Source organism: Neofelis nebulosa, chromosome 7 (assembly GCF_028018385.1).
Source record: "Neofelis nebulosa isolate mNeoNeb1 chromosome 7, mNeoNeb1.pri, whole genome shotgun sequence".
Lineage (NCBI taxonomy): Eukaryota > Metazoa > Chordata > Mammalia > Carnivora > Felidae > Neofelis > Neofelis nebulosa.
The window spans coordinates 89,740,483-89,812,571 of NC_080788.1; the positions used below are offsets into that span (position 1 = coordinate 89,740,483).

The 72,089-nt window shown below is 36.0% G+C and overlaps 1 long non-coding RNA gene across 1 annotated transcript; it reads right to left on the reverse strand.

Moving 5' to 3' along the window:
• Positions 1 to 1,760: 1,760 nt before the first annotated feature.
• On the reverse strand, positions 1,761 to 59,821 carry LOC131517139 (uncharacterized). Its single transcript, XR_009264416.1, has 2 exons — positions 59,347 to 59,821; positions 1,761 to 2,364 (listed from the first exon to the last, which is right to left on the reverse strand). It is a non-coding gene; the product is annotated as an uncharacterized LOC131517139 (long non-coding RNA).
• Between the last annotated feature and the right edge of the window lie 12,268 nt (positions 59,822 to 72,089).

The following is a 72,089-nucleotide window of genomic DNA, read 5'->3' on the forward strand; positions in this document are numbered from 1 at the left end:
CAGAGCCCGACACGGGGCTTGAACTCACAAACTGCGAGATCATGACCTGAGCCAAAGTTGGTTGCCCAATAGACTGAGCCACCCAGGTGCCTTCTTTTTTTTTAAAATGAACTTGACATGTTTAACTGATATGAAGGTGGTAACTAAAGAGAACTCTCAATTCAATATTAGGAAACATCATTGCCCTTTTAAAATGCAAATAACCATTTTGTTTCCTTAGTCTCCCTCATTCCTTCTTTGATCTGCTTCTTTTTTTTTTTTTTTTTTTTTTTTTTAAATTTTTTTTTTCAACGTTTTTTATTTATTTTTGGGACAGAGAGAGACAGAGCATGAACGGGGGAGGGGCAGAGAGAGAGGGAGACACAGAACCGGAAGCAGGCTCCAGGCTCCGAGCCATCAGCCCAGAGCCTGACGCGGGGCTCGAACTCACGGATCGTGAGATCGTGACCTGGCTGAAGTCGGACGCTTAACCGACTGCGCCACCCAGGCGCCCCTGATCTGCTTCTTAAAGGTGGATGATTCCCATTTTTAATTCGTAGTCTCTCCATCTTCCTTCTTTCTTTTTTTTCCTAGTAATTACATTGTCGTTTAAACATTATGTTAAATATTCAAGGCACCATTAGTTATAAACAATTAAGAAGACATGATCTTTGCCCCAGGGTTCATGTGTTAGGACAGAAAGGTAAGACAATTTGTAATAATATAATGTGATAAAGGCTACGTGATTTGGAAACACAAAAGAGGTGACATTTGAAGTTCCATAAAATCTAAATGAGTCTTGAAGAAGGGAGCATTTCAGGAATGGGGAATGTGCAAAGACTTAGCATGGGGTGTGAAAATGCATAGTGTCTTGGGAGACCCCTAAGTCATTTTGTGTGTTTGGAATATAGAATGTATGTTGGAATGTGCAACAGCTGAAGCTAGGTAAGTGGTTAACTAATCATTTTCCATGTTCTCCTGCAGGTAGTGCAGAGTAATAAGAGGTTTTTAAGCACTCAGTGGGCTATCTCATTTCTTTTCATGGCTTAACCAGCATCCCTAAGTTAGTTATTCTCAAATCTTTACCTGCAGTTCTGACTTTGTTCCTTAGTGTCATAATCATATTCAAAACTGTTGCCTTATTATTATCCTGCTGTTACTCAAACGAGTCCACTCAAAAGAACTTACTTTGCTCCTTTAAATTCTTCCTTCCTTTCTGCTCTGTTTCATGTTGCCGTTTCTCTCAAGTCAGTCAGGCTGAACATCTTAGTGCCATTTTCACCTTTCCTCTTTATTTCCATTTCCTCATAGTCTTTTGTTAACCAAACCCTATGATTTTGCTCCCAAGCACCTCACACCCATTTCCCCACTTCTGTTCCTACTGACACTTCTACAGGGCTCAGACTCTCCTTCCTTCTCATCCTGACTTTAACAATGGCTTTAAATGACTTTAACATTAACTTTAAATGATTTGGTTATTTTCTTTTTCATTTCTAATCCATTTTGAATATAATGGCACCAGAATTTTCTCCCAGAAATGTGTATCTCATAATTCCTATGCTCAAAAACATTTAATGGTTCTTCACTTACGGAATAAAGTACAGATTCCTTAGGGTCACATTCAGGGCCCATGATCATCATCTGTGTTTTTTCTTTCTAAAAATATCTTCTTCCCGTTTCCTTCTCCTTTTTCTAACCTTCCTCATAAGTATTTCTTGTCATAAATCATCATTCTTGGTGCCACCATAATATCAAAAAAACAAAACAAAACTCTTCTTACATATCTTACCTTATATTAAACTTTATTCCTTTAATTGAGTATGTGTTTTTAGAAGAAAGAGTATATTTAGTTGTCTATTGCTGTCTAACTAATTGCCCCCACATTTAGCCCCTTAAAATAACACACATTTATTATCTCACAGTGTCATCGGGTGAGGAATCAGGTACAGTTTAACTGGGTCCTCCTGCTCAAGTCTCTCAACAAGGTTGAAATCAAGGTGTCAGTTGGAGCTAGAATCATCTCAAGGTTCAGTTGTGGGGGGGTGGGGGGTCTGCTTCTAGCACACTCACTTGTTGCAGAATTCACTTTCTTCCAGGTTGTTGGACCAAGGGCCTCAATTTCTACCTTGTTGGCCAAAGACCGGCCTCCATTGTTTGCCATATGGGCTTCTCCATAGGGTAGCTTTTAACATGACAGCTTGTTTTATCAAAGAAAGAGGGAGAAAAGGAGGGAGGGACAGACAAAAAAGGAAGTCCTAGTCTTTCATAATCTGATCTTGGAAGTGACATCCCATCCTTTTTGCCATATTCTGTTCATTAGAAGCAAACAGAAGTGAAATGAGGTGAAACCTTCTCACTTCATTTGGTCAAGATGGTCACAACCCACTAGAAAGAGAGAGAGAGAGAGAGGATAGTGTGAGGGAGATTACCCCATGATACCATTTTCTTGAATTTCACTTGAGGTCAACAGTAAAAGTACACACTGGAAATCAGTTCCAGGTAATTTCTAATTTTTTTCAATATTTTAGGTTTCTTAATTTTTATGTAGTTGTTTCTTTAAGCATTTTAAAATTTAAGGAATTGCTAAGTTTGAAGTGATTTTTCTCTATAAGGTATAAATTTGAGGTATTAATAGTTTTGAAATTTAATACTGTTTACTTAAAAGTTTTAGAAATACTATGGTTTTTTTTACATTAGTTTAAAATAGTTAACTTTTTATGTCATCTTTAATAATAAGCAAAAGAATATTTTGATAGGTATTATAGCCCCAACTCTTGGGGACTATTATTATATTATAGTTACTTCATTTTATAATTCAGAAATATTATACTTTGACTCCAATGAATTATTTTTATATGCCTTTTCAATGTTATAAACAGATTAAGAGAGTATAATGTGAAGAAGAGAATAAATTCCTTTAGAAATATTCCTGGTTTCGCTTAAGGTTTTATTCATTACTTGGTTCAAAATAACTTTGGCTTGATCTTTTTCTATGTGTGTATGATCTATTTTTGAGATGTTTGAGACCAAAAGAATAAAGCTTAAGTTCCCAGGAGCAGCCAAATAATTGCATTTTGAATTTGTAAAATCCTTTCTTTTTAAGCTGACAATAGTGATGAAACATTTGCATTTGAACCTAGCAGCATGTAGATTTGAAAGTTTGTAATGAATAAAATTGTGAATTAAATGAGGGAGAGAAATGTTACTCTTTTTAAAAAAAACCTTTAATGGAACCATTAAATATGGATTATAAAGCAATTTATTTTTCAAGCAACACATTACATTATCAACTTTTTCAGATCTTTATAAATTTGTTCATATATTTTCTTCCCTAAACTTCTCTCTTCAGGAGCAATTTTAAATGCATGTTTTCAGTTCTGTTAAGGAATATATTGTCAAGTCCTAAAACCAAGCCTGGTTATATATATTTGCATTTTGTACCTCTTCCTCAATTTGAGCTTAATGATAAAGCCCATTTAGAATTTAAGAATTTGGAAGATAGCACAAAAATAAATTTTAAGTTGATTACAGGTAATGCGTATTTTACCACATTGCCAACTGTTTCTCCCTAACGAGAGATTAAGGACAATGTCAAATATGTACTAAATTTGATACTTCTTAGTGGAAAGTGAAAATTTGTTTTCTAAATATTAATGATTACATAGTTACCAAATTATCAGACTGGCTTTGAGATACATTTGATCACACTACATTTTGAAGAAACATAAGAAAAAAAAGAATATCCATAAAAATCTGTGTTGATTTTCCTCAACTGACCTGACAGTTCAGTTGTTCAAGTTTATAACATTAGCTAAGAGTATAGAACATATATGAAATATAAAGTTTCAAAAACAAATATAGTATTTTTTTGACAATGGATAGTTTGTCTTCATCCATTCTAAGAAGACATAAATTAATTGTTTTGAAATGTCACTCAACCAGATACATTCAAATTTATTTCAAGATTAGGAAAGCATATCAAAGCAGCATAAAGCTTGACCAAATAATTCCACCATTCCCCAATTTTAAAATATCAAAATGATTTTCATAGCCTGGTGAGTTATAAAAATGGGAAGAATAACTGTAAACTGAATAGGTATGAATTGGAAATAAGAAAAGGAAGCACCATGGCGAGACTATGAAACTATTTATTGTATTTCCCTGTGGGAGTTACATTGGGAATATAAGTATGATTCTAACCTTTATTCTCCACTGAGAATTTTGTTATGGCATGTGTTCATACATGTATACATAATCAAAATGTGTAAATTGCTAAAGAGGGTACAATTGACATCACACAGTTCAGAGACATGGAGATAATTCATCCAAAAGAATCTGGTGGTAACTTGGTTTTATGAACTATGTATCAAAAGAATGTGGTAATTCAGTACCAATGACTAGCTATGTGATCTTGGACACATTACTTAGAATCCCTAAGCCTGTTTGACATCTGGTAAAGACATACAATCATAGCTTATCTCTCATGGAGGCTGTGGGGAGTTAGTAAAAATAATATATTGCATTATGACTAGCCTAATCCATGACAAAAGTAAGCAGTCACTAAATGTGGGTTATTATGAGTCCTTTCATCCACAGGTTTTATTCAGCACTTACATATGCCATGCAGTACTCTAAGGTCTGGGGATACAACAGTCAACAAAACAGATGAATGGTAAAGTACAGTGTATATAAATAACCAAGATCAATAAGTAAAATAAATGCTAGATTAGATACTGATAAGTACTTGGAGAAGAATAGGGCAGAGAAGAGAACTAGAAAGTACATTGAGATAGAGGTTATAATTTTGAATAGTTTGGCTAGAGAAGGCATCACTGAAATTATGGCATTTTAGTAAAAACCTGAGGGAGGTGAGGGAATAAGCCATGGGATGTCTGGGAGAAGAGCATTCCAGGGGGAGGGATTGGGCATGTACAAAGGCCCTGAGGTGGGAACAATAAGGAATCTATGTGGAGTGAGCAAGGGTAGAAGAGTAAGAGATGAGATAAAGAGATAATGGGGGCCAGATGTGAGCCCAGAAGAAGGCTGCTAGGACTTTGACTTTTTCTTTGAGAAACTTGGGAAGCCATTGGAGGGTTTTGAGTAGAGAGATGTGACCTGTGATTAACAGCATCACTCTGGCTGCTGTCTTGAGACCAGGCTGAAGGGAGATGGTTGGAAGGTTATTGTCAGTCTAGGTGAGGATTGTGCATTAGAGATGGTGATAAACAATGGAGGTTGTGAGCAGTGGTAGGATAATTGATATTTATTGAATGTTAAGACAATAGGTTTTATTAGAAGATTAAGTTTAGAGTATATGAAAGAAGGGTCAAAGATGACCCAAGGTTTGTGGCTGAACAACTAAAGAGTGGCATTATTACTGAGAAGGAAAAGATAGAGTGTGTATGAGTAGGGAAAGATCTGAAGTTCAATTTGATGAATGTTATGTTTGTGAATTTTATTAGACATTTAAATGAAGTTGTGGAAATGTAGTTGGATTAATTCCACTGGAATTCAAGAGAAAGATCTGGGCTGGTGGTAAAAATTGTAAGAGTCTTATGCATGCAGATGGTTTCTAAAGCCATGAGACAGAGTGAGATGCCCAAGGGAGTGAAGTGGATAAAGTAGAAAAGATGAGGAACGAGCAAAGAAAATTGAGGGTGAGGATATTGAGGTAGGAAACAAGACAAAACAAAAGACAGGATGATATGCTAGAAGCTGAGAGAGGAGGAGTGAGTGAAATGCTAATGGGTCGTGTAAGCTGAGGACCAAAGAGTAACCATTATATTCTACAACATAGAGGTCATTGGTGACCTTATCATTAGTCTGATTGATTCTGCCCTCATCCAGCTGTTGTAACCTTTTTCTGAACCATTTTTTTGATCTGTTTTTTCTGCTTCTGGACTCCTGTTCATCACCTACTCTCATATAGATTTTGATTATATTGTAAAAGACTTTGTTTTCATTGTGTCATGGAATTCTGTCTTCACATCCTGGTGCCTTTCTGTACATGGGTTTATATAGCTCTTGTGAGTGGAGACCTTGTTCCACTCTGCCTTTGAGATTCCCTATGATTGTTCTACATACAGTATTAGCATTAGCATTGGTATTAGTAATATAGTATTAGTATTAGCATTGTTTTATTGCCACCTGCTGCTTGTAACTCAGCAGTTTGTTTATTTGTTTATCTTTAAGCAAAAACCTTTTGTCTTCTGGTGCTAATGCTATTCATCTAATTACACGCCCTGTTACCGCCTCAGTACCATTATCTCCTGGCATTCCAAACTGCTACCCACAGTTATTGGATATTTCGCTGTTGTGAGTCTCAGGCAATTTGAATAATTATAAATGGTCCATTAGAAGAGCTCATAGTTTGTCAAGTGTTTATTACACCATACATATATCCCTCATATTGTCTCTAAAAGACAACACTCGGGACACCTGGGTGGCTCAGTCGGTTAAGCATCCAAATTTGGGTTAGGTCATGATCTCACAGTTTGTGGGTTTGAGCCCCACATCGGGCTTTCTGCTGTCAGCACAGAGCCCACTTTGGATCCTCTGTCCCCCCCCCCTCTCCCTCTGCCCCTCCCCCACTTGCCCTCTCTCTCAGAATAAACTTAAAAAATAAAAATCAATAAAAGACAACACTCATTCACATTTATACAGTCTTCTGTGACTTACATACACATCTCATTAACTTTAAAAATACACATTTCATTGATAGCAGATGTAGAGACAAGATACTTGATACATTATAAAAGAAAATTCCATTTAGTTCTATAAAAATACTCTAAGTACCAAATATGTGCTAAAGTTTAAACTAGGTGGTAAAGCTTCAGAATGAGTAAGACAGGGTTTTTGCCCTCAGGGAGCCTGTGGGGTGTGTGTGTATGTGTGTGTATGTGTTGTGTTGTGGGCTACACAGCACTGAGATAGGCTAGAGACAAATACATGGTCAGAATCTGACGCTTGTCTGCTACGTGCATGAAGAATTCAGGTGATCTAATTAATTTTAACCTTTGTTGGCTACTTCAATACCTCACACCTTAGCTATCTCTAGTCTGGTTCCCCTCTGTTCCTGGCACTAGTTGAAAATTAGGTGAGCGGCATAGATGTGGGGGTGCTCTCGCTGACACAGGGTTTGATAAACACAGGGACTGGGAGGAAGGAGAAAAGGAAGGCTTGGAGTGGGAAAGTACTGACTACTGAGTCAGAGAGGGGAAAAAGTGTCTTAAAGTTTCCTTCCTCCTACACCTATGAAGAGTTTTGAGTCAGAAAGAGAAGTGCCTGAGGAAGAGGTCAGTAGAAAGCAGCAGATAAAGAAGACTTAATGGAAGCAGCTGGTAGGGAATATAGGTATGTATAGGAACATGGCTGGTCAGAGGCAGACTGAGCCTTTTACTGTAACTCCTTTTATTTTTTTTAATTTTTTATTTTTTTTATTTTTTTTTCAATATATGAAGTTTATTGTCAAATTGGTTTCCATACAACACCCAGTGCTCATCCCAAAAGGTGCCCTCCTCAATACCCAGCACCCACCGTCCCCTTCCTCCCACCCCCCCCATCAACCCTCAGTTTGTTCTCAGTTTTTAAGAGTCTCTTATGCTTTGGCTGTCTCCCACTCTAACCTCTTTTTTTTTCCTTCCCCTCCCCCATGGGTTTCTGTTAAGTTTCTCAGGATCCACATAAGAGTGAAAACATATGGTATCTGTCTTTCTCTGTATGGCTTATTTCACTTAGCATCACACTCTCCAGTTCCATCCATGTTGCTACAAAGGGCCATATTTCATTCTTTCTCATTGCCACGTAGTACTCCATTGTGTATATAAACCACAATTTCTTTATCCATTCATCAACTGTAACTCCTTTTAGAGATTGCTTTGTATATGCTAAGGACTTGACATATAGTTGCTAATTTTTAATTTTTTTAAATCTTTATTTATTTTTGAGAGAGAGACAGAGTGTGAGCAGGGGAGGAGCAGAGAGAGAGGGAGGCACAGAATCTGAAGCAGGCTCCAGGCCCCGAGCTGTCAGCACAGAGCCCAACGCGCGGCTTGAACCCACGAACTGTGAGATCATGACCTGAGCCGAAGTCAGACGCTCAACCGACTGAGCCACCCAGGCGCCCTATAGTTGCTAATTTAATTATTGTTAGGATGCTGAGTATATCTCCACTTTACAGATGGAGATTTAGAGATTATGTAATTTCCTCAAGATCACGTAGTCCTGAAGTGATAAGTCATGACTCTGACACAGCATCAGTATGCTACAGAGTCATGCCATAGAGTTAGCTCTTTATCATACTAGTAATGAGGGAAGGGTACATGATTCAAGGGTCCTTGAGCAGGGCACAGCATGAATGAACAAGTAAACTTGATGGGTATCATCTGTGTGTGGAGAGGAAGATGGCTTAGGGGCCATTTGGTGAAAGGAGCTTAGCTCTGAGGACAGTCCTGCTCATCATTCTTCCCTGAAATGATCAGTCCTATTCTCTTATTTCCACATGAAACAAATAATTTCATCTGAATTTGGAAGATTTGTTGTTCAGTTTTCTTCCTCCAACAGTAGATGATGTTACTGTACATTAGTTGTCCATATGCATGTATGAAGTCTTCTGTTGTGTTTCTTGTCCCTGGAAATGAAGCACTTTTCCATGACTTGTATGTGAAACACTGATTCAAGGGTAGATGCAAAAAGCCTCTCTTGGGTTGTTCTCTGATGCCACACTAGGGACAGACTGTTTACTCAACTGTTACTGAATTGGTATTCTGCTTCCAATTCCAGTATTGTTCCATGTGAACATAGCTTTAGGATTTGCTTCCTTGTGGAGTGGGGTGAATGATAGCACTAAAACCACCCAATCTCTACTCTGCACCCCTCAGGTAACTCTTAAAGGCAGAATATGTTTTGCATAAAGGTGGAAGAATAATGGTTGGAACCTGTGTAGCGTGGAAATAGGAGAATGTTCAAATTGGTTCTCTCCTAGACCTGTGGTACTTTGGGTACTAGAATTGTGCAGTCACCATCTATGAGGCTACCAGAGAGATGGTGACACTGGGTGAGTGAACATTTTGATACAGAAATAGAAGCAACAGGCAACTCATCTCAAAATCCAGAGGTTATCTGCCCCTCTTTTGCTACCTTCGTTAGGAAGTTAGTTTTTATAATAGGAGTCGGAGATATATTTTCTAATTGTCAGCATATACTGTATGACATTAATAGTGTTATTCTGAGGGGTGCCTGGGTGCTTAGTCAGTTGGGTGTCCGACTCTTGGTTTTGGCTCAGGTCATGATCTCACAGCTTCGTGGGTTCAAGCCTTGTGTCAGGGTCTGTGCTGACAGTGAGGAGCCTGCTTGGGATTCTAACTCTCTGCCCCTCCCCTACTCACGCTGTGTCTGTCTCTGTCAAAATAAATAAATATACTTAAAAAAATAGTGTTAATCTGAAAGTCAAGGTCAAATCACATTAGTTTTAACCTACTCTATGCAGAGAGTATTCAGGAATACTGAATACTGTTGTAATGGATGTTTGTTCATTTTTCTAACCTTGATTATCTTTACAACAGTAGCGCAGCATTGATTTGACTTTCTGTTTTGAACTGATATTGTTAAATCTCTTAAAATGTCTTTTGTTATAGGCAGTAAAACATTTAATAAACATTTTTTAAAAAGACAAAATCGGAAACAAAATATGAAATAAAATCAGTATAAGATCTAGGTCTTATACCAGGGTCAGGGACAAAGTTCGGTTCAGTAGAATTCAAGTTATTTTTATAGTACTGTCCTTTACTTTGTGAAATGTGTATGTGTTCCTAAGAAACTGCATATGCAGTGCCAAACAAATGTTTTAAAATTGGAGGACAATGTTCATGGAAGAAAAATCAAATTAGCAACAAGTTTTAATATTTTTAAAGCAAATAACTTGAAAAGTAAGGTTATGACCTTGTGTAAAAGTATATACAGTATATTAGAAACATCTTAATATGTGAACATATCTAGCTACCACATAGCTGATATTTTTTAAATAAATTTTTTAAATTGAGTAAAAATACTCAATTTTGATTTCATGTATGTTTCTTTTTAATAAAGGGGATTTTTAAAAGTATGGTATTAAAGCAATGAAAAATATACATATGTCTATGATAATGCTGCAGTGTGTTTCTGGGTACTTCAATGAAAGTTAACAAAAAGTTAACAAGGGCTTGCAGCACAGCAACTAACCAATGGCCATTAAGAGACCACGTTTGGCTACTCTGCAACTGGTGTGGCCTGAATGAATTTCAGAAGTGCACTTTTATAATGATGCCATTTTTAGAAATGCAATTATTGCATAACTTGACATCCAAAAGTAAGTGAATGTAATAATTTTTTTTATATGTAAGCACATGCTCAGTTTCATCATATTCATGAAAATAAGAGAAAGAACACTGGACTAAAAATGTGGCAGCCCTTATTTGTAAGCGTTTAGACTAGAGAGAAAATATAATAGGATGTAAGGTCGCTGACACGATTCCCAACTCCTGGCATTCATATCCTTGTGGTGTCCCTCTCCTTTAATGTGATGGGACCTGTGAATTACTTCTTATCAATAGCATACACAGATGTGATGGAATATATGTGATTATATTACGTAAGATGTAACTCTGGTATTGCTGGAGTCACTCACTCCCTTGTTGAGTATGAGGAAGAAAGTTGCCACGTTGTGGGTTGCCTATGTTGAAACATCCATGTAGGAGGGAACTGAGGGTGGTCTCTGGCCAACAGCCAGCATGACTGAAGCCCTCAATCCTACAACTGCAAGAAACTGAATTCTGCAAAAATGGAATGATCCCATTCTGCAAAAATGGGATGATTCCCTGGTTGAGTCATTTATTAGACACCACAGCACCTGCCAATGCCCTGATCCCAGTTGATGGGACTCTACCCAGAGGACCTACATGATATGCCAGTCCCTCGCCCACAGAAATGGAATAAATGTATGTTGTTTTAACCTAATATGTTTGTTAAACCTAATATATGTTTATATTTATACCTACATCGTGTCTATATCTCTATGTATATCTACAGCTCACAGGTATCTGTATTAGTGAAGGTTTTCCAGAGAAGCAGGACCAAAAGGATGTGTGCATGTATGTATACCCAGCATATATGTGTGCATCCACATATCTAGAGAGATTGATTGATTGATGTACCTTAAGGAATTGGCTCTCATGTTTATGGAGGCTTACTGAATCTAAAATCTCCTGGTGTAGGCCAACAGGCTGGAGGCTAAGGGAAGAATTATAGTTTGAATTCCAAGACAGTTTCCTGGAAGAATTCTTTCTTGCTCAGGGAGGGTCCGTCTTTGTTCTCTAAGGCCCTCATCTGATTAAAAGGGGCTCACTCACATTATGGAGGGCAATCTGCTTTACTCAAAACCCATTAGTTTAAATGTTAATCTTATCTAAAAGAACACCCTCACAGAAACATCCAGAATAACGTTTGACCAAACCTCTGAGCACCATGGCCCTGCCAAGTTGACACATAAAGTCAACCATCACAGCATGCAAGATAGAATCTCTAAAAAGGGATATAATCTTAAACCTTCTCTGCATATGTGCTATCTACATAAAACTGCTAAGTGAATGAATGGAAAATAAGAGCCCACAAATTAAGATAGTTCCAAAGAACACTACACACTCCATCAAACATGAGTAAAAGTGATATTTCTATCAAATATAAATTGGAACAAGTGTTTTTGTATAAGTCTTCACTTGTGGATAAAGTAATAGAAGGATATTTAAGGACAGTGGTATAAAATAGCAATGTCTGTTGGAAAGAAAAAAAAAAGTAAATAGAAATGTCTTTAAGTGGAATAAAAATAATAAAAATCCTAAATGTGATCAATTTACAGATTAAGCTGATTACAGAATAATAAAAGGATATTAAAAATAAAACTGGAGGGTGCTTGGGGGACTCGGTTCAGCATACAACTCTTGACTTTGGCTGAGGTCATTATCTCACAGGTTTCTCTCTCCCTCTTTTTCTGCCCCTCCGCCTGCTTGCATGCATGTGTTCTCTCTCAAAATAAATAAACTTAAAAAAAAAAAGACCAGGATTGTACCTTATCAGTACTTGGACCCAAACCACTTCTTCTTATGTGCAGTCTAGGATGAAAATTAGGCCATCCTCTGACTACCTCACCTTTTTAAGAACCAATTTACTCCAGTTCAACTGAAGTGTGTGGATCTTGCATTGGAAATTGGTGCTGACTTCAGGAATTGTGTTGATACCACCATTCAGTGGTAGCTCTTTGAATACTACCCTGTGGAGGATAGTTTGTCTCATGCTTTGAGGCCTGGGTCTGTGGAGCAGCTGGTGCTTTATAGCTATTTATTTTGTGTCTAATGGCTGCTTTTGAAGAGTAAGGAAAGATGTGAGATGCCTGTTTACTTTCCTGCTTAGTACCAACTCTTGCCCAGGGTTCTATTGCTTCTGGTCACCTTAGTTAATGCCTTCTTGTAATTGAATTGACTTTTCAATACCTGTATAGAATGCCTCGTTCTTTGTCCTTCCTCAGCTTTATAGTGGCTTGTCCTCACAAATCTGTTTTCTCTTTGAGATCACTTGCTGTTTACTTTCATCTGTCTTGTGGTAGTGCTGGGGGTGGTATGGTTTTACCTCATTCTGGAAGCCAATGCCAGGGACATATCTTTTTGACCACCAAAATATAAGGAAAGTTTTGGGGTGCCTGGGTGGCTCAGTCGGTTAAGCGTCCGACTTCAGCTCAGGTCACGATCTCGTGGTCCGTGAGTTCGAGCCCCGCGTCGGGCTCTGGGTTGATGGCTCAGAGCCTGGAGCCTGCTTCCGATTCTGTGTCTCCCTCTCTCTCTGCCCCTCCCCCGTTCATGCTCTGTCTCTGTCTCAAAAAAAAAAAAAAAAAAAAAAAAAGTTAAAAAAAATACAAAATATAAGGAAAGTTTTATAATAAGTTCTTTATTCTATGGAATCTATTTTTTTAGCCTCTTGAGTGATAATCCAATGGTTGGAATTTGAAGATCAGTAAACTTGAAATAATACATACTCCAATAACTATCCTAAATAAAAAACTTAGAGCTGGTTTTCCTGAAAGCATTATTACTCTGTATTTTCCTCTTGAAACCTTTAACAATTATGCATTGCCTATTCCTGAGATATGGTGTGAAATTTATACCATGTTCCCTGCTCCTGTTATTTTCTGGAATGTTCTTTTCCCATTCTTTCACCTCTTTTAATGTGTGCACGTGCACACACACTTATATACACATCCACTTCCTCTTTCCTTCCCTCCTTCCCTTTGTCTCCTGAGGGTGCCACCTAATCTTTAAGGTCCCATTTCATTTTCCATGTTCTCTATGAAGCCTTTCCAGATTCCCTTAAGTAAATGTTACTCTCTTTTTTTTCAACCTTCATTGGTTGATTTGTTCCTCTTTTATGGTGCTTCTCTTAGTCTTATATTAGTGGTTTGTTGTCTTTATTAGATCATAAGCTATTTGGAGCAGGGATTGGACAGTTATGATCCTTATATTAGGATTTGGATCAGTGCCTTGCACATAATAGATAGTAAATGGTTACTGAATTAAAATGAATGAACTCCTTTAAGCTGTGGTGGAGGCCTTGACAAATATGACCTGATGTTCTATTGAAAAGGATATCCGGGGCACCTGGGTGACTCAGTAGGTTGAGCATCTGACTCTTGATTTTGGCTCAGGTCATGATCTCACGGTTTGTGCATTTGAGCCCCGAATTCTGTTCCACGCTGACAGTGCAGATTCTGCTTGGGATTCTCTCTCTCTCTCTCTCTGTCCCTCCCCTGCTTGTACTCTCTCTTTCACTCAAAATAAATAAATAAACTTAAAAAAAAAATTAAGAAATGGATATCCAGTACACTTGGTCATGTAGTTTTCACTCGTATGTGGCAAAATGAGGAAATAAGGTGGTGAGTTTTCCATAAAGCTAAATTTATTTAACATATAGGAATGTCTTTTGTGTTGCTATCATTCCTGCCTATTGAGAATTAAAATTTATCCTTTCTTTTGTGTTGGTGGGAGGTGCTAGTTAGAAGAACAAAGGAAACCATGTGTTAGTCTTTCTCATTTTATTTTGTTTTATTTGTTATTGATCAGTGATATATGAAGTTTTAAGAACTTGTGACCTAGGGTGTTTGTATATTCCAAGGTCAGCAAACCAAAGGGTTGAGGGATTCTGGTGAAACTAGATATGGTGAAAAAACAATGAACTAAAATATAGGACAAGTAGTGGCAGCAGTAGCATTGTCTCCACTAGTTGTGTGACATTCGTGTCAGCCCTGTGTAGTTATAAGATTACCTTTCAAGGTAGTTGTGAGACCCAAGTAGATAATCAAGTTGTGTAATATTTCTGTTTTTAGTGTAGTCTACAAGGAAAGGGTTGTGTTAGTTATTGATAGTGCTTCTTTGTATCTTTAGTGTCAACTCTACTTCCTTTAGAACACTCTATAACCCAGAGAAAGGGCATGTCTTTCCTAGAATCAGTATTACAAATTGTTCCTCATCCTTCTGGTGACATTGATTTGATTACATATCATAAACCATCCAGCAGGATTTTTATTGTCAGATTAAAATGAAATAATAGTGTCAGCATCAGCATGCCAGTGGTAGATATTTGTACAAGTGATTCCAGCTGAGAGGTTATATGGACATTGTTTCAGCTTTTGCTGTGCGCTGGTAGGGTGAAAGGTGAACTTTAAGTCTGAAGCACTCTTATGAGGATATTCTATATGAAAGATTATTTCTGTAATGAAAAATTGCCTTTCACTTTGCATGAATCACATTCAATCAACTGAAAGTGATTGTATTAATGCCTTAAGTGATTGCACATCTACTCGGTGAAGATATGTTGCCAAAATATGCATTGCAGGGATACTTATAAAATTCCAGAGTACAGTAGGGTTAGAGCTAGAAGGGTGAAAGTGGCCACTTATTCCTCTCTGTCATTGTCATTGTTATTAAAATCAAACAAACAAACTGCACAGGCCGCACACATTTTAGAGTTGATGAAATTTACCTCTTGTCTCCTCTATCTTCCCTTAATTCCTGAATGCAGTTTCCTGTAAGCATTAATTATTACTTTTTTTTTCTTACCTCCCAGAACCAGGGGTGCTCTTTGGTTTTGTAAGGACTGCTAATTAGGCCCCACCCCGTGGTGGTTCCTTCCAGGAAGTGAATGCCACAGGCTCCTGAATGCACCTTTTATCCTTTACTTCTGGTCTAGAAGAACCATACTTACTTACTTACTTATTTTTTAACGTTTATTTATTATCGAGAGACAGAGAGAGAGCATGAGCATGGGAGAGGCAGAGAGAGAGAGGGAGACGCAGAATCCAAAGCAGGCTCCAGGCTCTGAGCTGTCAGCACAGAGCGCCACATGGGGCTGGAACTCACAAACCGGGAGACCACGACCTGAGCCAAGTCGGACGCTCAACGCACTGAGCTATCCAGGTGCCCCATAAAACCGTACTCTGTAGGGCAGTTGATCTCAGCTAGATGTTAGGAAAAAGAGCAATAAAATAAATTCACACTAAGACGCCATTGCTAATAGCTAACAATGGGTTAGGCATCTCAAGTTCTATTTGTAAGACCCAAAACTGGACTGGCCAATATTGAAGTCATCTGAAGTCATCCACCAGAGACTAACTTAATCCTACTTGAGATGTAGCCTTTGTTCCTGAGTTAAGATTTGAATGGATCACTGAGTAATAAACAGAGGATGTTCTGCATCGAAAGCAAATTTTGTTGGTAGAGAAGGTCCTTAAACTGGAAGATTAATGGGAATCCAATCTAATCTCCTAGTAAAGACCAGATGAGAATCCTTGCTGGGATTAAAAACAGTAGTCTGACATGGGGTCCTGGTCTATGTCCATTTAAAACAGGTAATAGAAGATCAAAAGAAACAGAAAGGGGATAAAGGATAGGGAATTGATGATTTTATATATATCAAGTCCTTAATTATTATTTATCAAATATATATTAAACACAGAGTAGGATACTAGGGTTTCAAAAGTGAAAGACTTGGCTCAGTCTCTAGGGAGCAGGTCTACAGCCAGATATTTACCTTATAAATGTTGATACATGCTGTGATAAAAGTAAGTACAAGGTATTCTGACTGTTTAAAGTAGTACCTAGTTTAGACTGGAAAGCTTTTATTTGGTATGTTAACATTAACTGAGTTTTAGAGGCTGAATAAAGGTTAACTAGAGGAATAAAAAAAGATCTCTTCCATTAGCTTGTTCCTTATCTTAATTGGAAAGTCATTAACCCTGAATTAGTCCATTTATTTGTTTTTTTTTAAAGTATTTTCTAAGCTCACATGCATATTGCAGGATAAATTAAAGTTTGAAAAAGCAACTGGAGCAAAAAATAAAAAGCTTTCATATTCCTTTTGAATGCCCAACTGTGTGTGCATTTTGGTAATTATAGGCTCAATTACTCATGTGTGCATTTCTACCAGTCCGGCAAATGATGGTTAAAGGAGACGAGCATAGTAAACTCAGAAACTATCTTAAGTGGCTCAACATTCATTAACTACAAAAACTCTAAATTAAAACAAGTGAGGTAAATTATGAATATGAATTCAAGGTGTAGGTATGGATGTGCAATACAATACCTAGTAGGGGTTGTCATACCTTTTTGGGTCCATAGTAATGTGCAAAAACGTTATAGAAACTTCATGATGAAATTTATGTCTATCTAGAGAATCACTTTTACTGAAAGATTTAGGAAAATATAGTTAATGGTAAAACAGAGATACAAAGCAATCCATGTTGAGTTGAGATAATATTTTTATGATATATAAATCTATATACACACATACACATGTATTTCCTTTACTTCTGTGGTTTATTTATGAAGAACAATTTGGGGGAAAAAAACCCAAAAGACTAAAAGACAGAAGGGAATGGCAAAACTATCAGGTATTAGACAGCCTTAATCTTTATTGAATCTCTGTTTCCTTCATTGTTCATAAGTATATGCAAAGCACTGTTAGATTCAGGGTACAAATACTGCATCATAACTCATTTCTCACTCCTTGTAATTGCTGCACTTTAAAGGTCTTTTAGAAAAGAACATTTTGACTTCTCTCAACTCTCTTGGCTGACATTTGCTTTCACTCCCTCTTTTTTTTTTTGTCATTTTCAGTCATCACAAAGGCTGATGGAAAAAGTATGAAAAAAAATAAAGCAAGACTGTTCACCTGGTGTCACTCACACAACTAACTCTTGGCCTAAATTTTTCATTTTTGGGTAGATTATGACATGCATAACTTTGACATGATCCTGAATGTATCTGGGGATTTTTAAGGAACAAAATAACAAAGCAGGGATAGCCACTCCACAATCTTTGACCCAGGGGCAACATGTTCCATTAGCTTAAAGCTATTGACGAAAGCTTTAAGCAGGCATGGGACTGAAAGCAGAGTATTGTGATGTAGTCTTGCTTCTTTCTACATTTGTGCTGTTGAGTGTATTCCATTTGACTCTGATGACCAGTGTCAAGTACCTTTTTTATAATGTATGCAGAATTAGTGATGCCAGAGTTGGGCAGCTCTTCTTGGTTTGTACCATTTTCCAACAATATCTCTCCTATCTTGTTCTAGGTCTTAAAAAGGGAATAAAAGTAAAGAACAGGGAATATAAATATTTACTTAATTGCAAAGAAGTTTCTTTGCTTTCCTTCTCCTTCATACCAAATATCTATACTCCCAATTCAAGTGCAGAAGATTAAATCTGGCTGTGTATTCTGCCAAAGCAATGCCCTTATAACGTTTAACATTACATTGGCAATGGATGAATCCCTAAATTCTGTGCCTGAAACTCATATTACACTATATGTTAACTAAGTGGAATTTAAATAAAAACTTGAAAAAAAATTTGGCAGTGATTAAGAAGATAATTCCATTTAATGTAACATCATAAGTTGTCAAATTTATTCCTAAGTATTGTACTAAGAGTACAAGACTTGTATGATGAAAACTGTAAGACATTGTTGAAAGAAATAAAACCTAAATAAATAACAAGATATCCCATGATACTGGATTGGAAGACAATATTGTTAAGATGGTAATTCTTCCCAAATTAATCTACAGATTCAACATAATCCCTTTCAAAATCTTACCAGGCATTTTTGCAGAAATTGACAAGCTGGACTTAAAATTTATATAGAAATGCAAGAGACTCAGAATAGCCAAATAATCTTGGAAAAGAACAACAGTGTTAGATGATTCAACTTCCTAATTTCAAAACTTACTACAACAATAGAAGAAAATGTAGAGTAAATTTTCATGACTTTGAGCTAGGCTATGGTTTCTTAGGTGTGATAACAAAAACACAGGCGAGGAAAGGAAAACAAAAATTGGACTACATATATATATGTATATGTATATGTATATTGCATATTGCCATCAATAAGGTGAAAATACAGCATAAGAATGGGAAAATGTGGAAATCACATCTGTTACGGTCTAGTATCTAGAATATATAAAGAACTCTTAGAACTCAACAATGAAAAGATTACCCAATTTATAAATGTGCAAAGGAGAGGCGCCTGGATGGCTCAGTTGGTTAAGTGTCCGACTTTTGATTTTGGCTCAGGTGGGGATCTCAGTTCAAGCCCCATAACAGGCTTGGGATTTTCTCTCTCTCTCTCTCTCTCTGCCCCTCCCATGCATGCTCTCTCCCTCTCATATTCTCTCAAAAATAGATAAATAAAATTGGCAAAGGATTTTCATGGAAAGAAAGAAAATATACTTCAAAGAAAATATACAGTTCACAAACCTATGAAAGGATGCTCATGGGGCTCCTGGGTGGCTCAGTTGGTTAAGCATATGATTTCAGCTCAGGTCATGATTTCACAGTTCGTGAGTTTGAGCCCTGCATCGGGCTCTGTGCTGACAGGTCAGAGCCTAAAGCCTGCTTCAGATTCTGTGTCTCCCTCCTCTGCTTGCACTTTGTCTCTCTCTCAAAAATAAACATTAAAATTTTTTTTTTCAAAAGAAAGAAATTGCTAGTCATTAGGGAAAAGCAAATTAAAACTACAATGCAATACCATTTCAAACAACTATGATTACTAAGATGAAAAAGATAATAAAAGTGTTGAAAAGATGTGGAGAAATTGGAATCATCAACATAGCTATTGGGATTACGAAATGGCTAATATCACTTTGGGAAAACAGTTTGGAAGTTCCTAAAAATATTAAACCTAGATTTATTATATAATCCTGCAGTTCCACTCCTGGATACATACCTGAGAGAAATGAAAATGTATATCCATTTAAAATCTTAAAGAGGAATGTTTATAGCAGCATTATTCATAATCAAGAAATGAAAACAAATGTCCAACTGATGAATGCATAAATAAAATTTGATATATGTGTATAATGGAATATTATTAGGTAATAAAAAGGAATCACATATTGATATATGTGATGAATTTACGAACTAGAAATTTAGGCTAAGTGAAAGAAGAAAGTTGCAAAAGGCCACATATTGTACAACTCCATTGATATGAAATGACCAGATTAGGTAATGCATAGAAACAAAAGGTAGATTAGTGGTTACCAGGGACTGGGCGGGGAGGGGGGGGGGGGAGGGTGTTGTAAGAATTTGCCAATGGTTAGAAGGGTTATTTTGAGGGTGATGAAAATATTCTAAAAACCATTGAATTATACACATTAAAAGTGTGAATTTTATGGAATATGAATTGTATCTCAGTAAATCTGTTATAAAACATGTAACAAAAAAGATTATATAAAAATGAGATTAGGATAAAATTCTTTTTTTCTAAGAGTTTACAAATGTATTTGTATTCCTTTTTTCATTTTGATGCTGATCCTTCTAAGCGGCCTGTGAGTTTGAATAGCACATATTATGGGAAAAGAAACATATGCAAAATAGTTTACTTGTCCTATTGGAAAATTTACTTGGTTTTATACGTAAAACTGTGTTTTGCAAATCTCTTGCCTCCTTTAAAAACACATAATTTGATATATCATGAGTCTCCTTTATTCTGTTTAATCAGATTTAAAAATACATTCTAACTTTAAAATACTATAAGGCAGCTTAGTGGTCACTTAATTATTTAACTGAAAGGCCAGAATTATTGACAGTGAAGGCCAGAAGAGTTAGATTCCAACACTTAAGCACATAATCAGTTAACAGATCTGCGTTTAGATGATGGGTATTGTTGTAAGTCTAGTGAAAATATCTAAATTTGAATCTGCGAGTTGTCACTTATTAATTGCTCCATTTGTAACACTGACCTAAACACTTTGAAAGTGCTTTTGTTCAAATTAAACAAAGTATAGATAATTGATATTATTGTTAGAGAACTTCTAAATCTTTTAAAAGGGGAAATGTCACATTAAATTGCCAACATGACATATACTTATGCTAATACACCACAGATATTCATTTTTCCTCATTTATTTAAATCCTAGTATTATCACTTATATTATTTAAATTCAAGTAGGTTAACATACAGTGTAGTATTAGTTTCATGAGAAGAATTCAGTGATTCATTACTGACATAAAATACCCAGTGCTCATCCCAACAGATGCCCTCCTTAATGCCAATCACCCATTTAGCCCATCCCTCACTCAACTCCCTTCTAGCAACCCTCAGTTTGCTCTCTGTATTTAAAAGTCTCTTATGTTTCCCCTCCCTCTCTGTTTTTTATCTTATTTTTCCTTCCCCTCCCCTATGTTCATCTGTTGTGCTTATTCCATGTCTGAGTGAAATCATATGATATTTGTCTTTCTCTGTTTGATTTATTTTGCTTAAGACACTCTAGTTCCATCCACATGGTTGGAAATGGCAAGATTTCATTCTTTTTGTTTGCTGAGTAGTATTCCATTGTGTGTGTGTGTGTGTGTGTGTGTGCATGCACACACACACACATACATACCACCTCTTCTTTATCCATTTATCAGTCAATGGATATTTGAGCTCTTTCCATAATTTGGGTATTGTTGATAGTGCTGCTCTAAACATTGGTGTGCATGTGCCCCTTCAAATTAGCATTTTTGTGTCCTTTGAATAAATCCCTAGTAGTACAATTGCTGGGTTGTAGGATAGCTCTATTTTTAATATTTTAAGGAAACTCCATAAAGTTCTCCAGAGTGGCTGCACTAGTTTGCATTCCCACCAACAATGCAAAAGGTTTTCTCTTTTCTCTGCATCCTTGCCAAGATCTGTTGTTTCCTGAGTAGTTAATTTTGGCCATTCTGACAGGTGTGAGGTGGTATCTCACCATGATTTTGATTTGTATTTTCCTAATAATGAGTGATGTTGAGCATCTTTTTATGTGTCTGTTAGCCATTTGGATGTCTTCTTTGGAAAAGTGTCTGTTCATGTGTTTTGCCCATTTCTTCACTGGATTTGGTTTTTGGGTGTTGTGTTTGAGAAGTTCTTTATAGATTTTGGATACTCTTTATCCTATATGCCATTTGCAAATATTTTCTCCCATTCCGTCAGTTGCCTTCTAGTACTACCAGTTTTTAGCCAAATGATTTTTTTTTTATTTTAGGAAATGATGACATGTCATTTCAAATCCTAGTATATTAGCTCTTCATTTACATTTTCTTTGTTTTGGTTTACAGTAATGAAATCATGTTATAGATGAGCCAAGGCATAATGAGGTCATAAACATATATTTGCTGCTTAGAGAACAGCTTATTTTGAATTTAAATATCATTGAGCCTCATAGATCCAACATATACAAATTAAATTCTTAGATCCTGACTGTGGAAAGGATAGCACTTTGGCCTAAAGCCTCCTCGACAGAATAACACTTATTTCATCAGTTTGTGCATTTCAAGCTTTATTACTTTAAGAAGAAAAAGCACGAACATTTCTATGACAGTGCCTCAGCTATGAAAGGAAGAAGCAAGTTGGTTTTCTTTGAAAATAAAGTCAGCACAAACATCATTTGAAATCTTGACATGGACTTTACCAATGGAGCCACTTTATGATAAAGATGCATCTATGACCAAAAAGAAACATCCTATTCATAACTTATACCCTTAAAATGGAATGTACTCTGGAAGCATGTGAAAGAAGACAAAATACATAAAGAAAGGAAGTGTATCAAGTAGCAGAATGTTGCTGTGGTGGTGCAGGAGGTATAAAGGTGGATCACTTCAGTCTGTAGATTTTCCTTCAAGGGTTAGAAGTGTTAGTGGAGCCATGGCATTTTTAAGTGGTGTGCCTGTGTGTGTATTCTCAGATGTCCAATGGAAAAGAAATGTGTGTGTACATATATATGTCTTTGAAAATTAGACAAGTTAAGTATTAAAAATGTTAATATTAAACATTCATATTTAAAAAATGAAAGCACAATAAAATATTACACTGAAATTATATTTAGAATACACTTAAAGTTATATTTAGAAATACTCCCACATTTATGCATATCTTAGTATTTCAGAAACCCTTATGCTTTTCATAAATGGATGCTAATAGCGGATGCTTACTGAGCACACTAAAGAGGTTAGACATCAAACACTTTCAATGTAGGATATTGCAGTCAACTGTTTTGACTAACTTAAAAGTTTACAGCTGCCATTGACTTTTGGAATTGACCGCATTGGCCAATTTTCTTTATATTTAGTGTTGTTGTAAATAAATATAAATAAGTTCAAATATGCAGATTTGCTTTCTTAATCTATTGCTTATATTTTTCTGTTGTTTCAGTTCTTTATTTGTTGCTGTTATTTTATTTTGCTTTTTTGTTTCATCCCTGTTTGTGTTATCATTCTAGTATTGTTTACAATGGCAGTCCCTTTTGAAATATTTTGCTAACAAGGTTCCCTAAGGCATATTTATTCTAGCTTCCTCTTTTTTCAAACATCATCTTGCTTGTGTTCAATGAAATCAATATAGCTAGCCAATTCTTTCAATATTCTTCATTGTCATGGAACTCATGTTTCATTCTAGAGTTTTCAACTTACACCTCTCTTTTGCTTTCCTCTCAAATGCACAGAGATGATATGATTCCATCAAAGTTCGTATGTTGAATGCATGTATGCTGAGAATGATTTCCTTGGAAACACAAATTTGAAAGCCTTTATATCTGCCTGCTTACCAACTAGTGGATTGACAGCTGTTTCTCTGTAGAAATTGTCAGTTTATTTCAGAACACTATGCACATTAATAGTAAAATGCACAAAAAAATCAGAATTGCTTCACTAGATACAGTAATGAGGAAGAGAAAACTTGATGTACTTCACAGATAGAATAAAACATTTGTTTTAAAACCTTAAAAATTTTATACTGGAGTATGAACTTTTTCTTGGTCTCTTCATAAGGAATTTGCATTCATTTAGATGGATTTGATGGCATAAAATGATTTCCCATTTATTTTTGTCTCTTACCATCATTGATTAACTATAAAATAATGGGATTTTTACTGATGCTTTTTAAAATTGGGTTCTTATTGGAATAAAGTACAATCACAATTCATGCTTATACAACGATAGATTAGACTTGAGTTCTTATGAATTTGTTTATAGATTAAAAACAATGTGAAGTTATTTTAGCCTTTCTTTACTCATTTCATGGAAAAGATATACATGTAAAAGTGACTTTAGAAAACTAGATAGACCTCCTGGTGTTTGCATAGGCTTCTTAATTTTGTAGCTTTGATTCTAGCTTTTTCCCTTTGTCCATCTTTGTTATAAGCTACTGGCTAGACCTTATTCTTTAATAAATTATAGAATACAATGTCAGTTTAGAAAAAACTTAATGTCAAGTGAGATAGTGTCTGTGTAATACAAAATAATAAATAAATAATTTTAATAAACTTAAAAATGCCAAACCAGTTAATAAAGAATCTTCATAAAAAAACTCTTAACAATATATATATATATATATATATATATATATATATATATATATATATATATATATATATATATTCATGTTTCATCTATCTAAAGTGGGAGATAGACCAAAAAGCTGGCCCAGATTTAAAGACTGGTAGAAATGACAATGAGGGCTTGGCTGTAAAAATTTTAAAAGAGTGGTATTTAGTGGATTTTGGTCCATTTGCACTCTTTCATTTTGGTAACTCATTTTACTGATCTCCATTAAGAACAGTTTCTTTTTTTTTTTTTTAATTTTTTTTTTCAACTTTTTTATTTATTTTTGGGACAGAGAGAGACAGAGCATGAACGGGGGAGGGGCAGAGAGAGAGGGAGACACAGAATCGGAAACAGGCTCCAGGCTCCCAGCCATCAGCCCAGAGCCTGACGCGGGGCTCGAACTCACGAACCGCGAGATCGTGACCTGGCTGAAGTCGGACGCTTAACCGACTGCGCCACCCAGGCGCCCCTCTCTTTAACACTTCTAATATCTCTGCTGATGGGTAGTTGTACCATTACTTAGGATCTCACCAGTGCTAAGCAACTTATAGGCAGAAGGGGAAGAGAATTGGTGCATAAAGTCTGAGCTTAATGAGATATTCATAATGCTGCATTCTATGACTCTAAATACAGAGGTTTTCTCAGCTACTACAAACATATCCAGGCAGGACCTGGTTCACACCTGATGTTTCTGTGACTCTATGCTACTTCTTCTCCCATCATCCTTTGTGACAGTCATCCATAGTTTGCATTGCCAGGGCCCTCACAAAGTACCAGTAGGACCGTAATCATTACAAGACCTCAGAGCCTCCCTATAAACTTGACACTTGACTTTTCATAGAGAGTAAAGTAGCGCAGTCTTTCTCTGCTCTAGAACTGGTAACCTGAATTCATTCTCTCTTTGTATCCTTCAGTCAGGTGTTTTTTTGTGCTGGGAAAGGGCCTGAGACTCCCTTCTGAAGATCCCTACTTGTGATTCAGTAGAATAGCCAACAAGTTTGGAATAGGGCCTAGCATCTGCCACAGAAGGCTGAGGTGGGGCTTACCAAGTCATGCTGTTCCCTCCCATCCCCTGGATTGGGTATCCTTAACCATGGCATTGTTAATCACATTATCTAGTCCACATTAGTTTTTTTTTTAATTGTGATTTAATTGACGTATAACATTAATTTCAGGTTTATAATATAACAATTTGATGTATGTATACATTGCAAAATGATTACCACAATCAGTCTAGTTAACACTGTACCTAGTTACAAATCTTTTGCATCATAAGAAATTCTAAGATCTACTCTCTTAACAACTTTCAAATATACAATACAGTATTATTAGCTATTGTTACCATGCTGTACATAACATCCTCAGGACTTATTTTGTAACTGAATGTTTGTACCTTTTGATCACCTTTGCCCATTTGACTCCCCTACCCCTCACATATGGCAACCACCAATGTGATCATTGTATCTGAGTTGTGTGTGTGTGTGTGTGTGTTTCACATATGTGTGATTTCACATATAAGGAAGATCATATGGTATTTGTCTTTCTCTAACTTATTTCACTTCGCTTAATGCCCTCAAAGTCCATGTGTGTGTTGTCACAAATGGCAGGATTTCATTGTGTTTTTTTTTAATAATGCAGTAGTAATCTACTGTGTGTGTGTATCATATTTTCTTTATTCATTCATCCATTGATTGACTCTTAGATCTTTGCCATGTCTTGGCTATTGTACATAATGCTGCAGTGAACATGAGGGTGCAGTTATCTTTTTGAGTTAGTGTTTTTGTTTATTTTGGTAAATATCAGGAAGTGGAATTACTGGATCACATGGTAGTTCTTTTGCAATTATGTGAGGTACCTCCATACTGTTTTCCAAATTGACTGCAACAATTTACATTCCCACCAACAGTGTTTTCCTGTTACTTATTTTCTATATCCTCACCAACATTTGTTATTGTTTTGGCTTTTTTTGATAATAGGAATTCTTACAGGTGTGAGGTGTTCTCTCACTGTGGTTTTGATTTGCATTTCCCTGATGATTAGTGATACTGAGTACCTTTTCAAGTACCTGTTGGCCACCTGTATGTCTTTGAAGAAAGATCTATTCAGATCCTCTGCCCATTTTTAAACAGATGCTTGCTTTTGGTTATTGAGTTGTATGAGTTATTTATATACTTTGGATATTAGATCCTTATCAGATATATGATTTGTGAATATTTTCTCCCATTTAGTAGGTTGTCTTTTTATTCCGTTGATGGTTTCCTTTGCTGTGCAGAAGCTTTTTAGTTTGATGTAATCTCACTTGTTTATTTTTGCTTTTATTTCTTTTGCTTTGGTGTCACATCCAAAAAATTCATCACCAAGACTGGTGTTAAGGAGAGAGGCAGAGGGAGAGCACAAAGATAGCACCCTCCCTCCAAGGTCTATGGAAAAGATTACAGTTGGCTCTTAGGTGTGTGTTTAATTAGAAGCCTGCCCCTCAGGCAGCAGCTGTGAAGATAAACTAATAGGTTTCTTTCACAGAAAAACTGGGCATTTCAGTCTGCTACTTCTCTGCTCTAGGAGGTGGCTACTTAGGAATTCTTTCTCCATTTGTTATAGTCCTATGGGACCTATGAATGTAAACCCAACTGGCCACCAGAGCCAAACAATCAAGGGGCATCCCCTGGGTGGCAGCTGCAAAAATCAGGGCACCAGAAGTGTGCACAAGCTTCTTCCCTGGAGATATCAGTGACCTGGAGCGAGACAGAGGGAGATAGCAAAGATGGTACCTGTGGCTCTCTGTCTTTGAAGAATATTTCAGAAGGCCCCTAGATGTGTGTTAAGTTAGTTGTTTGTTCCTTCGGCCTGAGGCTTAGGATAAACAAATAGGTCTCTATCACTGAAAGACTGTATGTTTCAGTCAGCTGCCTCTGTACTGGATGCTGGGAGGTGGCCAGGTGAGCCTGTGGCCCTTTAAGAACTATTTCTCAGATTACTATAGCCTTGTGGGTCTCGTGAGTGCAAGCCCCCTTGGCTTTCAAAGCTAGATGTTTTGGGGACTCATTTCTTAGGCACAGATCTCAAAAATTGGGGTTTCAGACACGGGGTTTAAACCTTTCACTTATCTGGGAGCAGCTTGGAATTTTGAGTTGCATCTAAATAGTGAGTTGCCACACAGAGTGTGAGGTTTACAGTGAGTTGGTGTCTCTGCCTCTGCTACCCATTTTGTTGTAGGTTTTTTTCTCATTTACCTGATGTATAGGGATTGCTCAGTTAGTTTTGGAGTTTCTTTCAGAGGAAATTTTCCCTTATGTAACTGTAATCTCATTGTGTTCATGAGAGGTCAGTTCCAGATCCTCCTACGCTGCCATCTGGAAATGGAACCCACATTATTTTGAGTTACCTATTAGGCCCAAGTGGAGTGAGACATTACTTGGAACTGTGGTCCAAGAGAGAACCTAGGAGGGAGATTACCACTGCTTCTAAGAACTCCCACCCAAAACCCTCCAAGAAGGGAAGCCAGAAAGGGGAAAGAACAGTAAACCTAAACTTCTGGGCTCTCAGATCCATGGGCATTTGTATGAATCCCACCATAGTTGAAGAATTTTAGGGGAAAGATCCAGCTTATATCCATAATCATCCCTGCATGTAGGCCCTGACCCAAGCCTTTATAACAGGCTTACCTTACCTAGGCTTGGGTGTTCCACACTTGAACTCTTCTGAAAATTCTTCAAGATGATCACAATTTAGTAGCATTGAAATGATGGGTGATGGCTTAAGGGAGGGATTTGGCAGAGGTCTCAAATCTTCTGTCTTAATAGGCTACTTTTTAAATAACCTGTCTTCTCAAAAGCCTTTCCTTACATTCCACAGATCAAGTGACCTTGCTCCTCCTAGTGGGAGTCAGATCTCTGGAAGCCTGGTGGTCTTATCTCTATATTAGCCCTTTCTTGTTCTGTATTTATCATTCCTATTGACTAACAAGACTAGGGCCAGATCAACTCATCAGTTTCGTGTTTGAGAAATGGCTGCACCAATATTTAGGATTTGGTTTATGTCACGTTTAGTTTGGTTTACTCTTATACCTATACTCAGTGAAAAAGATAGGCAAAAATATACTTCAAGAGTATTAAGTCTTAGTATTTCACTTTTCTTTTTTTTTTTTTTTTTTTGAGAGAGAAGGTGCAAGTGAGTGAGGGGCAAAGAGAGGGAGAGAGAGAGAATCCCATGAGAGGCAGAGGGAGAGAGAGAGAGAGAGAAGTGAGGCTCATCCTCACCTGATGTGGGGCTTGAGCTCACCTGAAGCAGGGCTTGAACTCATGAACTGTGAGATCATGACCTAAGCCAAAGTCAGATGCTTAACCAATTGAGCCACCTAGGCTCGCTCCCTTTGTTTTTCTTGAAGTTTGCACATCACAGTTTGGTGGTTTCTGAAACTTATGCAGAGAAAAGCATCTTCCAAGCCAGTTGAATTTGATGTCTTTTATACTATTTTAAGTTAGTGTGGAGTATGTACCACTTGTTTCTACCTATTGTCATTTAAGAGAATTCAGGTATATTGTTCCAAGCTATATTTCTTACAACATTATCAGGCCTACACAAGATGTAGTGCCGTGAGCCTGGCCATGGCTTATCACACATGACCACCTTGGACCAGTCTTTGGAAAGTAGGGTCAAAGGGATTACTTTGGAATAAATTAGGATTAACTGTGGAACTGGGTTGTCCAGTTTTACTTGGAGCATCATACCTGGCAATGCTGGAGATGAATGGATTCTTGATAAAATCAGGAAAGGAAGAATTCTGGAAGGCAACCAAATGAGCAGTGAGGAGCTCTGCTTGAGGATGAAGAGTGCTGGTGCTTGTTTTTAGGCTCAAGATTCTTACCCACACCCATTCTGGATGTGATGCTCCTCCAAATTTCAGCCATATTTCTGGTGCTTTCTTCTTCAGAAAAGGTAGGAAAACAGCATTTGCTCCTCTTAGTTGTAGTATTCTAAAGGTTCCTAATGCCTTTAGGGTCACAGAGAAGGGAAGCCTCTCTTCTAATTTTATAAGTGTACTTTTATTCAGAAGGTTGGGCCAGGATGGGTTCTGTGATCAACATTTAAGTTTTGCTGACTTGGCTATATTTATAAAATATACAGTGTATTAGTAATGCCATAGTACTTATATTTGCTACACCATATGCATATGTTCTCTATGTATCATTATTTCAACCACATATAGATGTTTTCTTTAAATGAAGTGTTTAAATTATTTTACATGAATTTATGCTTTAAAGAATAAAATTAAAGTATATACATACACATGTAACTACATATGCATGCAAAGCATACCAAGACTTAACAAGAATTAAGAAGACACAGCAATCTTGGGGTACCTGGGTGGCTCAGTTGGTTGAGCACTGACTTCAGCTCAGGTCATGATCTCACTGTTCATGAGTTCGAGCCCTGCATCCGGCTCTGTGCTGACAGTTCAGAGCCTGGAGCCTGCTTCGGATTCTGTGTCTCCCTCTATCTGCTCCTCCCCAGCTCATACTGTCTCTCTCTCAAAAATAAACAAACATTAAAAAAATTTTAAAAAAGACCTCTTAAAGGCATTTACTATACCTTGAAATGTAATATATTAATTTTCGTATAGTTTTGGATTAATGGGACTCTACATTTATGAAAAACTTTTTATGTGTTGTTCAAATTTATTTTTTGTTTTCTTAGCAAATAAAATGGTGGCAATTGGAAAGTAGGAATGATTAGAAAGAAATGAGCAGAGCCTAGTAAAAGAGGGGGTAGAAAATGCAGGCTTTCTTATAGCTGAAATGATGGAAAGTGTACGTGAAAAGTATGTTCAACTGGTTTTTGCCCTTTTGTTATTTGCTATCTATCTCCTTCTCAGCTATATGTATTTCTGATTTTTTATACTATTTTTTTTCCAGGTGAAAAACTTTGATTCCTGGGGTAAAAAGATTCCTATTCTTGTAGGTAGTATTAAAATGGATTATCATAATCTTTTTCTTTTATTGTTGGTATCTTTGTAGAAGCAAATGTAAATAAAAGGATTTGACATTTGTAGAAACCAAATACCTGAAATGACTAACAAATCCTGTTTGCAAACTTGAACTAAAGCTGAGACCAATGTTTGTTTTCTTTCTTTCTTTCTTTCTTTCTTTCTTTCTTTCTTTCTTTCTTTCTTTCTTTCTTTCTTTCTCTCTTTGGCTCAACTATTCTTTTCTTGCATTCTTCTCTTATGAACTGGATTATTATAAAAAGATTCTTCATCTCTGAATTGGTACTCTTCCTGTGATTTTGTAGTAAAATCAGATTTTGTCTTACAGTCACGACTTTGTGAGCCATTTCAAAGATGCAAACATGAAGCCATGAAGACTGAGCACAGAGATAGAATGGATTTACTGTTGTAATCAGCTAAAACTCACTCAGGTTTCTTTGACATTTAACAACATATAATACTTACCTGCAAATTAATTCGACATAAATAGTATATGGTTTAAGAATATGACTAGATTAAACCTTTGTTTTAAACAATTCAATTTAAAATTCTATTTTTTTATTTCTAGGTCATTTATATCTAAAAATACTATGTTAAAATTTGTGTCTGATTCAATGTACTGCTGATCAATTTTCTCTTATCTCTGACTCTATTTTATGTGTCTCTCTGGTCTCGTGTTTTTCCACTCTTATGTCCTGGTTGGTTTTTCTCCCCTTGTAACACTGTATTCCTCCCTTAGCTGCATTCCTAAGTCTCTTCTGTCCTGTGAGGTTCCTGGGTATAGCTGCTCTCAACTCTATACTCAATATATCAAATATACATTGAAGGTGTTCTGTGATTTGGGCTTAGGACACAGGAAAAAGCTGATCAGTTTACCGTGGGGTAAATTGGCTGTGTATGGCTAGCCCAAGGATCCTAACACAACTGATACAATTTGTGGCAGAGGAAACAAAGACTGGGCAGAGTGGTACAACTTGAGCTAGATTTAGGGAAAGGACAGCCAAGCAGCAATTATTCAGAAAACCATCCAGAAAGGAAGCTGAAAAATCACTAAAATGAAACAGTGCTGTTTAAGCCAAGTTTCCACACATAATTCCTTACATAACTGGAAAAATGTAATTTGGCTACACTCCTGCCAAAGTACAGAGTACCCTTAAATGGAAAGGAAGAGAATAAAAAAGTATTCTCACAGTGTTGAGACATAGGCTAAACATTTTCTGCAACCTACTTGCAGTCTGCCAAAGTCAAAAGCTATAGCCTGCTCTAATTCTGAGCTTGAAGAACACCTGGTCTACTGTAGTTTACTTGGAATAAGTGATTTTCATAAAATTTAACTTAAATCTAATTTCTCTAATATGCTTCCCAGCAAGCAGTCTGGTTTATGCCTCTTCAAAATAAAACTGAAAAGAACTACAGAAAAACAGGAAATGTTTCATTGAGTTTTTTGTGGGTTTTTTTTTTTTTTAATCCATAACCTGGATTCTCCTTAACCAGTGGAGAAGACCTGGGGAGCAAATTTGTTTTTATATACTATTTTTGTTAATGCAAAAATCAGCCACCTTTTCTCTCTAACAAAGTGAAACAGACATTTGAGGAATGTAACTTTAAATATAGTAATGTATTAGCTTTCCTAGGTGATATTTATGAAACTGGGAGAGAGAAAAAGCCAAGTCTTAGTGACGGAGCTCTGCAGGAACTCTATCGATGTTCAACTGATGAGAAAATAAAGGAGAAAGAGGAATCAAAAATTGCATAAATTGTATTTTTAATATGATAGCTCATAAAGCAAGCATATTGTAGATTCACCAACTTATAAACAACATTAATCTATTAGGGTAAATGTTGGGATTATTGAACTAACACAAGCTATATCAGACTTATGAGAGAAGATGAAACATGTATGGGGCAGTGAACCAAAAGTTCAGAATTAAGGTTGGTTGTGTAAATAAAGATCTGAGTAAAATACATGTAAAGGCCACAGTTTTTAGTTATGGTTTCAATGGATTTCAGTGGTTTCAGAATGACACATTTTCCATATTTGTCAGTCAAGAACTATTTAATGATTACTTACTGGGTGCCAGATACTGTTTAAAGAGATTACATTGCGCTGGATTTTCTGGAATTGATAAGTGATAAAGTAAAATAGGACATACAAGGGAAGGGAGGAGCTTTAGTTAACATGGTTAAGAAAGATATCTTTGAGAAGGTTGACTTGAGTAATATGGAGTCAGTTGTGAAAAGATTCTGGAGAATAGCATTCATAACAGAAGAAATAGCAAGATCAGGGGCCCTGGATATGGGAATGATACCTGCCTATTAAAGGGATAGAAATACAGAGACTGTGGCTGGAATGTAGTGAATACAAAGAGAGAATAGATCAGAGAGGTAGGCAAGGGCCAGATTATATAGGATATTAGAAGCCATAATAAACTTTTATTCTGGTTGCTATGAGATGCCATTGGTGAGTTTTTAGAGAGGAAATAGTGATAGAAGGCCCTCCGCTCCCTGAAAACACTGAAGAGGATGAATCACTGGGGATTAATAGTGGGAGACCAGGAGATTTGTTAGGAAGTTAACATGGTATTCCAGGTGAGAGATGAGATAGTTCGCATTAGGTTGTAGCAACAAAAAAAAGATGAGAAATTACCCAGTTGGGGATACAGGAAATAGATACAGGAAGAGTTAGTGATGCATTAGTTGATGGGTGTGAGACAAAAAATAAAATGTACTCCAAAAGTCAGCCCAAGTTTTTACATTTGAGAAAACATATGAATGTTGTGCCATTTATTGAGATAGGAAAGGTTTGAGGCTTAGTACATTTTCTAGGCTAGAATTTATGTTTTACCTGGGCTTTATTAGGTTACAATGATGATGACCCTTAAGTAATTAATAAATCTGGTGCAGAAGTGAATTGACCAGTCTGGAGATATAACTTGGAAGATCATCGGCATAAATGTTATTTAAAGCCATTTAATGAAAAGTTGCCTATGAAGACAGTGCCAGAAAAGGGTCAAAACGAGTCCTCAGGGTCAGTCCAACATGTCTCCCTCACAAGGGGGAAGGAGAGGGCAACAAAGGCAACTAAAAAGGTGTGTGCAGGGAAGTGGGAGGAAAATCGGAGAACTGTGATTAACCAGCAGTACTTGAAGATTTTTAATAAAGAGAAAAATATCAAGCATGTCAAAGATCATTAAGAAGTAGAAGATGAAGTTGGGGTTCTAACCACTGGCGAATTACCTCTTTTTCTAACATGATAATCTCCCCATCGTGGACTGCTCAATTTCCATCTGTTGGTGGAGCCCTGACTCAGTAAGAGGGAAGCAATCCCTTCTCTAGATCGATCAGTAATTCATGTTATTGCGGGTCTTATTTAACCTTCTAACCTATTGCCTGTTTGTTGTGCTTGTTCCTCAGTGACTAGGGTGACTATATGTCCCCATTTGCTCAGCTAAGTCTCAGATAATGCTTTTTAGTGCTTCACTTTATGATCAAAACTGTGTGATAAATTGTATGGTCACCCTGTCATCAATCCTGAATGAGTCTGAAGCACCAGGGGCAAGGACTCAGTTATAGGGAAAATATATTCTGCTTATGGGAAGTGCAGAAGAGTTTTGCTGCTTTTGACTTCAAAGCAGCTGAGTCCTGTGAACGCTGTAGAGATTTGGTGAAATTCCAGAGGTGAGTGGAAAGTGAGAAGTCTGCCCAGGCCCAGTGAGATAGGGTTTTCCAAACTGCACTTCAGTGAATGGAATTGAGGGTTAAGGAAGGGATAATCTTATGTTCATATTTCTCATGCACAGGCTCAAGACTCAATTTGGCTCTCAATTTGGATTGGTTTCAGTGCCTCCCAATAGTTTTCATGTCATTGCACATATTGAACATGATAGTGTATTTGCTATCCTTTGGAGTAAATGTACCAGACTATGATATGCCTGGAGGACACAAGTACTCAGTACATGAGAAACCCATTCACAACATGGGAATGAGTCATAGCATGCTACGGGGAAAATGCATGAAAAGACATCTTTCAGGTGAGAGGGTCCTGAACAATTTTACAAGAGGCAGGGAAAACAGCCACTATTGACCTAAGACTGAAAATGCCTGCTCATGAGAGGGTGGACACAGTGTTTCTAAGTGGAGCCCCACTGGATTCCATACTGGAAAGGATTGTACTTCTTAAGAAAGAAATACATTTTGAGTTAGAATTAGTGTCATCTATCACCATTATATATAATATTTCCAATGCTAGTCTCTACAAAAATAAGTTGTGTTGGTAGATTCCTACCCCTAAGAAGATAAGATAAACCAGCATAATCAAAATCTTTATGGGCTAGATCTTCCATGTGAGTTTGTATTCATAGCTCTGCATTATTAAAACAAACAAAACTGTTGTAAACTGACTCCAAACTGACTTTCTACCGACTTCTGAGTTTCTAAGCATTGGCCTCTATGAACTATTACCTGTTATAATGGTTCTATGGGCTGGGAATTGGCTTCTTTTCTAAATTTGAAGGCTATGGGCCAGAGTTGCAAAAATCTTGTGTCTTACTAATGCTTTGAACTCTTCAAAGTAAGACTCAAGAGAAATTTATTATTGAATAATTCAACAACGTAATTCCTAAAAGACTATACTGATTCCAGTGAAAGAGCCAAAGCTTCAGCTGCCAAGAGAATCCTACCTGGAACAGCTGAGACGGATAGAATTAGGAGGTTGGGAGGGGGTAATTATTAAACATTAATTAATTCACAGAAGCAAGATATTTTGAATTTGGACATCATTTGGGACTTTAAATTTGGGCTTTAACTTGTAAAATTTAATTTTTAGACTGTTTCTCCCAGAAAATTTTATAATGGAAGAAATTTTATATTCAAATTTTTAGCATCTTTTATGCTGGTGATATTTTGTTGTTGGAATCTCTTGATATTATCATTTTATGTCATTGCAGAACCCTCTAGTAGGCCTTATTGAACAGTGTGGTTAGATGTAATTCAGGATGGGAAATATCATAGTGAAATTTTAGGCCTTGAGTGTAAAGTGGATATGTTACAGAGGATTTCTGATTAATCTTTGCTCTAACATACTTCCTTCAGTGAAGTAATAGCCTTCTGCAATGCCCATCTGCCTGAATGAGACTTCATACTGCCCATGTACCCTTGCCAGCTGACTGTTTTGCTGCTATTTCAAGATACATTCTGATTTGGGATTCAACATGAAATTATAGCTAATGGCCCTTTAACTCAAATACATGCAACTCCTGGCATTAGACTCTCCTTAATGTGGTTATATCAAAGTACTTAGCCTGGTATTAACCCATTGACTTAATTGCATTATGTAGCTTTTTATTTTAGTCAGACCTGGACTAAACTATTCCTTCTCTTCCTTGATATATCCCATTGCTATCCAAGACCTAGCCCTGACACTGATCACATGGTTGTTCTGCCATGATCTAAGCCTTTCAATGTAACCCAAGCCATACCTTAATGTTGTGTGTTTATATCCAATCTGGACTTCTTGAATAAGGCAGTTTGACTTGGCTTATAAAATTTTTGATTTATAGGAATACATGGAATAAAAAGCCGAAAACAAAAAATAAATCCATTGTCTCAACAAAGCAGTATTTTTTATCCCCAGTAGTAAAATAGTAAGAAATTTTTAAAAATTAGGAAATTCCGTATTTTTGAGATCATTTATCATTTTGCAGATGTAATAATAGAACACCAGAGCTGCCAAAGATTTCTCCCTTCCTATTTCTTCCATTTCTCTTTCTACACAGCTGGGATGCAGATTCAAATCATCAGTCTTGAGAACCTGGGCCTAAACCTCTGTGATTCATTACCTTTCTCTATGCTTTATTCCACTTGACCTGCCTCCTCTTTCTGTACCTTTTACGAATTTATTCCTAAGGGTGGGAGACTGGTTTCCTTGAACCAAATGAGAATAGTGAATACTGTCCAAACAGCAAATGCCAAGTGTCATGGAGCATAACTTGGAGGTAAACTATAGAGTCAGGAAAACTCTGGTTACTTCAAATATTATGTTTTGTTTTTTTTACCTTGGATCCCATGCAGGCTGAATGCAGACTTCAGTTAGCAAGATCTGGGTTTCCTTGCCAGATCTTTTACTCATTGTGATCTGTGGAAGGGTACTTAAACTCTTAGGCCTTCAGTCTCTTCATATATAAAGTGAGGAGCTTGGTCTGTTTTCCATAGAGTTTTTGTGAGAATTAAATGAAATGATGCTTAGCACAATGCCGGGCACTAGTAAGAGCTCAATAAATGGGAAACATAGAGTGACACTGCTCTGTGTTCTGAAAAATATGTTGGTTTAAAGTCCATTTTTGAGGAGTATGCTTCCTTTTCTTCATCCTGGGATGTTTTTGTAAGAAAAGTTCCATTAGATGGAGAATTTAGCTCCTCAGGGAGCAGTGAATGCTGGTGCCAGTGCTTACTAAAACTAATCACCTGCTGGGCTTTGTTAGGGAATTATCATTATAAAAATGAGAAGCAGAGAAATCTTCCCTCTGGACCAGACTCAAACTAAATTTTTGTGACTTACTTGAGGCAGCAGGTGCTCATTTCATGCACTGAAATTTTCCTTCCTTCTTCCCTCCTCCCTTCCTCTCTTCCTCCTTTCCTCCCATCCCTTCCTTCCTTCCTCCCATCCCTCCCATCCCTTCCTTCCTTCCTTCCTTCCTTCCTTCCTTCCTTCCTTCCTTCCTTCCTTCCTCCCTCCCTCCCTCCCTCCCTCCCTCCCTCCCTCCCTCCCTCCCTCCCTTCGTGAGATAAGCCATACATACAGAAATACCACAATTTAACAATCCATTTCAGTTTCTTTTGACTATGACCTTCAGGGTTCCTTTATAAAAGGAATAGGACAACTGTGAGTGTTTACGAAATAAAAGCTCTATTATAGAAATAGACTTTACACAAATATGGGAGTAACTTGCAAAGTGAAACTCTAGAGGGGAGAGTTCAGGGATAAGGAAGAGAGAGTGTGTGTCACTTAACAGATCTCTCCTTAAACAGTGTCACAAATAGCAAGTCAAAACTTGCAGAGGAAACAAGAAAGCCAAACACATCTAACCACCAAAATGGGACACGAAGGAGGAGCTTGTGGAGAGGTCTGTGAGTTAGGAAAGACCAGCATTTGATGGTAGACCAGGTGCCAATTTGATTAGCAAGGCCAGCAAGTGGATAGACAGGCTGAACATGAAATACAGAAGAGAGAGACAGCTGGGAGCCTTTGGCACCTCTACATTTCTTTGTCTATTTACTACCTGACCATAATGATCTAAGAATAATGGCAGCTGCTTTGCTTCTTCCTTCCAAATTTCACAGAAGCCCTTCCTTTAGCCACTCTTACATGGAACAATTCAGGAAAAGGGATTCTGAAAAATGTAGTTCCTGGCTTAACTAAATTGACAGAACACAAACTACCACATTAATCTGTGGGTTATTTTCAATTATGGTAAGCAGAAGAATGGTCCCTCGAAAATGTTCAACCACATGAGAATTCCCTTACATGGCAAAATGGATTTAGGACTTTGCCAGCTATGAGTAAGATTAAGGACTGTGTGATGGGAAGATTATTCTGGATTATCTAGATGCGCCCAACCCAATCTCATTCCTTTAAATGGAAGAAACTTTCTGGGATAATCAAGACTGAGTTTGACTATGTAAGAATGATCAAAGATATGCCATGTTGCTAGTTTTGAAGATGATGGAAGGAGGCCATGAGCCAAGGAAAATGGGTGGCTTCTAGAAACCAGAAAAAGCAAAAAAAAAAACCAAACATATTCTCACTAGAGCCTTCAGAAAGGAATGCAGTCCTATTGACACCTTGAGTTTAGCCCAGTGATGCCTTTAAACTATAGAATTACAAGAATAAATTTGTGTAGTTTTAAGCCACTGAGTTTGTGGCAGTTTGTTACAGCAGCAATTGAAAATCAATATGCCAGTTTCTTCTGTGGACAATATTGCTATTCTCATGCTTGCACATGCCTGTACCTTGAGTTCATTTATACAAGGTTATATACAGTATAGTTTTGAATCATATTTCTAGAAATGGAATTGCTGGGTCCTAAGATATATTATTTTCAAATTGTATTCCAAAGCGACATTAACTCTTTATAAAAACAACAGCAACTACCAAAACTTGTTGGGATTTTGATTGGGTTTTCATTACATTATCGACAACTTAGGGGACATTTACCATTTTTGTATTATTAAGTCTTCTAACTCCTTCACATAATCTTTCTCTCTCTTCTCTTATACAAGTACTCAGTAATTTTCAGTAAAATAATAAAATGTTATAATTTTTTGTACAGAAGTCATACACAAATTTTTCTCTTGGCATTTTATATTTGTGTTCTTTTAACTGATCTATTAAAAATTGTAGTAAATCTGTTGCTGGAATATAAATAGCATTGATTGATACATATTGATTTGGAATCTACTGATCTGTCAAAACTTGTACATATTTAATTTGTTTTCAAAACAATTAAAAGTTTTCTTCACAAGCCATCATATCATCTGTGAATAATGATAGGGTGATAGGGGATTTTTTTTTTCTATTTTAATCTGAATAAAATTTGTTCTTTCTGGGGCACCTGGGTGGTTCAGTCGATTAAGCGTCTGACTCTTGATTTTGGCTTAGGTCATCAGGAGGGCAATCAAGGTCGTGTGTCAGCTTGCACTGGATGTGGAGCCTGCTTAAGATTCTCTGTCTCCCTCTCCCTATGCTCTCCCCCCATATGCTTCTCTCTCTCTCTCTCTCTCTCTCTCTCTCTCTTGAAAAATGTAATTAATGAATGTTGAATTATATCTGTCACTTCTTTTCAGCACCATTTACATGATGGCATAACTTCTTTCAACCTGCTAATGTGACAGATAATATTAGTTGATTTTCTTATACTAAATTAACCTTGCGTTTTCTGTGATAAATCAAATTGGTTCTGCTCTACTATTCCTTTTTTATTTTGTTGTATTTATTTTGAGAAAGTTTTTATTAGGACTTTTATATACATATTTGAATTAGAGTAACCTGAAAATTTCTTTTTTAGCATTGTTCTTGACAGGTTTGTAATAAGAATTGTATTAGCTTCACATAGGGTAAAGAGCAGTGTTTCTTCATCTCTGGAGAAGCTCTTATAAGATAAAAATGACTTTTTCTTAAGTGTCAGAAAGTAAGTTTTGGGGGAGATTGGCCATGGAAAAATAGGAATATCCCATTCTTTCTTCAATCTAAAAATGTCTCTTTTATCTAAAAAAAATAATTCCTTACATAAGTTATTTATGATATTCTCTCATCTCTTTAATATCAACAGCATCTATAATTAGCTCCTCTTCCTTTATTCCTTACAGTGGTTATTATCTGTGCTTTCTCTTTTTGTTGATCATTTACTAGAGAGTTTTCATTTATTTTAGAACTTTAGACAAACTAATTTTGGCTTTAAACTTTTATTATATGTTTATTTCTGTTTCATAAATTTATGTTCTGATCTTCATTATTTACTTCTATTTGGGGGGATTTCGTGTACTGTTTCTAAATTTTTTACATAGATACTAAGATCACTGATTTTCAGTCTTCTTATTTTCTAGTGCTTACAAGTATGCATATAAATTTCCTAACCAGGTAGAGTTTTAGCTATATGTAAAAGGTTTTGGTGCTGCAGAATTTTGTTATTATTTAAAACTTTTTTTCAGTTTGATTTCTTCTTTGAGCCCTGACTTATTTAATGGTTTCTTAATCTTAAAAATATGTGGGTTTCTAGTTCCTGTTTGTTATTGATTTTAGTTGCATTGAAGCTAGAGAACATGCCATGTTGATTTCAGCCCTTTGAAATTTCTTGAGATTTGTTTTGTGGTAGGAGTATATGGCCAAAATTTGGATATTTACAAAATTTATATAATGTATACACAAAGTTGCGCGTGTGTGTGTGTGTGTGTGTGTGTGTGTATGTATCCCAACTGAAGTATACGCATTAAATATATGTCTCTCTCTCTCTCAATGTATATATATATTTCTCTCTAACTGGGAAATATGAATTCAAAGGTTGATTCCTAGAGTTTTACTGCAGTATTTGTGGTTAATAGTACCTTATAAGGTCAATGTCCCCTCTAATAAACTTTAAGAGCGGTCTTACAGTGATGTAATTTCCAGGAAACCAGATTTCCAGGCTGTGGGTCGTTTAGGGGTCATGAGGTTTATACTTTTGGTGAATCTCTTGAATTTATTGATGGTAGTCTTGAGTATACACATGTAATGCCCCCGATTCCGAATCTGAGAGACCACCAAGAAGCCGATACCGATGCAAACGCACGAGGGTTTATTTGCAAGCTCGAGCTTGGGCCCAAGTATACCCGACACAGTGGAGCAGGGACTTGGACCCCTAGGTTAATAGGAATAGCAGTTTTATAGGGAACAGTGGCCAATGAGATTGTAACACACACAGAAAGTTGCATAGTCATGTCAGTCCACACGCAGGTGGCCAATTGAACTAAAATTTACCCTATAGTAACTGTTTGAACTAGCCTATCACTCTGGTCAGAATTGGCACACAAGTTTGGCAGGCAAAAGGCGGGGTTTGCATTCTTTGGCGGTTAGGGGTTCTGCATTCCTATTTGAGCCGGTTTCCAGTAAGGATGTGCACAGCGGCTTGACTAGGTTGGGGGAGTGTCTTAAGCAATAAGCAGGTCATGTGGGGGTTGTACATGAGATGGTGGGTGTAGCACAAAATGGAGTTAGTCTTGCTCTGCTTGTCCAGGGGTGGGGGATTTTTGTTAAATTCCTTGGGTCCCACACACATTGAATCTTTACTATATTGGTCTGTATTAGTCTATAAAAAGGCAGAGTCAAGGAAAGGGTGAGATCCATAGATACATGGGGCATCTGGTAACAGGATCACTGTAGTAAATACCTTTAGAAAAAAGACATCTAAGAGGGTTTTATGACTATCATATTTACTTCAACTACCATCTGCATTTAAGAAATTATATTGCTTCCAGAGTGTGCAAAAATTATGAACCACCTCAAAAGCATATCTGTACAATCTGTACACACATTTATATTCTTATTTCCATTGACTAAAAGGTCCAAGTAAGGACTACAATTTCACTAACTTGTGTAGATTTGGCTTCTGGCAGAGGGTTAGATGTGAGCAGGACTGAGCACATTAGATTTATAGTCAATTTAGTAGCCTCCTTGTGGTCAATCTAGAAGAAAAATGGTGAGTGTTTTCAGTCAAGAGTAAGGTATGAGTAACCTGAAAAAGCATGAGATAAAATACATATTTTAAAATGAATTCAACATAGGCTCTAGTTAACTATGCTGCTGCTGCTACTGCACATGAACTAGAAAGGCAAGCGTTAGCCCTGGGGTCAATGAGAGGCTGTGATGAATAACAGGTTTATAATCTCCATTGTGTGGGACATTCAAAACTTGACCTGATCTTCCAGGTACAAACAGGGGGAGGGGGGAAGATTTATAGTAATTTGGGAGTTTAAAGGTAGGTCTTTTAAAGGTAGTCCTTTAGATGCTCTAGGGTCTATTCAAGGAAAGGGTTCAGATGTGTCAGGGATTATCACATCAGAAGACTGTGGAATCCAGTATCTATAGTATCCCATGGGACCAAGAACTGTTTTTAGCAATTATCCAGGTAAAATCATGAATAGCTTCCAGTCTTTGAAGGGAAAGAGACTACCCATTTTGTCTGAAGTTATAGCCTAGTTAATACATGTAGGTCTGACAAAATTGGAATTCATAGGTAGATACTTTGTGTTTCTTTTATGGTAGCATTATTCTCAAGTGAAGGGAATTAAATTCTGTAATACTCTCAGCATAACAGAAGATCATCAACATATTGTATATAAGTGGATTCCTGGGAATTGGATGTCTGTAAGTTTATGATTAAGTATTTGTAAGGAGTAAGAAGGTACTTCTGTAAACTCTAGGGCCTAACTATTCAAGCATATTGTTGATTTTTTCAAGCGAATGCAAACAGATACCATAAGTCTTGGGTGTAAGTATATATTAAAGAATGCTGGGTGTAGATCTAATGCCATAATGTAAATAGCTATGTCGGTGTGCAAGGATAAGACGATATTGGGGCTGGGGATCCCTAAGAAGCAAAGAAGCACAACCTTTCAATGGCTTTTAAAACTTCAACAAAGCAGTAGCTGTACCTATTTACCTTTTTGGTGGGTAGGACAGGGCTAATACAAGGGCTAATACAGAGACTAATGAGTTGTTTTAGGGGATACACAGATATAATGCACAACAGCTCTTGAGTATTCTCTCTCTCTTTTTCTTAAGTTTGTTTGTTTATTTTGAGAGAGTGCAGGGGCACATGTCCAGTCAGGAGAGGGGCAAAGAGAGAGAAGGATAGAGAATCCCAAGCAGACTCTGTGATGTCAGCACAGAGCCAGAGGTGAGGCTCAAACACGTAAACTGTGAGATCATGACCTGAGCTGAAAGCAACAGTCAGACACTTAACTGACTGAGCCACCCAGGTGCTCCAAGTATTCTCTCTTTTTAGTGGGTATTGGGTTAATTTCACTAAGGGCTCAGCCAGGTAGGTTGAGGTCATTAAGGGTTCAGTCTCATTTATGTGTCTGACATCTGAACTGTTTTTACCACAGAAGCTCCTGGAGACAAATTCAGGGAGTGAGAAATCAATACAGGAGGTTTCATCGAATTATAGACCGAATTTTTGTCCAGAAAGTGGCTGTCTGATCCAAATTGAATAAATAATCCCATTTTTAAAGTAGATTTTGTCTTAGCAGATTCACTGGAGTGAAATCCCTAAGCAGAAAAGCCTGATGACTATAGTGCAATGTCCCAGACAGACAGGAAGTAGATGAGTTGAGAAGCTTGAGGGGTATTTGAGATTCTTAGCCCTGAAATCTTCTTGTTATTCCAAGGAAGGAATAACACAACAGTCATAAAGTCAACTAGATATAGAATATATTAGTTATGCAAATTGCATGGAAAGATTTCCTTTTCATGGTAAGGGCAATTTTGGGCAGAGCAGAGATGATTTATTCTTACAGGGTGTTATTCTGTTAGAAAAATCCCCCCGCCCCCTTATTGATTGATTGATTGATATTCTTCTCAGTTAAGGCAGAGTTAATGTTTTTCCATTGTCCTTTTTCTTATGATATGAATGTGTTTTCTTCTACACATTCAAGAGAGGTGACCTTGTTGCTTAATCTGAAGAGGTATTAATTTGATCTACAATTTTTCTTTTTATGTAGTCCAAGTGTCTTCAGAGCTTTTTGTTTTGTTTTTGTTCTTCTAGGTGTTTTTTTTTTTTTTTTTTTTTTTTGCTAGCTTTTGTAATTCAGACAGGAAGCAAATGAACATCTTAATCTTCTGTTTCCTTATTAAATCTGCCACTTCAGCTTTAAAACCATCAACCAAGATGCATAGGTAGTTATAATGTTTTCTCTGATTGAGATTAGTATAGTTTCTAAAGATGGATAAATTTATTTATTTTTCCTGTTTACAGGACCTGATTTTTGACCAATTTTTATAGAAAAGACTTCAGAGATAGCAGCTAAGAGATTTTATACTCTTTTATGTCCTTTTTATCACCTATTTATGTTCAAATTTCGATCAATGCTTTCATATAATTCTTTAATCAGTCTGTCCTCTTTTTTTTAATAAAACCAGATTTTTTTTTCTGGGTCTTACAAGGAGATATATTAATTGGTAAAGATCAGGGAATATCAAATTACATGATTCAAAGAAAAATTTCAATTCTTCATTAAAATTTTGTTTTACAGTGTGAGTTAGAAAAGTTGATTCTATAGGTCTGAACATCATCAATATTTGAAGGTACAATTCCACTGGAGTTGGGGTGATGTTCTTCTCCACTTACCCTTGAAGATATTGTGAGGAGTTATGGTCAGTAAGTGGGTTATGTATATGAAGGGTCAGTAGAGGGAAGAGAAGAGGGTCCAGTGAAGGGACAGCAAGAGGAACAGATCAAGGAGGGAGGAGATAATCAATAAACAGGAGGCAGGCCCTGAGTTGAGTCAGGAGAAGAAGAGAGTTTAAGTTTGGATTTTAGATCCTGATGTTCTTATTAGTCTTCTTTAAGCAGTTTTAAAGAAAGAAAATTTAAATTTCTGATTTTTTACTTTAAAAATATTTTTTAAATGAATGTAGAGTTGACACATAATATCATGTTAGTTTCGGGAATTCAACATAGTGATTCTACAATTACATACCTTTTGAAGTGCTCACCACAGTAAGTGTAGTTACAATCTGTCACCAGACAACGTTATTGACTATAGCTCTTATGCTGTACTTTTCTTCCCAGTGACTTATTTATTGTATAGCTGGAGATTTGTACCTCTTAATCCCCTTCACCAGTTCTGCTCATCCCCCCACTCCCCTCCCCCTGGGAAACCACCAGTTTGTTCTTTACATTTATGAATCTGATTTTGTTGTTTAAGTTTCATTTTCAGATTCCACATAGAAGTGAAATCATCTGGTATTTGTCTTCTTCTATCTGATTTATTTCAATTAGCATAATATTCTTTAGGTCCATACATATTGTCACACATGAAATTTTTCTCTTAAAAGCCTGTTCATATAAATTTGTTGTACGCTGACAATAGCATATTTGGAGTCTTTGTCCACTACACAGTGGATTGTCCTATATATGTATCTCAGGTGCTCCATGGTGGCCACTGACACTCTGAATTGTTCTTGGGAAAATCCTGCCAGAATTTCAAGCATTTGGTGCCATTTGGCCCATGACATTTGTACATGTAGGAAAACTTAACAGTGATGGCAGGTTCATTGAATGACTACAAATTGCCCATTTTGAAATAACGATAATAAATGGTAGACAAACATTTGGGTCCTGAGAATTTCAGGACTACTCCACCTCATTCAGAACTCTGAGTAGTGAAACAAATAAAAGGTTTTCACACAGGGAAATTAAGAGGAATAAAACTTAGACAGTGTGTATGCAAGAGTGAAGCCCTAGTCAGGAGCACAATAGACTCATTGTTCAGTCATTAGGACTTAGGAGAAATGAGTAGGGGCAAACATATATGTTCAGTATGCAGTGTGTAACTGGAGGTTCATATCTTTTTCTACTGCCTCAGAACTTTTCAACCATGGCTGCTCATGAGAATAATCAGAAAAGCTTTAAAAATATGATTATTCTGTCTCTCAAAAAAAAAAAAAGTTAAAAAAGGGGGGCCGCACCTGGGCAGTTAAGTGGTTGGTTAAGTGTCCGACTTTGGCTCAGGTCATGATCTCATGGTTTATGAGTTCAAGCCCTGCGTCAGGCTCTGTGCTGACAGCTCAGAATCTGGAGCCTGCTTCGGATTCTGTGTCTCCCTCTCTCTCGGCCCCTCCCCCACTTGTGTTCTGTGTCTCAAAAATAAATTAAAAAAAAATGAATATCAAGCACTGCCCTAACCCCAGAGTGATTTACAATCAATGTTTTCTATTTTTTTAATTTTTATTTATTTTTAATACAATTTATTGTCAAATTGGCTTACATACAATACCCAGTGCACATCCCAACAAGTGCCCTCCTCAATGCCCATCACCCACTTTCCCCTCTTCCCCACCCCACCCATCCACCCTCAGTTTGTTCTCTGTATTTAAGTCTATTGTGGTTTGCCTCCCTCCCTCTCTGTTTGTAACTATTTTTTCCCCTCCCCTTCCCCCATGGACTTCTGTTAAGTTTCTCAAGATCCACATATGAGTGAAAATATGTGATATCTGTCCTTTTTTGACTGACTTATTTCGCTCAGCATAATACCTTCCAGTTCCATCCATGTTGCTGCAAATGACATGATTTCATTCTTTCTCATTGCTAAGTACTATTCCATTGTATATATAAACCACCTCTTCTTTATCCATTCATCAGTTGATGGACATTTAGGCTTTTTTCCATAATTTGACTGTTGTTGAAAGCACTGCTATAGATATTGGGGTACATGTGCCCCCATGCATCAGCACTCCTGTATCCCTTGGGTAAATTCCTAGTATTGCTATTTCTGGGTCATAGGGTAGTTCTATTTTTAATTTTTTGAGGAACCTCCACTCTGTTTTCCAGAGCGGCTGCACCAGTTTGCATTCCCACTAACGGTGCAAGAGGGTTCCCATTTCTCTACATCCTCGGCAGCATCTATACTTCCCTGGTTTGTTTGGTTTAGCCACTCTGACTGGTGTGAGGTGGTATCTCAGTGTGACTTTGATTTGTATTTCCCTGATGACAAGAGATGTTGAGCATCTTTTCATGTGACTGTCATCTGGATGTCTTCTTTGGAAAAATGTCTATTCATGTCTTTTGCCCATTACTTCACTGGATTATTTGGTTTTTGGGTGTGGAGTTTGGTAAGTTCTTTATAAATTTTGGATACTAGCCCTTTATCTGATATGTCATTTGCAAATATCTTTTCCCATTCCATCAGTTGCCTTTTAGTTTTGTTGATTGTTTTCTTTGCAGTGCAGAAGCATTTTATCTTGATAAGGTCCCAATAGTTCATTTTTGCTTTTAATTCCCTTACCTTTGGAGATATGTTGAGTAAGAAATTCCTGTGGCTGAGGTCAAAGAGGTTGTTGCCTGCTTTCTCCTCTAGGGCTTTGATGGTTTCCTGTCTCACATCCATTTAGGCCTTTCACCCATTTTGAGTTTATTTTTGTGAATGGTAAGCAAGTGGTCTAATTTCATTCTTCTGCATGTTGTTGTCCAGTTCTCCCAGCACCATTTGCTAAAGAGACTTGTTTTCCTTTGGATACTCTTTCCTGCTTTGTCAAAGATTAGTTGGCCATACATTTGGGGGTCTAATTCTGGGGTCTCTATTCTATTCCATTGGTCTGTGTGTCTGTTTTCTGCCAATACCTTACTGTCATGATTATAGCTTTGTAGTAGAGGCTAAAGTCAGGGATTGTGAAGCCTCCCACTTTGGTTTCCTTTTTCAATGTTACTTCGGCTATTTGAGGTCTTTTGTGGTTCCATACAAATTTTAGGATTGCTTGTTCTAGCTTTGAGAAGAATGCTGGTGCAATTTTGATTGGGATTGCATTGAATGTGTAGATTGCTTTGGGTAGTATTGACATTTTAACAATATTTATTCTTCCAATCCATGAGCATGGAATGTTTTCCATTTCTTTGTATCTTCTTCAGTTTCCTTCATAAGTTTTCTATAGTTTTCAGCATACAGATACTTTTACGACTTTGGTTAGGTTTATTCCTAGGTATTTTATGGTTCTGGGTGCAATTGTGAATGGGATCAGTTTCTTTATTTCTCTTTCTGTTGCTTCATTATTGGTGTATAAAAATGCAACTGATTTCTGTACATTGATTTTGTACCCTGCAACTTTGCTGAATTCATGTATCAGTTACATGTCTTTTGGTGGAGTCTTTCAGGTTTTCCATGTAGAGTATCACGTCGTCTGCAAAAAGTGAAAGTTTGACTTCTTCTTTGCCAGTTTTGATCCTTTCATTTAATTTTTTGTCTGATTGCTGAGACTAGGACTTCCAATAATATTATAAACAACAGTGGTGAGAGTGGACATCCCTATCATGTTCTGATCTCAGGGGGGAAGTTCTCAGTTTTTCCCCATTGAGGATGATATTAGCTATGGACTTTTCATATATGGCTTTTATGATGTTTTAGTATGTTCCTTCTATCCTGACTTTCTTGAGGGTTTTTATTAAGAAAGATGTTGTATTTTGTCAAATGCTTTTTCTGCATCTATTGACAGGATCATATGGATCTTTTCCTTTCTTTTATTAATGTGGTATATCACATTGACAATCAATGTTTTTTAACTCCCTCACTTAGCTCCCTAAGTGACTCTAATATGTCTCAAGAACCTCTGCAATTCACCAAGCTTCTGCAATAACTTAAACAATTCTCCTTTAAATAGGAAAATCTGGTTTGGGCTTTATATTTTAAAAGTCTTCTTTGTTCTTCCCCACTGGTTTAATAAGTCAGTTCTTTGACAAGTGTATTATCTTTGTGTGGTTCACCCAAGGAATCTGTGAAAACAGTGTGAAGATTTCCAAATGAGGAAAGCTAAGAATGAAAGTTTGGCAATGATGTCTCTTTGAATATTTGAGCCATTCAGTGCCAGAGTAACTTAGCAAGATCATGGAAGTATACTTTGTTATTTATATAAATTCAAGAGCAGAATATGGTCTAATCTGTTCAACTATTTGAATTTCAGCCCTGCAACAGAATGTCTCTAGATATTTATTTTGGTGCTGATTTTGACTACACAGGATGGATGGTCTTACTAGTTTTTGCTTAATAAGCTCTTCTGACAAATGAATTATTTTTAAAATTGTAAATTTTTAAGAAACACTTTTAAACATCTCTGGTGGCAAAGGAAACAAAAGGGAAAATGAACTATTGTGACTTCATCAAGACTAACAACTTCTGCACAGTGAAGGAAATAATCAACAAAAGGCAACTGACGAAGATGGGAGAAGATATTTGCAGATGATATATCTGATAAAGGGTTAGTATCTAAAATATATCAAGTGGGGTGCCTGGGTGGCTCAGTCGGTTAAGCATCCGACTTCGGCTCAGGTCATGATCTCACGGTCTGTGAGTTCAAGCCCCGTGTCGGGCTCTGTGCTGACAGCTCAGAGCCTGGAGCCTGTTTCGGATTCTGTGTCTCCCTCTTTCTCTGACCCTCCCCTGTTCATGCTCTCTCTCTGTCTCAAAAATAAATAAATGTTAAAAAAATTAAAAAAAAAAAGTAAAATATGTCAAGAATTTATCAAACTGGACATCCCAAAACAAATAATCCAGTGATGAAATGGGCAGAAGACATAATAAACATTTCTCCAAAGAAGACATACAAATGCCTGGCAGACATATGAAAAGATGCTCAACATCATTCTTCATCAGGAAACTACAAATCAAAACTACAATGATATACCACCTCACACCTGTCAGAGTGGCTAAAATTAACAATGGAAACAACAGATGTTGGTGAGGATTTGGAGAAAGGGGAATCCTCTTACAGTTGGTGATGGGAATGCAAACTGGTGCAGCCATTGTGGAAAACAGTACGGAGGTTCCTCCAAAAGTTAAAAATAGAACTACCCCATAATTCATCAGTTGCACTACTAGGTACTTACCCAAAGGATATAAAAATATTAATTCGAAGGGCACATGCACCCAATGTCTATAGCACCATTATCAACAATAGCCATATATGGAAAGAACCTAAATGTCCTTCAACTGATGAATGGATAAAGAAGATGTGGTTATATATACAATGGAATATTAGTCATAAAAAAGAATGAAATGTTGCCATTTGCAGCAACGTGGATGGAGCTAGAGTACATTAGGCTGAGTGAAATAAGCCAGTCAGAGAAAGACAAATAATGTATGATTTGACTCATATGTGGAATTTAAGAAACAAAAGAGATGAACATGAGGGAAAGGAAAAAAAGATGGAAGAAAACTATATGAAACTCTTAAATACAGAGAAGAAATTTTATATATTAACTAAATTAAATTTTTATAACTACCATAGATGTGAGAATGCCAGAATATGAGAAATAAATATAAAAGAGATTTTGTTCTTATTCCCTCTGTAGTGATCAGGAGATGTGTTCTCTCTATGTTTTCTTTTTAAAATTTAGGTATTGAGTCTCCCAGTATATAAGGCATTGATGACACATAGGCCCACTATTCTAAAGGCACTGAAGTAGTATAAACCAAGTTATGTATGTCCTAGTATGCATTTAGTATTTTTTTCCTTTCATATTCATTTTGCTGTGTTACAGGTACCTGTGATGAAGTATTTCATAGTGTATTTGCTCTAACAAAGGACTGTTGTTCAAGGACCACCAATCCCTAGTCTATACGGATATAAAATCTTTAGTAACAATTAAAGAATATTGTTCAAAAAGAATTCTGCTCATTATATAAATATTCTATGTAATTAAATTTAATATTTCCTACATAAAGTTTAGCATGACAAAAGTAAAGCTGTTTTAATGGATAACAGCCATTCTTTTGAAAATTAAAACACTGAGAAGCTTAATGAACCTCCCTCCCTCCCCCTTCTCTCTCTCTCTCTCTCTCTCTCTCTCTTTCTAGACTTTTGACTGAGTTCTGCCCAGTAGGATATGGTCCGAGGTTATGTGCCCTGCCATGATAGTTTTATGTGTTTACTTGAATAGACCCTAGCATCCTATGATTTAATCAAACACTAATCTAAGTTTGCTAATGTTTTGTGGGTGGGGTTAACATCTAATCAGTTGACTTTAAGTAAAAGAGATTGCCCTGATTGATGTGAATATACTAATCCAATCAGTTGAAGGCCTTAGGAACAAATTTCAGTTCCTCAGAGAAAAAGAAATTCTGCCTCAAGATGGAGTCAATGCTTCCCTGAGTTCTAGCAGCCTGACCTATGGATTTTAGACTTGTCAGGCCTGCAATTGTGCAAGCCAATTCCTTAAAAATAAATCTCTTATTTTATTAAAATTATTTATTAAAATACTTTTGTAATGATTAGAGAGACAGAGCACACTGGGGGAGGGGCAGAAAGAGGGAGGCACAGAATCCAAAGCAGGCTCCAGGCTCTGAGCTGTCAGCCCAGAGCCTGATGTGGTGGGGGGCGTGACCTGAGCCAAAGTCGCAGGCTTAATCAACTGGGCCACCCAGGAGCCCCTAAAATTATTTAAATCAATTCCTGATTTGCAGAACAGGATTATCCCTCGTTGCAGAGATTTGGACTAGTTTTTAACATATCACAGCAGGGAATTATTTTGTACATAAATTTAAATTTTTAAGGAATACAGAAAAGGTTTTGAGATTTTTATTTTTGAACAGGAAGATTGAATATTTATTAAAACTTTAGAGCTGGGCATATTGACCAAAGAAATAACATGAAAAGATTAAACACATTGTTTCCCCCTGAAATAAATTCAATGAAGCAGAGTATGAATAAGTGTGTAGTTTAGTTAATAGTAATGTATCAATGTTAATTCCTTAGTTGTGACCAGCTGTACTAAAATAATGTAAGATATTAATAGGGGACCTGGATGAGGGATAAGTGGGAACTCTATACTAAGCAAGTTTTTGGTAATCTAAAATTACTCTAAAATTAAAACTTTACATTTTTAAAGTCAAAGCAAAGATGGCTAAAAAAAAAAAAAAAAAAAGGAATGCAATTTAATTAAATTTCAAGAATAAATCCAACTAGCAAATAGACCATAATTCTTGGCAGAGAGGATCATAATATCTCTATTAAAAAAATAGACAAGTATAGTATCAGGAATTTGGTAGTCATGCAATCAGAACAAAAATATAAGATGATATTTAGTGTTTCTGATACAAGTTTTTCTCTGTCTTCCCTCAATAGATATTTAGACACAGCCATAATGTTCAACTTTGCCTTCTTTAGCCAAGATTCTTGGGTAATAGATCTCCCTTCTCTGTTTCCATGGCAGACCATCTGCCTTTTGTTCACAAAGTAAGTTTCTTTCCAAACAGAGTGGTTAAAATAAATTGAGCTTCCTTTTAAAACATTATAATTCTTTCATTTCTACTTCCCTAAGATTATTCTCAAACCAGTGTTTTCAAGTTTGGGTTGTTTCCATCTCTTTTTCTTTTTTCAACAATGTTTTGAAGAGCACTTTTGTATATATAGCTTTATGTACTTTCCAACTAATTTTAACTATAATTTCTTAGACTCAGGCCAAGAAATATATAAGGATTTTGGTGCATTTTGTTAAATTGTCCTTTGTATTTGTTTCACTTCACATTTCCAAAAGCAGTGGGTAGGAATGCTCATTTCCTGACACACCTGGCAATTTGGTTTCACCATTAATTATGTTTTTGAAAATCGGCAAATTAACAATGGTATCTCTTGGTTTGCCATTTTTCCCCCCTCCCTGTGAATTTCCCACTTCTGTTCTTTGCTCAGGCATTCTGATTTTCAGACATCAGTTTCTGTAATTTGATTAATTTGTGCACAAACTCTTCTTTTAGTGCTGAGAAAATCTGCCCTCTGAGCCTAAAGGCCTACACAGTGGTGAATTCACCTAGCAAGCCATCTTGAGGCCCTGACCTCCTCAGGCAACACATTTCTTTCTTAAACCATGGTCCTTGACATTTAAAATTAAAGAGGAATCACTGATTGTTGCCTTTGTATTGTGCTATACACTTAATGACTTCTTCAAACCTTAGCGTCCCCTCCTTTTTTCTTCACCAAACTCAGAAATAGCTTATTTTCACCATTAGCCATCTGCCAACTTACATTTTTGTCCCCGAGAGCTCGTGCCCATCACCACTTTGGGCATATTGGGCATTGGGTAAGTGTGGCCATTTCATTTTAATCTTCACTCTGCATGTGCCAAAGTGTCCATTCTTCTCCAACCTCCATTCAAGAAACACGGTATATTTTGGTTTTCTCTCTAAATATATATATTTTTAAGTTTTTGAAAACATAAATAATGTTAATTCAAGCTGTTTCTTCAGAGCATATGTGTTGTAGTAGGGTTTTGTTTTAGTCCTTTAGCAAAAAGACTGAACTAACATGCTGGATTTTTCTCATTCTTCTTTTACTCTCAATAATAATAAAATTTATGCCTAAAAAGCTTTTCTCAAAGCTCTTTCTTTTAGGTCTTCTGTGATATATATATATATGTATATATATATATATATATATATATATATATATATATACGCATACACACACACACACACACACACACACACATATATATATATATATATATATATATATATATATATAATCTGTTTCTCTAACCCCTTTCCCATATGGATTTTGAAGTCTTATGAAATTCCTTTTGATGTTTATCTCACCTTCCCTTACCACTTTATGTACGTGACTAGTAAGGAATAATAATTCACAGAATCCCAGAAGTTTCTCAGTCACTGTCTTGAAGCAGAATGCTATTTAAATATATTTCGGAAGAGCTGTTTGTAAAATGAAAATGCATGTCATACCAGGCTTTATGGATGTTCTATTGAGAAAATAGATTTAGCCTTAGAAACCGTAGTGTTACCATTTTCAGGTATTGACTGAGCTGTGGCAAATCTCCATCCAAAAGAGATCATGTAAATGTAACACAACAGGTCAAACTTTGCGACCCTTCAAAGCCCGAGTTTTGTGCTGAACCAGAACTAGCAAGGCATAGTTACCATCTGTACTATGTCCTCCTCTCTTTTACAACAATGGTTAAATTAATCTCTGACTAAGCATTAACCTTAAGAAATTTTCAAGGGAGAGTATTACTCTAGCATGGTGGGCAAGTTTTATATAGTTTTCATTTGTCCTCATCTGTCCTTTCCTGATGTACTTCACTTTCCCATGCTTAATCTTAACACAAACTATGGCAATTAAGACTTGCTTAGTTATTGTGATTGGCAGTTTTTTGGCTTAGGGACTTTAAGCACTTTAAGTAAATGTAGTGAAAGAGTTAAAAATAAATATAAATATAAACATAAATAAAATATATATATATATATATATATATATATATATATATATATATATATATATAGGCATTACACTAATTGAATATCACTCCTATCAGGTCAAATGGAGTGTTTAAAAAAAAAACAAAAACTTTAATTATTCAAGCTTAACATTTAGGTGCACTGAGTCACAAGTCCTGGGTTTATCTGGTATAGTTCAATAAAATCAAGAGAGTCCTAAAAAAAAAAAAAAAAAAGTTCTACTTCTTGGAACCCTTGGAATTAGGCAGTCTATGATTTCATGCTTTTCTCCTGTACTTAAGACAGTTATTTTTCCTGGGTCTTTACTTCGAAGCCTTCTGTGTCTTTCAAAGTTTTTGGCATACAATAGAAATTTCATGTCTTTTCCAAAGGAAGTTTTTCCCTTTAGCTTTGTTAAAAAATTATATTAGGTCACCTTTTATAGAATTCTATCACTTACTGTATTTAACTATTTTAAGCCTAAGAAAGCCTATCACTAAGACATCATGGAGGATATATCAAGGGGGAATGCAAGCTATTATCCTAGACCAATGTTGTGACTATTCTCTTTATTATTGTCTTTGTATCTGTCTTATATCCTTTCAGCCATTTTAGATGAGTGAAAAATTAGAAGACAGAAAAGGTTGGAAAATAGGATCAGATCTTCCAGTAGGAATAAAAGATCCAATTAATTAAAAATAATTAAAAACTTTTCAGAAATTACTTATGTTTTAAAATAAGTCTAGGGACACCTGGGTGACTTAGGTTAAGAGTCGGACTTCAGCTCAGGTCGTGATCTCATGGTTGGCGGGTTCAAGCTCCACGTGGGGCTTTGCACTGACAGCACAGAACCTGTTTGAGATTCGCTCTGTCTCTTTGTCTCTCTTTCCCTCTCCTGCTCATGTTCGCTGGTGCTCTCTCTCTCTCAAAACAAATAAATAAACATTAAATGAGCCCAGATGGCATCTTCTCCTGGAATTCTTTCCTTTCACCATCTGATAATATAACAGAACTTTATAAAACTCAGCTTATATTTGTCACAACTCAATTTTAGTTATTTGTCTCTGTTCATTGAGTGTAGTCTGTATCACATATGACTGTATCCCCAGCTTCTAGCACAGCACTTTTATATGGTAAGCACCAAACAAGGTTTTATAATTAAAAGTAATGGTTATTAAGGGCTTTTCTCTCTGCCATGACATAATTGAGTATAGAGTACTACCTATATGGAAGCCTTATTTAATCCTCTTATACAGCTTAAGTGGGAGGTTTTATTATTGCCCCGTTTTTATGATGATAACCTGAAGCATAGACGTAGAGTTAAGTGTCTTACTAAAAGTCATATAATGATTAAGCGGTAGCATTAAGATTCAAAACAAATAAGTACTCCCATCCCTAATAACCACCATTGTATACTGTTCCTCAGTGAACAAATGGTGCTTCCTGAGTAATTTTGACTAGAATCCTAAGATGCCTCAAAAGTCTAATTTTGATCCTTAGCATATTTAGAAAGTAAATATCTGATAAATGCTATCAGATAAAGCTGCAGCAATATTGAGAGGTCCCCTCTTTTACCTTTGTTGGACAAGCTGATGTGGAATTAAAGATCTGAGAGCTGGGCATCCAGAAAGAAGAGAAATTTATATATATAAATATCACATATATATATATATAAATTTATATAATATATATGTTATATATATGTTTATTTTTTTATTTTGAGAGAGAGAGAGGAGAGAGAGCATGAACAGGGGAGGGGCAGAGACAGAGGGACAGAGAGAGAATCCCAAGCAGGCTCCATGCTGTTAGCGTGGAGGCTGATTTGGGGCTCAAACTCATGAACTGTTATATCATGACCTGAGCTGAAACCAAGAGTCCAACATTTAACTGACAGAGCCTCCCAGGCTCCCAGGAAGAGAAATTTTAAAAGAAACATGGTTATCAGGTAAATCTGATAATTAGCCCTGAATACTCAAACTTTTCTGGTCAACTAGTTTCTCCTACATGATTTTAGCATGCATGCATGGTTTGCATACTTTTAAACTGCACATCACATCAAGGGCCTTTACTATTCTGTGTTTTAGTGTAGTTATCATTGTATTCCTCTTGACCTTTTCTTAAGCTTTCAGTTTAAGTGCAAACTATATCTGGTGAGAACTTTAAGTGGAAATCATTTGGAGTTATAGTACCTGCAATGCCTCTGAAATACATTAAAAAGAACAATAGCTGTGATAAAGTATTCACAGCTTCTAAAAAATGTATTCATTTATGTCTGCTGAGCATTGCTGAACAAGTTTATTTAAAGTTAAATTACCTTTATATTTCCTTGCTTCTGTTCATTTCAAAGCAGTAGGATACTATAGCCAGACTTCCCTTGAGCAACCAAAAAGTGAGAAGCTATATAAAACCCAGATATTTAACTGATTGCTTCAAACAATTGCTTTGAAAATTCAATGGTGTTTTTGATGAAAGGCCAGCAAGTAAAATGTTCTATCAAGCCCATCCTTAGGGAATAAATTTTCAATCATTCATCTAATTTAAGGATATAAATATATTCAGAAAATCCTCAGATGAATTTATGATGCAACCTGAAAGCACAACAGCATATTACAAAAATTACAACAAATAGGGTTAAAAGGGACTTTAGTACCACAATGCCAAAGGAGTTCTGTGTGGGTTCCTAATTAACCCTTTCACTGCATTGTGTCCTTTGCGTTTGCTCATGAGGTGGCGGCTGACTTCATGCTATGCAGAATGGTGATAACTAAGCTCTATTGTACAGTTCTCTAGGCGGCTACTTCTTTAAATTGGACTGCCAGCCGGCAGCTGGGAAGTCAGCTCTGCAATATTTTAAAACTGACAGACTGGAGAAATGGGTGATTAGAGCTCAGCACATAAAGTATTTCATTTTGAGGGGCAGTTTTTCAGAATTTTCTCCTTTTTAATAGTGAATATAAGGAAAGTCACTCTTCCATTATTTGAAAAACAACGGAATCATCTATTAACTTTTTTGCTAATAATTTAACTCTAATTTTAAATATTCCACTCCAGTGTGTTTAAATTCACTTGTGGTGAGGATGGCAGTAACAGTCCAATTGGAAAACTGGGTGAACCACTTTAAAAACACACAAATCTAATTATTTGATTAAATAGTATACATTTCTTTAGAATTCTGTTTTGTATTAAAAGAATAGGATAAATTTTTTGTTTTTGTTTTTTTTTGGAGTATGTTTTGAAAATTGTCGAGACTTTCCTGTTCTACTGAAATCTTATCAGCTAATGTAAATAAACCTAGAGACAAATTTTGACTTTGTTTTTTATCCTATGTACTTGAGAAGGTTTAATATCTAGGTCAAGGTATTGTGTGACTCTGAAAGTAACTTTTCCCTGTTTTATGTGCAAAAATGAAATGACATTTTCTTAAATTGTCAGCAAAGGCAATGGGATATACATCTTTATTAAAATGCTGCAGTCCTAATGAAATTTGAGGCAGATTAATGAAAACTATCAAATATGACATAATCTTTAATCTGGGAGAGAAAACATTGTATAAAAACTGATTCATGTAAACATCGAATATACATAAAATTGATAAAAAAAAGGATAGCTTCATACCTGCCCCCAAAGGTTTGGACTTTATTCTAAACTGTAAACACCTCTAGCTCACCTCTAAATATGAACATTATTTACATTCAAGAATGGCTAATAAGTTTTTGAGCATCCATCTTGAGTGATTAAGGCTGTTTTGACACTAGTTCTAAAATTATATTCAATATTAATGCCATGTTGTAAGTCTCATATAACATATATATATGTCTATAATATATATATAACATATATATGCATATAAATATAGACATATATGTGTATATAGACATATATATATAAATTATTTAAGTGTCATATAAAAGTAAAACTTTAAACTTTATTATTTGATATTTTTAGGTTAGTATTTTTGATTATTTTACCCTTATTAGGCTTCCACTTAAGCCACTGTTTGCTGGGGGTTATGAATTTTTCCTCTATCAGTTCTATTGTAAGTAAAGAATGGCTGATCAGAGGGAATTTGTATTGCACCAGATTGAGTTTTGTTAGAGGATGATCTAGGAGAGTTGATCTGAGTTGACTAGATAGACCAATTGAAAGGACGTGATCTCAGGATGGGGCCCTCTGTGTCCATCCTCCTTTCCTCATCTGGCCACTGTGGCCACGCAGCCCTGACTGCCCACTTAACAGTATGGATCATTAGACAAATGTGTACTAGGATGTTTGCAGTCATTCTCCATCTATGGAGCAGATGTATGTAAGTCCTATACATCTTATTCCTAAATAAATGGAAAAAGCATGATAACTTATTGTAATGCTCTTCTATAGAATGGTCATCAGTCATAAGAGTAAGCCTTGAAGGAGGCACCTGGGTGGCTCAGTTGGTTAAGCATCTGACTTCGGCTTCGGTCACGATCTCACAGTTGATGGGTTTGAGCCCCGTGTCAGACTCTGTGCTGACAGCTCAGAGCCTGGAGCCTGCTTCAAATTCTGTGTCTCCTTTTCTCTCTGTCCCTCTGCTGCTCGTGCTCTTTCTCTCTCAAGAATGAATAAACATTAAAAAAAAAAAAAAAAAAGTAGGCCTTGAAGTGGACGTGGCTGTCTCTTATGCAAACAAAACCTCTGATATTTGTTCACTTTTTAACAGAAAAGTTTGAGAATGAGTGGAAATTATGAGGAAGATGTGCATGATCATTTTTAATAGAGTGGTATTAAGAGTTAACAAGGTGTGAAACAATTAGCTGAATGGCTTTGGGCTTGTTACATAATTTTTTAAACATTATTTTACCATCTGTCAAGTAAGGATAATCATAGTATCTGACAGGATTGTTGTGAGGATGAAGTAAGGCAATATTATAAATTCCTTAGCACAATGCCTAGTATAGTAAGGGCTCAATAAATTATTTAAAAATTTATATAACGTAATAATTGAAATCAAACAAACCAAGAAAAAATTGAATCTCAGGCTTTATACACAAAATGTAATTTCTTAAGCCATCACTATATGGCTATGTAATTATTTCCACATAATCTCACAGAATTAAATAACAAATATTTTTAAATCTTTAAATGTTGTTTTCCCCATAAGATTGTCATTTGAGAGAAGACCGACAGAGTTTCCCAAACCAAAAATAAATAAGTAAATAAATAATAAATAAAATCATCCTTTTAACTATATTTTTCTTCAGATATATAGTTTTAACTACAAATGCAGAATATTGCAGAAGGTATTCTACCTTTTACCATGGTTTTTCCAAACATAGTGTCTATTTCTTCTGAGGAGTTGGTATATTAGCAATGAAGTATATTGTATTTAGTAATCAAACATATTACATAAATATGTATGTACACACACACACACATATATATATATATATATATATATATATATATAATGGCTATGTGAGGTTTTCTTATAAGGCTTTGATGTTAGAAGGAATTTCCAAAAGTAATTATAAAATTCATTGCTTTTCTTGGTATGATGTTTTTATGCCAAAGTTATAAAACATTTTGGCTGTCTGTAACAAGTCAGCAATGTATGATTTAATTTCTATTTTCATTTCTTTGTATTTTTAGGCAAAGCATTTCCTATTTAAATCAGATAAGTATTTTCTAATGTTCTAGGACTTTACTTAATTCACTGGGCATATGGTGGCTTAATTCACCTATTCATCTCCCGCCCCATTTCCAGACCTGTCCTAATAGCAGTCACTGTTTTCCTCATCTTCTAAACTGAGCATCTGAGTCTGTGTCTCCGCTTAAAAAAGCAAAAACAACCCTGTAATAAAATATCCAAACTGCTACGGGAAATGATTAAAATGCTGTAAACAGACTAAGGACACATATTTTTGTATAATCTTTGAAATTGAAACAGCTATTGCTAGTTAAAAGGATAATTTCCTTCTGCTTGCCTTCGAAGATTAGTATTATATTTCAAATAGTAAAAGAGAAAGATTCTTACCTTGCTACTTTTGATTAGGAAAGGCAATTGTGGGCAGATGAAAGATCAGAAAAACCTCTATAAGATTCTTTCTTCAGAGGTAATGGAACTTGGGACCTTTGAACCAATTAAAGATGTTTTTCATTTTAAGATTCTACTTCTCGGGTGTTGGATATCAGTTCAAAGCTGGATTGAAAATCAGAGATGTGCACAAATCTCATACTGGCTCAAGCAGTTCCAAAATATTCCAGCAACTCACTGAGGCATTGAAAGCCATGTTTTCATCTCAGTCTGAGATTCTTAAGCTGCCAAGAAACTACAGGGGGTGGGATTTTATCCCAAGATATCATTCATAACACAGATGCCAGAGTCAGCCGCTGACATCCCTGGCTGGTTCTGTGGAACTCCAGTCAACAGCTGGCTGCTTGCACTGCCAAAACAATCCACAATATTTTGGGCTTCCCAGCTTTGCAGAGAGATGGGAAGCATATAGTCATTCCATTTCCACTGTTGTAATGAAAGCCAGAAGATGCCATTTAAAAATGATTTGCAGCTTGGAAGAAGGAAGATAAACTATCAGTGGTATAATCATGGTCACCAATAGCCTGTGAGCAAATAAGGAAAAGGAGTCCCCCTCTTAGAAGATATAGGCTCTTAAGAGCAAGGCCGAGTCATCAGATGTCATTTTTGTGTGAAAGAAAATATGCCTCCTTCTGTAGGCAGAGAGGAGAGCTTTGTGCACTCCACTCACCATATGACCACTGTAGGTGGTGAACCTGAATCTCATAGGCCTCTAGGGCCCAGATGAATTTCTTTTTTAGGAAGTATTGATGCAGCAATTATAATACCTTTGGGCATTCTTAGCTTATTTACCCAGATTTGCTCTCATCATCATTGCTCAGATATCCACCTTTAAATATCAGAAGGGAAAAGCCCATCAATATATGTGGTTTTCCCCCTAGGTAACACAGATCCTAAATATCAGGTGCATGTAAGAACTAGGATTCCAACATGATCTGATCTGTTATCATACAGTGAGCTTTACTTTAAAAATGTTCTGGGTTTATAAGAAATAATTAAAGGCATGCCAAAATTAGATCCCTACGATCACAATAGTTTGTAAGATCAGTGAAGGTGCTTGTGTTAGTCCTAGCTATACCATCATTTGCTGTGATATTGGCACAAAACATGTGTTTGATGAATCATTATTGGCAGAAAGAAGGAAGTAAGGAAAGGAAGGAGGGAGAAAAGGAGGATGGAAGATAAAGGGTGAAAGTTTTTTAAAAAGCTTTTAAAAGTGTAATATCATTTAGAAAGTAAAGCTGACTGGATTTTTTGAAATTTCTAACAGAATTCTTTTACCTGCAGAAGATTAAAAGACAATTTTAATGTAAAAGATAAAGATTAAAATTCTTGATCCACTTGTTCCTTTTTAAAAATTTTTTAATTTAATTTTTATTTTTTAAGTTTATTTATTTTGAGAGAGACAGAGACAGCATGAGCAGGGGAAGGGTAGGGAGAGAGAGAATCCCAAGCAGGCTCCACACCACCAGTACAGAGTCTGATGCGGAGCTGGCACCCACAAAACTGTGAGATCATGCCCTGAGCTGAAACCAAGAGTTGGACACTTAATTGACTGTGCCATCCAGGTGCCCCCACTTGTTCCTGTTAAAATAATTATTTTCCTGAGTGGAAAACAAATGCACTAAAAACAAAGTAAAATATCATCTGGGTATACTGAGTAAAGCTCATAATATGCAGTGATAACAAAAAACCCACAGGCCAGATGGCTTATAACAAGAAAGATAAAATAGTTATTACAGAGATTAGATGAAAATCAACATAACATTATAGCCAAAAGCCACAGAATTGATGGCAGCAATAATACATTTAGAGAGGGGGAAAATAGGTTTTTAAATGTTGAAACTTTATGATTCAAAAATAATCTATAATTTAGTTTCCAAATAATCTAGTTCATTCAAATTTTTACTTTAAATAAATTATTTCTATTGATTACCTATTAACATATAAAGAACCTGTTTAAAAAAATATGTGATCTGAACCACAAATATATCCGGAGAATTGACTGGAACTTAGAGGCGTTAAGAGTGAGAATATAAATTGTCCCCTTAGACACAAAGCGAGAAAGAATCCAGGCTGCTGCTAGTGTTGTGGGATGTCCTGGGATATGATTTAATGCGTGAAGAAAATGTACTTTGAAGAGACAATGAAAAACTAGTCTCAAGAGGGATTTTATCTATAATTGCATTTTATGTGCTAGAATTATGAGACAAAGGCAAGGGCACTGACAGTGTTGAGTGAGCTGAGGGCAAAATCTGCCTATGACCAGAGTGGCCTTAGGAAACCAGAGTTTGCCAAAACCACACAGTATGGGATGCTGCAGATGTACTAGTGTTTATTAATGATGCAATTGTGAGTGTTCAACATCTTTCCAATAAGAAAATTAAACTGGAACAATGTGAAGTGTCATGAGGAAATAATGATTATGACAGTGATAACAATTGTTATATTTGAATTAGGAAATTTCTTTACATTGATAAGTTGGGCAGATAAAAAGGTAATGGTGTGGAAGAGTGTGTATGTAGAAAATTGTTGTGCAGTAAGGCTAGTTGGTGACAAATTTCAGCCACGCTGTTTAAAGCCAATAAAAAATTGTTTTCCATGCACAGGGGGGTGGAGCATATCTTTTAATGCCAAATCCTGAAGAATAACCAAATTTTTGACTCTCAAGATGCTTGGACCCAAAGTTTCCCATATGCTACTATATTAATTTCTTTCCTTTGTGATTGAGATCTTAATACATTAATAAATTGAGTAGACACTCAACAACACTATAAAAATAAAATACAGAGTCCTTACAGACAAGATTGACTCATACTAGAAATCCAGCTTTTATACAGAAGTCCCTTCAAATAGTAATTAGTGGGGATATTCTTCAGTGGAATGTGATTTGCTTTACTTCCTGCTAGAGTTGTTTATATACATGAGCTTATTAGCCTATATCGTGTAAGCGTGTGCATGTCTATGTGGAAAGGGACGAAATGTTATTTTTTAAAATTGATTAAAGAAAAATCCTGAATCCACTTATGATTTCTCTTAAATTTAATGTCAGGAACACATTAAAATGTAAATACTTCATTTTTAAACTGATGTTTCCCCTTCTGTATCAGTGATGGCCTCTGGCCACCTCAACATAGAACACATTTGAGATCATAGCAATACTGAAATACCACATACTTTAGATTTATCCCATTGAGTAATTTGTATGCCATTTGTATTTTTTTAAATGTTTATTTATTTTTGAGAGAGAGCACTAGCAAGGGAGGGGCAGAGAAACAGGGGAACACAGGATCCGAAGTGGGCTCTGTGCTGACAGCAGCAACCCGATGCAGGGTTCAAACTCACGAACTGAAAGATCATGACCTGAGCCAAAGTCAGACGCTCAATTGACTGAGCCACCCACGCACCCCAATATTTGTATTTTTGAGTGAACACTGCATACTGGCACAGTATTAGATTCTGTGAGGACATCAAAGAAAAAAGATTACTCCTGTCCCAAAGGCGATAGAAGTTTTACTGCAATTTTCTCAAATAAAAATGTAATGTAGCTCCTGAATTGGTCAACTTTTTTGGGAGAGTAGCATGTTTGTTTGTTTATTTGTTTTTTCTAAAGATCTCAGAAAAGATTTTAGCTCAGGGGTGCCTGGGTGGCTTAGTTGGTTAAGCATTCAACTTTGACTCAGGTCATGATCTCTTGGTTCGTGGGTTCAAGCCCCGCATCAGGCTCTGTGCTGACAGCATAGAGCCTGGAGCCTGCTTTGGATTCTGTGTCCCTCTCTCTCTGCCCCTCCCCCATGTGTCCTTGCTCTCTCTCAAAAATAAATAAAACATTAAATAAATTAAAAAATATTTTAGCTCAGACCATCCTACCAGATGGAAGGATTGAATGGAGGCTTTACATGGATTTAGTAGAATGAGGGAGGAAGTTGGGGGAAATACCAAATTCTCAGCACTTCATTGAGAGCAGGAAAGTGATGCCAGTTAAGATATTGAAATCCTGCACAACTGGCTTATGACAAAGGCAAGAACACATTTATTTGTGATTTCTGTTCAACAGGTCCATGAAAAATTTTTGTTGCATTTGTACCGATATTAATGGCTGCTGTAGACCATTGGTTTGAGAATTCAAATCATATTCTCCCTTCTTATTCTTTTATAATTTGTTCAAATGTCTAAGGCAGAAGGTAAAGGTTGGAATAGGGGTTTATACTTTTTAAATAATCTGTGAGCCAAGTTAAATGTGTATTTTTAGAGTAACCACTAAGACGTATCAAGATAATGATTCTGGGTCTCATATAGTGGGAAAGAATAGATAAACTCCCTGTATATTAACACAAAATGGGGTATAAAATGCACTCGTAGACAGGAACTATCTTGTGGATGTACATATTAACAAGACATTATGAGTACATTAAAACATTGGAAGGAGTTTAAGTAGAAGCACGTAATAGGCATTTATTCCCTAAATTATCCTCAGGGTTCAACAAGGAGGGTAAAGGAAGATGAGTCTGGATGTATGAATGGGAGATTATAAAATTATGAGGAAATTTACTAAATTTTAGTAAAACTAGTATTACTAGGAAGGGTCAGAAGCAAGGAAGAGACATAGTAATCAAGTAGGTATACACCTAATACACCTAGTAATCAAGTAGGTACACCCAAGGGAGGAAAACTTACAGTCTGTAAGAGAATGTGTAAGTATAGTGTAAATATAGATTATTTGCACTTAGGACATTTTCTGATTTTCAGAATTCAGCTTTGGCACCTGAGTATAACCTGAGATTTTTTTCTTTATTTCTTCCATCACTTACATTTTCATTAAAAAAATTTTTTTTAATGTTTATTTTTTATTTTTGAGAGAGAGAGAAAGAAAGAGAACATGAGCAGGGGAGGGACAGAGAGAGAGGGAGACACAATCTGAAGCAGTCTCCGGGCCCTGAGCTGTCACGACAGAGCCCGATGCGGGGTTCAAACTCACAAACCACAAGATCATGACCTGAGCCAAAGTCCAACACGTAACCAATCAAGCCACCTAGGCACCCCTACGTTGTCATTTTTAAAAGCTGTAGTGATTGAAGTACAATTTGATAAAATGTTCTTTTCTAAAGTTGTGCAGCCAAAAGCTGAACCCAAAAATTTCTGTATCTCCAATAATTTTGCTCTAAATACTTGGGAAAATGAACTCTTGTTTTGGATGGATGAAGAATGGGGATGCTTCTGGGAATAAAGAGCCACTTGTTACTGTCTCCTGACCAAAATCAAACCAAGTAGTCTGAGACATGCTAGTGTCCATAAGAAGGCCTGTAAAAAAAATAATAATATAGTAGGAAATTTTCACTATGTATTCCAATAGAAAACTCTAAAATAAGATTGTTGTTATGATAATGGATCTGCTATACTGGGTTGTTTCTTAATTCAGTATCTGCCTTAAATGACCATGTTGTTGAAGCTTTAGACCTGGAGTTAATGGTGAGCTCTGCAATAATGTTTTATTCCTGAAAATTAAATAAGACCACTATTTCTTTTGATATAAGATGTTTTTAACTCAAACGTATTTTTTTAGGTAACTATTTATTTTTTAATTTAAACCAAAGTTAACATGTAGTGTAATAATGATTTCAGGAATAGAATTTAGTGATTCATCACTTACATATAACACCCAGTGCTCATCCCAACAAGTCCCCTCCTTAATGCCCATTTCCCATTTAGCCCATACCCTCACTCACCTTCCCTCCAGCAAACCTCAATTTGTTCTCTGTATTTGAGAGTCTCTTATTTTTTGTCTCCCTCTCTGTTTTTATCTTATTTTTGTTTCCCTTCCCCTATCTTCACCTGTTTTGCTTCTTAAATTCCACATATGAGTGAAATCATGATATTTGTCTTTCTATGACTGACTTATTTTGCTTTGCATAATACCACCTAGTTCCATCCATGTTATTGCAAATGGCAAGATTTAATTATTTTTGATCACGAAGTAATATTCCATTGTAAAAAAATACCACCTCTTCTTTATTCATTTGTCAGCTGATGAACATTTGGGCTCTTTCCATACTTTGGCTATAGTTGATAGTGCTGCTAAAATATTGGGGTGCATGCGCCCCTTCGAATCAGCGCTCCTGTATCCTTTGGATAAATGCCTAGTAGTGCAGTTGCTGGGTTGAGGGATAGTTCTATTTTTAATTTTTTGAGTAAACTCCATACTGTTTTCCAGAGTGACTGCACCAGCTTGCATTGCCACCAACAGTGCAAAAGAGATGCTCTTTCTCCGCATCCTCGCCAACATCTGTTGTTGCCTGAGTTGTTCATTTTAGCCATTCTGACAGGTGTGAGGTGGCATCTCATTGTGGTTTTGATTTGCATTACCCTGATGATGAGTGATATTGTAGCTCATACATATGAATTACATTTTGTAATATTTTATTTTTTCCTGCCCCAAAATTTTATTCAGAAAAACGTATTATTATACAGTTAAAATATTCATTTAGGGGCGCCTGGGTGTCTCAGTCAGTTGAGCGTCCGACTTCGGCTCAGGTCATGATCTCATGGTTCGTGAGTTCGAGCCCCGCATCAGGCTCTGTGCTCAGCTCAGAGCCTGGAGCCTGCTTCAGATTCTGTGTACACGCCCCTCTCTCCGCCCCACCCCTGCTTGTCCTCTATCTCTGTCTTTCAAAATGAATAAACATTTAAAAAAAATTTTTTTAAAAATTCATTTATTGGGGGATTTAGGTGAGGACAACTTACAGTTGTAGTATTTAAAATAAAAGTGATTCCAAGCCTACTTTCACACTTCATTAGATTGGAGAAAAAGAGAACACCATAAATTATACATATTTCACAGACACATTTAAAAAATATAATACCAGAGGTTTTTTATGATATCAGAAATTAGGTTCCAAGGGAGGGCTGTTGGAATGGATTTTTGAAAGTCTTAAGCCCTAGAACACATGCATACTGTTACAGTTCATGGCGAAGTGAGCTAATAAATGCTTTGGGAGTCACGAGTGTACAAAATTGTTGCCCCTCCCCAAGTTAGAGTGTAAGAGGGTGAAAGGGTCTTTTTTTGGGTTAACTCTGAACTAGATCTAAACCTTCATAACTTTTTGATGAATAGAATCACCAGGCTGCATTTATCTTCTCTATTAGCTACATTTCTTTTCATCAGTACCACTTCTTCACCCTGGCCCTGCTCCCAACCCATGCAATGACTTTACACAATCCTTAATTGGACATCACACTGAATTGTTTCATTGCATAATATCCCATTATCTTCTGGAGAATTTTCATGAGCATAAAGTTAATAAATAGAAGTTGTGATTCCTATTTCTAAAACAACACTATTAACAGGTGGATTTATTATGAAATAACAAAAAGCTTAAGCTTCAGATCCCTTTGCTTCCCCCTGATAGAGGCCCTAGTAATATATTAATGTAGTTGAATAATTTTATAAATTAAAAGAAATAAGTTTAACTGCAGTTAGTTAAGACCCATGATCTTTTATCACACTTTTTGTTCATTATACTTTTCCTTTTCTCAGGTGGTATTTTGTAATGGTATGTTTCGTTTGCAGCTAAAGGGGAAGAGGAGTTTAGTGGGATATATTTGTTTTATAGTCATTTTGTTTATAATTATTGCTTGCTATCCTGGTGTAAGAACTCCCACACTCACTGCTCTGCTTTACCTGATTTTTGTGAGCCTAAGGTGCAGGGCCAGAAGTCTCATTGCAGTATGATAATGGCCCACGGCAATGGAAATATATGGTTAGTAGAAGAGAAACTGTTTTAGCTGTATGACAGCAGAAGTAATTTATGGAACTATTTCCAATTATTAGCACATTTTCTAATGGGTGTTGTGATTCAAAGAATATTCAATATTTGTTTCAATATAACATAAAATGCTGTGAAATTGTACAGTTTATATATGAAAGAAATGAGATTTTCAAATTTGACAACAATCACAGTTAAATATTAATATGCTATGAACTGAAACATTTCTAAATTATTAGTATTAAAAATTAAATATAATAGAAATTCTCTTTTATTTTTTGAATTCACATATAATTAACATGCAGTGTTATATTAGTTTCAGGTATACAATATAATGATTCAACAGTTCTATACATTACTGAGCACTCATCATGATAAGTACTCTTAATCCCCTTCACTTATTTCACCCATCCCCCCACCCACTTCCCCTCTGGTGACCATCAGTTCTCTATGTTGAAAGTCTGGGTTTTTTTGTCTCTTTTTTTTTCTTTGTTCATTTGTTTCTTAGATTTCACATATGGGTGAAATTATATGGTATTTGTCTTTCTCTGGCTGATTTATGTCACTTAGCCTAATACCCTCTAGGTTCATCTGTGTTGTTGAAAATGGCGAGATTTCATTCATTTTTAGAGTCAAGTAATATTCCATTGTATGTATATACTACATCTTCTTTATCCATTTATCTATTGATGCACACTTGGATTGCTTCCATGTCTTGGATATTATAAATAGTGCTTCAGTAAACACAGGGATGCATGTATCTATTTGAAATAAATTTGTATGCCAACCATGCTGGAGAAAAGAGTGTTATGTCTCAAAGACTAAATTTTCTTTTGATTCTATATAATATAGAAAATGAGGTATTATAATAATTACAATAAAGGATAGTAAGAGTGGAAAAGTTTGCTTGGAAGTTGATAGTAAATGATTTCTAATAGGAAAGTGTCTTGTGTGTGCTCAGAGAGAGAAAAGTCTTCATTTTCATATGTGACTTAGTGATTCTCTTCTAGGAAACACTAGATCAAAAATGTCTATTTACCCATATGCATCTTCAGAAGAAGCAAGCATTGATCTTAGTAGGATTATGGAAGAATATTTGAAAATGAAAATGAGAATCAAAGAAAAATTATGTAGTCAGAATAAAATAGCAAGAAACAACACTTAAGAAGAGTAAGAAAAAGTTGAATAAATAAAACTTGGGAAATAAATGAAAGTACACATTTCTTACTTTTGGAACAAGCCAATTTTAAGTGGGACAGAAAAGAAGGTAGACAGAAAAGAAAGAAAAGAGTAGTATTTAAAAAAAAAAAAAAAAAAAAAAAAGAAAAGAGTAGCATTTTGAACAACTTTGGAGATTAAATGCAAAAGTCAGGAAGAGTCAATAAGCCAGTACTCAAAACTACAAAAGGGTTTTCAAGCACTGCAGTGTCTCCATCACTGAGATGTGTCAGAAATAACTTACTAAAGAACATGATCACTAGACCTGTGTGTACACATGTCTTTTGTCATTTTGTATCTTTTCACTTGGGGAATAATCCTAGAAACACAATGTTGGAGAACAGTAAATGCATGCATAATTGCAGATATTGAAAAGCTTCCCTACTTAAAGGTTGCACAATTTTAGATTGTCACTGGTGATCTTTGAGAATGCCTCTTACTCCTCAGCCATACAGCATGCTGTCAAATTTTTGGGTGTTTGAATATCTAACAATTTATATTTCATGGCAATTTTATACATTTCTCTTATAGTGAGCAAGGTTGATCATCTTTTAATATGATTAGGAGCTATTGACATTTTATTTTATTGAAAGCTATATATTTTATATCTCTTGATCATTTTTATACCAGGTTATTGATTCTTACCGATTTTTTTCTAGTTCTTTATGTAATAGAAGTGCTAATTTTTCTTCTATAATTTAAGGTGCAATATTTCCCATTAGTTTGTTATATATATATATATACACTGCTCACGGGATTTTTTTGACAAGTAAACATTTTTTTAAATTTTTATGTAGTTAAATTTAACTTTTATTTCCCTTATTGCTTCTAGATATTAAAGAAATAGAATTAAGAGAATTTTGCCATCCAAGTTTGTAGAGAAATTCATTTACATATTCTTTTAATATTTGTATGGTTATTTATTTTAAGGTTAAATATATGAATCATTTGGAATGTATCCTGGGGTATGAGATGAGAAATAGATCCAGCATTTTCTTTTTGGTTATTTACAAGCCATTTATTTAAAAAAAATCTTTTCCTTGATAATTAAAGAAACCACCCTTATCACATGTGAAATTTTCATATGCAATTGGGTTTATTTCTGGCATTTTCTATTCTGTTCTATGGTTCCTTTCTTATATTCGAGTACCAGTACATAGTCTTTTAATTATCGAGAATTTTGTTTAATGTTTGATAAAGCTACCCTGCCATCATTTTTTAGTTTTTTGAAGGGTTTCAGGCTATTCTAGCTTATTTTTCTTTCCTTTTTAAAATTTTTCTTTCAAAAAAGCTATGAATCACATTAATTTTTACATTAACAGAAAATACTAGTATCTTTCTTAACTTCCAAAGATTGTCATACCAAAGTTCCATAGATGGATGACTTACTTATTATGTCATAGTTCTGGAAGTGGAAATCCAAAAATCAAGGTGTAGGTAAGTCTGTATTTGTTTTAAAGTCTCTATGGGAAGATCCTTCCTTGCCTCTAACTAGTTTTTGGTGTTTGCCAGAAACTTTGCAATCCTTCATATTCCTTGGTTTTGTAGACTCATCACTCCAATCTCTACCTGTCATCGTATGGCTGTCTTTCTGTGTGTCCCTGTCTCTCCAGACTCCAGTCATTGGATTAGAAACCCTCCCTAAACACTGCATCTCCAGAGACTCTATTTCCAAATCAGGTCACATTCATTCACAGGTTCCAAGTGTTAGGACTTTTTAGGGGACACACTTCAGCCCATAATAGTATCTTGATGATGTTGTCTTACTACCTCGGAAAATGAGGTACCAATTTATTCACTTATTTCACTATTTTAAAGGAGTCCCCTATGATATCTTCTAATGTTTTTTATATGTATGAAGCTTTTTGAGTTTTTCATATTGATTTATAGCTTGCCATGTTAATTGATCCAACTATTTGTAGTAAAATGAAAGTATACAACTGTAGGGTTGAAGTATCTTATTGTTGCAAAATATTATTATTTTGCTTTCTGCATTGCAATTGTAAAGTCTCTCATCCTTTCTTTCTCTAATTGCACTTGTGGATACCTGTAACACAATGTTTAATATTAGCGGAGATATTGGGCAGCCTTTCTTTTTTCCTGACTACAGACTTTTTCATTAAGATGCTAGAAGTCACGATAAGGTGTGTGGGTGTGTGCACATGTGTGCATGTATAATATTTGTACAGTAAGCATTGCTATACTTTTCATTGTCAGAGTTTGAGAACTATGTTACATTCATTACAAAAAGGAAATTTAAATACTTTTTTTATGATCTAGAATAATTAGCATCTGACATAAAAGCATTTCTTAACAATAAGTTACTATAAAGTCACTTGGGCCTGATGCATTTACCTGGGGGAGCTTTTTCACTACTTTCTGTGTTTTCAAACTTTTCGTCATTGTTCGTTCAAACTTTTTGTCTCTACCAGAGTCAATTTTGGAAGGTATTTTTGTTTAAAAAGAAAAAGCAATTTCTTCTGTTATCAACTTGATTTGAATGGAATTGTGTAAAATGAAAAATATATTCCATCTTAACAATATTAAGTCTTCCAATCCGTCTGAACATAGAGTGGTTTTCAACGTATTTAGGTCCTATTTAATTACATATTTATTTAATTACATTTAATTACTTATTGGTAATACATCTTATACATCTTTAATTAAATTTAATTTTAAGTATTGTTTTGCTGCTCATGTGACTGGAATTGTTTTCTTAACTGCATTTCTTATTCATTGTTAGAGCACAGAAATAGATTATTGTATATGAATCTCATATCCTGCAACTTTGCTAAATTCATTAATTAGTTCTGGGAATATTTTTAATTTATTTGTTCTTCAAGATACAAATATCTTCTTTCCTTCGTTTGTTTGTTCCTTCCTTCCTCCTTCTTCCTCTTCCTCTTCTTTTCTTCTTATTTACTTTAGAGAGAGATCGTGAATGGAGAGAGGGGCAGAGGGAGAGAGAGAGAATCTTACATACTCTCTACGTCAATGCAGAGCTTGACATGGGCCTGGATTCCAGGAGCCTGGGATCATGCCTGAGCTGAAATCAAGAGTTGGCGCTCAATTTACTAAGCCACCCCAGTGCCCCCATTCTTCAAGATTTTCTATGAACAACATCATGTCATCTGTGAATACAGATAGTTTTTCTTCCTACGCTTGAATCTGAATACCTTTTATTTCTCTTTTGCCTAACTGCTGTGTCTGGAACCTCCAGGTGAGAGTGGATATGTTGCCTTCTTCCTAATTGTAAAAAGAAATAACTCACCTTTTCACCATTAAATATAATGTTAGCTATCGATTTTTCATAGATAACAATTAGGGTGAGGAATTTCTTTTACTCTCACATGTTTTTAAGCGTTTTTACAATAAAAGGGTGTTAGATTTTGTCAAATGCTTTTTCTGCTATATTGTCCTTTATTAATTTGGTGATTACACTGATAGTCACATATTAAACCAATCTTACATTCCAGGAAAAAAATTGGTCATGGTAAATAATCTTTTTAATATGTTGCTGGATTGAGTTTGCTATTATTTTGTTGAGCCTTTTTGCATTTATATTTGTAAGGAATATTGGTCTGTAGTTTCCCTATGACCACTTTGTCTAGTTCTGATATCATTGTAACACTAACTACAAAATAAGTTAGGAAATGTTAACCTTTTCTAATTTTTGGAAGACTTAGGTAGGACCGGTATTAA